The sequence below is a fragment of the Stegostoma tigrinum genome, chromosome 24 (assembly GCF_030684315.1).
Source record: "Stegostoma tigrinum isolate sSteTig4 chromosome 24, sSteTig4.hap1, whole genome shotgun sequence".
NCBI classification, from domain to species: domain Eukaryota; kingdom Metazoa; phylum Chordata; class Chondrichthyes; order Orectolobiformes; family Stegostomatidae; genus Stegostoma; species Stegostoma tigrinum.
The window spans coordinates 15,936,471-16,008,559 of NC_081377.1; the positions used below are offsets into that span (position 1 = coordinate 15,936,471).

Genomic DNA, 72,089 nt, shown 5'->3' on the forward strand with positions numbered 1-72,089 from the left:
CGATAGACAGAAACTGTAATTTTGTTTTGTGTGTTTGTCCAATATCTTCACCTCTAGTAGTGCCCAGCCCAAGGGCTTAAGTGCCAACTCTGAATGGACATATCCCTGAAGCTTTCACAGCATGGAACAACCCAACCTGTTAACCTGCCTGAAAAGGGCTCACTGGACTCAATGTTAACTGTTTTCTGTCCACAGATGCTGCCAGACCAGTTGAATTTCTGCAGGAGTTCTGTTTTAATTTCAGATTTCCAATATGCACAGTGCTTTGTTTTATTTCAGTTGATGTTTATAGTCCTGTGACCATTGTCAGAACTGTCAACAAGTTGTTTTTACCTCTGCAATTTTTTGCGAATACATAAGTGAATGGTGATCAAAAGAAACTTTCTTTTGCAGACCCAATGGTTTTTCACATGACAACCCGAAGTAAAACACTGTAGATGCTGGATTTTTGAAACAAAAACCAAAGAAGCTGAAAATATTCTGGGGATCAGGCAGAATTTACAAAGAATATTAAGTCCTCATGTCACTGACATTTCATCAATGTCTTACATTTGGCAGAGGCACAAAGCACTGACACTGTTTGGCAGGGACCTGCGTTTTGCCTTTTCTTTAATATAGCTTCATTTCCTTTTAATATCTAGATCACAGTCATTGGTTAAAACATGTTGTCATTGTCCTAGCAGGCCATTGGAGAAAGACAACAAGCGGTGAACTTTACCCAAAGGTCACCAAACCTGAGGCAATAAGGAAGATTGCAAAGATGGGACCTGCATAGTGACCTCAGCAGGTATCAGAAATGAATCCATGCTGTCAGCGTTACTCTTGTGTTGCAAGCCAGTTGTCCAGCAAACTCAGCTAACCAACCTCCATAGTTAAGTAATAGATGGTTTGGAAAATCACAAATACGAAGTTAATATGATCTTGACTACAAATATTGCCCAGAGAAGGAAACATTGAGATGTAAAGTACCAATAAGTGTCAGGGAGTTAGAAAAGATATAACTCGCTCATGTGGCATCAAACTGTCAAGTAAGTATGTCATTCTGAAGGCTAGAATGTTTAATTGATTGGTTATTTAATTTTAACGTTTGCAGCATAATTTTGTTGCCCCTAGTGTTATAGAGTCATAATGTCTTAGAATCATAGTCATACATCATAGAAACAGACCCCGCAGTCCAACTAGTCCATGCCAACCATGTTCCCAAACTATACTGGTCCCACTTGCCTGCATTTCACGATTATCCCTTTAAACTTTTTCACTTCGTGTACCTGTCAAAATGTCTGTTAAATGTTGTAACTATACCTGCATTCACCACTTCCTCTAATAGTTCATTCCACACACAAACCACTCTTCGTGTAAAAAAAGTTACCCCTTACGACATTATTAAAACTTTCTCCTCTCACCTTAAAGATATGTCCCATAATTTTGAACTCCCCATCCTAGGGAAAAGGCCCTTGCTATTCACATTAGCTATGCCCTTCGTAATTTCATAAACCTACATAAGATTAGGCCTCAACCTCCTATGCTCTCGTGAAAAAAGCTCCAGCCTACCAGGCCTATTCTAATATCTCAAACCCTCCATTCCTGGCAACATCCTGGTAATTTTTTTCTGAACCCTCTCCAATTTAGATATATCCTTCCTATAGCAGGGCATCCAAAACTGCACACAGTGCTCCAGAAGAGTCCTCAGCAAAGTCCTGTACAACCTCAACATGACGTCCTAACTCCAGTACTCAAGGTTGAGTGACAAAGGCAAACGTGCTAAATGTTTTCTTAACCATCCTGTCAACCTGTGACACAAATTTCACAGAATGATATACTTGAACCTCGAGGTCTCTGTTCAACAACACTATCCAGGGCCCTGCCATTAATTGTATAAGTCCTGCTCCTGTTGTTTTACCAAAATGTAATAGCTCGCATTTATTCAAATTGAATTCCATATACCACCCCTCAGCCAACTGATTAAGATTCCTTTGTAATCTTAGATAACCTTCTTCACAGATAATGGAAACTGCAGATGCTGGAGAATCCGAGATAACAAAGTGTGGAGCTGGATGAACACAAGTGCTGAGGAAGGTGATGCGGCTGTGGTACCTGCTTTGCTTCAACCTTCTTCCCTGACCACTATCCCATTAATTTTGGCGTCATCCGCAAACTTATTAACCATGCCTCTATTCTACAAAAGATATTTTGCAGGGTTCTGTTTCACTGAGGAAGCACCAATTTATGAGACTAGACAATTAGATTGTTACAGCTTCAAAGTCACTTATCTGCCCTTGCACAATCAAACCCTTCATAGGTCCTCTGAGAAAAAGGCTGTAAGTATCTCAGTATGATTGATGTATGGAAGAGAGTGAGCTGGAACTCAGAAAACTGTCAGTGCTGCAGACAGCCTAATGAGATTGAAAAGGTTGAGATCTAGGATAAAAAAAAATCAAAATACAAAATTTTTGAATTGCTGCAAAGACAGATATTTCAAACTAAATACATTCAAAGTTTTACCTTTGTCAAAATGTGAACAAATAGTTTAACTTTGCTGAGGAATTTGCAATTCTATCGCTATGGGCCTACTCATTAAATTCTTGCACTTACCAGGAGATATTGTTTTGAAAATCCCTCTGCACATGAAAGAGATCACCATTCCAGCTTGTGGTAATCCATCCATTAGGTGTCAAGGTCAGGGTCCACAACTCCCTGAAGGGTTAAACACCTTCCACTTATTCATTAGCTCATATCGTCCCCAGGCCCAGACCATGTTGCAAAGCTGGGATTCCACCTCGCTCTTGGCCATTGTGTTGAGTGGACGTTCTTCAAGGTTATGGACTCAAGAATAGGTTCAAGGAATGAGTTGATTTTAATTTCATTCTTTCAAAATTTTAACCTAATATGTGCCTGTTAAAACATTTTAACTGTGCTTTAAGTGAGTTTTTAATCCCGTAACTCAAACAACCTTTGGAAGACACCTCTCTCTCCCCCTAATTGGTGGCATTGATAAATTGCCCATGGACTTTCTCAGTCTACAGTTAATTGCTGAAGCGGTGAAAAGTATCTCTCTAGGACCAGCTCCCCCAATTATTTGACTTTCTTGCCACCTTGAGTGAGGGCATAACAATGTCTGGTCTTCACTTTTATTTTGCCCAAGCACGTCTGAAGGTATTAGCGATGACATTGTCAATATTTATCCCTCAGCCAACATCCCTATAAAAAATATATTATCAATAATCTCATTGCTGTCTGTGCATGATTTGATATGCTAAAAATTCCTGGTATGTTTTCTTGTATTGCAGCATTGAATTGAAGAGATTTGGTATATTGTTAGGCCACTGTAAGCACTATAAAATGTATTTTATTTCTTACTCTATGCACGCACCTATAAGAAATTATCAAATAGCAAACCTCACCAAGTAAATGCTACACTTTAAGAATATGTATATCAGCAGCAGAATACATTGCATGTATACGTTTCAGAATTTGTAGTTGGCAATAAAGAAATAGAGTTCATCATTCATTAGACATCAATCTTCCCATAGACCTTTCCTGAGCTTTTGAGTAGCAACTTATGGTTGTTAGAGGTTCTTTTGTACTTGGTCCTCTTTGCATGCAAGATACAGTGTGTGCGCTGTACAGGTAAACAACAGCATTTGATTTTATTCATTCATAGGATGTGGATGTCAGTAGTTAGGCTAGCATTTATGGCCCATTCCTAATTTCACTGGAACTGATTGGCTCACTAGGCTAGTTCAGAAGGTAATCATATTAATGAAAGTCTGGAGTCCCATGTTGGGCAGATTTTCATCCCCAAAAGACATTTGTGAATCTAATTTTATTAATGGCAAGTGACAACATTTGAACCCATTTCCCCTGAATACTAAATAACGAAGTGTAGAGCTGGATGAACACAGCAGGCCAAGCAGCATCAGAGGAGTAGGAAAGCTGACATTTTGAGTCATTTCTTCTGATGCTGCTTGGCCTGCTGTGTTCATCCAGCTCTACACTTTGTTATCTCGGATTCTCCAGCTTCTGCAGTTCCTACTATCTCTTATGCTCTGAATACTAGCTTGGGGGTTCGGAATTACTCATCTAGTGAGAGTACTTGTGAATACGCCCATTAATTGTCCATTAGACATGCTACAATGTTGTCTGATAAGGAATAGTGTAACTATCATTTTAACAACAGAATATAATGCTAACTAACCTCTGAAAGGCTTAAAAGGGAACAGTTGAAATGGTTGAGTCTAATTCTAGATTTCTCAAATTTGTCAGCTTGAATATTTTCATATTTCTCTTATTCATGTTTCCTATCTCTTTGTTTCTCTCTTCATCCAATTCCCTTTGCCCTCTTTTTCCCCCCCTTTCTGATTTTGACTTCTTCTGTGTCCTCTTTTCATTTAAGGATGAAGAGAAAAAGTTTGGAAGTATCTCAGTATGATTGATGTGTGGAAGAGAGTGAGCAGGAAAAATTCTATGGAGATGCAAAAAGCAAAGTCTGAGAGCTTAAGCACTCTTTCATTTCAGTCATGAATTTTGGGATTCTGCTTTCGAGTAACTCCGATGCAAGCTTTGCATTTCTGACTCCTCAGTCAAGCACATTGATCAAATATCTGAACCTATGGATTTTATTTGGTACTCAACAGGATTAGTATTGCAACGCAACAACATGATTATCTGTAGGGTAAAACTAATCTATGTCACAACGATCAAATCACAGCTTCACATTCCCTAATTGCGAACAAAGTATCCTAAATTGGGCATGGTAGGTAGGGAGTGCCAATATCAAAGGATCAAAAACAGTATCGCTAAGAAAATCTGTCACTGTGTGTCAGCCAAAGCACATCACATCTTCATTGGAAGTGGATAAGTGAACCCACACATACTGCTTCACAAAAAACTGTACCTATGTGGTTGAGGTGTCTGTTTTAGCACCTTCAGGTGACAACCAATTATTTCTTCTCTTCAATCATGGACAAAAGAGTTGAACCCTAGCGATGATGTGAGACTGACTGTCCATGATATCAGGGCCACACTTCACAGAATGTAGTCTCGAGGAGGTCTGGCAAAACTAAAATCAATAGGAATTGGAGACGGGGTGTGCACTCTGCACTGGCTAGAGTCATCCCAAGCACGAAGGAAGATAGTTATTGTTCTTAGCTGTCAGTCAACTCAGCTCCAGGGCATCATCACAAGGGGTCTTAGCTGTAGTGTCCTAGAACCAACCAGCCTCAATTGTTTCATCACTGGCCTTCCCTCCATCACAATATCAAAATGGGAATGTTTGAAATGTTTGCTACCAATTGTGACTTCAGACACTGAAGTCTTCCATGTCCAAACACAGCCAGACCCAACAATATCCAAGCTGGCAAGTGATGAGTAATATTTGTGCCAGACAATGAACATCTCTACCATCGGAGAATCCAACCAATGCCCCTTGACATTTGACGGCATTACCATTGCTGAATTCTATCACATCTTAGGGATTACCATTGATTATGAACTGAAATGTGCTAGCTGTATAAATACAATGGTCAAAAGAGCAGGTCAGAGGCTAGAAATTCTGCAGCAGGTAGTTCATTTCCTGTCTCCCAAAATCTTATCAGCTGTCTACAAGCTACAACCCAGGCGAGTGCTGGAATCCTCCCCACCAGCCTGGATGGGTTAAACTCCAACAACACGCAAGAAGCTTGGCACCATCCAGGACAAAATAGCCCACTTTACTGGTACCACATCCATAGCCATTCACTCCCTGTAACCTGCACTGAATGCATGGCAGCAAATGTGTGTATCATCATGCACTGCAGAAATTCTGCAAGGCTTATTAGTCAGCACCTTCCAAACACAAACACTCCCATCTCGAAAGACAAGGGCAGCAGATACATGTGAAAGCCACCTGCAAGCAATTCATCATCCTGACTTGCAAATATGTTGCTGTTCCTTCAGTGTCATTGTGTTCAAGTCCTGGAATTCCCTCCCCAAAAGTAGTAGGAGTCCATTGATACTAAAAGAACATCCACAGGCCACAAAGGCAGCTCATCACCATTTTCTCAGGGGCAACTAATGATGGGAAATAAGTGTTGGCCCATCCAGTAAAGCCCACATTCCATGAATGAAAAAAACTGCAATTAGAACCAAAACTGTGTGCTTAAAACAAAGACTTTCAAACAGATGTGCCTCATTAGCATGGTACTCATTTAGCGCCTATTTGTTTTTCCTTTATTTATTCATGGGATGAGGGTGTCGCTAGCTAGGTAGTAATTATTGCCCATCCCTAATTTCCCAGCAGGCAGTTAAGAATCAACCACATTGCTGTGGGTCTGGAGTCAGATGTCGACCAGGCCAGGTAAGTATAGCAGTTTCCTTCCCTAGTGAACCGGATGGGTTTTCCCCAATGATTGGCAATGGATTCACAGTCATCATTAGACTCTTAATTCCAGATATTTATTGAATTCAAATCTGCCATGGTGGGATATTGAACCCATGTCCCCAGGACATTGTCTGGGTCTCTGGATTAACAGTCCAGCAATAATACCACTAGGCCATCGCCTCCCCATTGTTTCCACACTTTCGTCCAAAAAAAGGAGCCCACCCTACTGCTCCTACTATTCACTGAAAACATGGATTCCCAGTTGGCCTCACAATGCCATGACCAGCTCAGACATCCAACAAATTTTGCAACTAAAATTGGTTTTCATTGTGGGATATGGAATGAACTTTAGCCAGGACCACATGTCATAGGTTGCTCCATTTCAGCAGGATTTGGTTCATTTGGGTGCATTTAAGTAAAATAACATCATAGTACTGAACAAGGGAAATGAGTTGGTTCTATACAGCCACGGATAAAAATGTTGAATCAGAGTTATAACCATTCTAATTTGAATTCACATCAGCATCGACACTTTTTAACAAACTCAAATGATAAAGCATTGAACTGTAGGGGACATTTGATTAGAGCTGCCATTATAGCCAGCATTTCATTTAATGTTAATTTTAAGATGGCGGCTTGATTAGTACTGAGTTTATTGTCAGAATTACATTGCACTTACTTTTACACAGTTAAAGATATTAAGAATTTAAGTAGCTATTATAAAACTGACAGAGTATTTAAATTATTTATCACCAGCAGACACTAATGCATTATTGCTTTCTAACCATAGCTGGTACTGCTCCATCTGATCTCGATATATGACTGCAATTGCACACTTATTACTGGATGCTTCAGTAGTTTGAGTTCATTTAGCACTTGCACCCACTCCAAGTATTACTTTTGCTATTTGTGGAATTTTGCTGTGTGCAAATCAGCCATTGTGTTTCCTAACTTATTTAAAGGTATGTATCTTCTTTTTTGTTCATTATGGGATGAGGGCATCATTAGTTAGGCCAACATTTATTGCCCATCTCTAATCAACTATATTGCTTTGGGTCTGGAGTCACACATAAGCTAGACCAGGCAAGAATAGCAGGTTCCTTCCCTCAAGGACATTAGTGAATCAGATGGGTTTTTCTGACAACTGCCAATGTATTCATGGCCATCATTTAGACTTTTAATTCTAGATTTTTATTGAGTTCAAATTTTACTATCTACCATGGTAGGTTTCAAACCTGGGTCCCCAGAGCATTACCTGGGACCACCAGGCCAGTGCCTAACATGCTTTGAGATGTTTTGAGAGCAGTAAAGGACCTACAAAATGTAAGTAATTCAACATAATATCGATTTAACCTAATACCTTTATTAAACTGACATCAGTTCTGAAGAAGTGTGACTGCACCCAAAAACATTAACTCTGATTTCACTCCAAAAAAAGCTGCCAGCCCTGCTGAGATTTTCCAGTAATTTCTGTTTTTGTTTCATTTTTCCAGCATCTGCAGTTCCTTAGTTTGTTTCTACAAGTTCAGTTCTTTGATTTCATATGTTTGCTGCTTTTGGGCCGGGTCCTAATGCATTTCATCTTGTTGTAACCTACCTCTTCTGAATAGTCAGGCTGCTGTAAAAAAAGCAAGTGGCTATCTTCTCTTGAATTTTGTAGGGAAATAGAGATAATCTTTTGTGCAGTTTAACTTCACCAGTTGAACCCCATTAGGGTTAAATTACAAATGTCCAACTAAGAAGAGTTAACAGTATCCCTGTTGATGTGTCTAGCAAATAGACACATCAATAGATATGTAGAGAATGTGTTCCCATCTCAATCAGCATTTTCTGATCATTATTACCATAACTATAACAAAAGCACATCAGTTCATGTTTCATTAATCAGATTCACAAGCCTTTGAAATTTCTTCTCATCTTGGTCTTAAATATTCAACTCCTTATGCTGAAACATGTCTCCTTGTTCTGGTTCATTCAGTCAGGCCAACAGTCTCTTGCCAACAATGCCATTAAACTCTCTAAGAATTTAATATATTTTAAACCTGGGAGTGGTGAACTTGGTCTGAAATAACTTGGAGTTTGTGATGGACTTGCATTAACAGAGGTCTAGGTGTCTTCTGCCAAGTGGTTTAATGTGGGACATTGGGGAAAATAAACAGGAAAAGGAAAGAGGATAAACAGAAATGTAACAATTTGAAGCATATTTCTATTGCGTGAGTGGCAATGATCATGCTGGAAAGGTTTACAATATTGCCAACAAAGATGTGATGGAGGGACAATGCAGCAGCAATTGGAATTAAATCAGCACCAGCTGGTGGATTTGTAAATCAAATTCACCACTTACAAGAACTGAATGTTTTATAGGGGAAGCAAAGTGCTTTCCACTGGATTCGTTCCAGTTTAATTTCTCCATTAATCCAGATGGATTTGTTAAAATAATCACTTTAAGAGCTTTTCTGTTGCCTTAGTGGTTTTTATTTACTCAAATGATAAAGCAGGCTGACTCCTGGCTGAGAGGAAATACCTCTGGTTAAGTTCAATGTCCAAACAATGTTCAAACTCCACAATCTGCTGACAGGACCCTTTAAATAATACATAAACTTGACAAACTCAAATTCAGTTAAGAGAGAAATTTCAGAAAAATGGTGCCCTGAAAGCTAAACCCTCAGCATGACATGCTGTACACTCTTTCTCAAAACTCATTCCTTAATATACAAACTAAATGAAGAATCCCCTTCATTGTAACATTGACAATTATGTGTTTTTTACCTAATAAAAGCAAGATTGTTTTCACCTATTTGATAAATATGAACTCAAAAGCTGGAGGAGATCCCCAATCAGTTTAAGAAGATCAAACTATACGTCAAGTTACAAATATCTCTCTATGGATAATTCAACTTAAATGAACTGTGTGCCTTTCAGTAACAATCATTATATGAAGGAAGAGGGACATTAAATACTAATATTGAAATAAATATTTACTACTAGAAACAACTCCAAACCACTTACTTGTAATCCAAGTGTTTAAAAAGCTTTTGATAGATAGCCAACAAACTGCTGACTGTAGTTTTAGCTATATTTGCCTAAGGTGACATCGATCAGAAAGAGTTAATCTTCAAAGGGATTTGAATGTAAAAGTCTGACTGGGAAGCCTTACTTAAAAGGAGTCCAACTGGAGGTCTTTTTTTATGTTGTTAAGTGTCATTCAAACCAACACCTATGATTGGTATCAACACCAGGAGACTGTTGTTTCTTATCTTTGTCTCATAAATATAATATACTATAATTGTTTGGTAACGGTGACCTTTGGGTGTAACAAAAACCCAGTTCTTGCTCATCACCATCATGCACAAATTTTAGCAACTAAGGTAAAGGATAATAAAATTGTGTTTAGCATTTGTTATACTACCGAGAGGTATTAAACAAAAACAAAATTTGCTGGAATAGCTCAACAGGTCTGGCAGCACGGTGTGAAGCTGGATGAACATAGCAGGCCAAGCATCATCAGAGGAGCAGGAAAGTTGACATTTCAGGTCAAGACCCTTCTTCAGAAAAGGTCTGGCAGCATCTGTGAAGAAAAAAATCAGAATTAACATTTCAGGTTTGACGACCGTTCCTTGAAAATTTTATTCCCTCGTGCTACATGTTTGTGACAAGGGTGGACCCATAGTAAAGTATAAGCATGCAGTGAGGAAATTGAACTAAAATGGAGTCCCAGCAATGACACATGAATGTTGCCTGAATATCTCTGAAGATAAAGTGTCTGACTAATTTTCAAATAGTAAGCAGTTAGTCGGAAGCCATCCAGATCCAACAGAAATGTGTCTTTTGCGAATCTGTGTGTACAGAATGAATGAATTGAGAACAATATGTAAAGAATGGGTATATTATTAGATAATGCATGTTGGGAATATGCATTGTAAAATGTGTGCTGAGCATCTATAAAATATTATATAAACACTTGCTAGCTATGTATAAGGTGTATATGAAGACCAGCTTAGAATATGCATAGTACCAGTGGGCATGTTCATTTATAGATATATCATGCACATTATGTGTTTACCTCTGGAGAAAACCAGGTGGCTCTGTGTATGTATCTCACACCATGTAACATGTACAATGGCTTCCTGTGTGTTGATCACATGCATTGATATCTGTGTGTAGAACACGTGTGTAGATTTATGTGTAAAGAAAACAATATTTGTCACTGAAGTTATTGTGTTCTAATGACTGACTTCTGGCACAAAGCATCATCTACTGACAGAACACACCCGATATTACAAAATAGGTTTGGGAATGTCAGTAGACAATACTGATAAGGGAATTACTTACTAAAATTGTTTTATATGGTTTCCAACTTCATGAGTAGCAAACATATGTTCTGCACAATTTTTATACTCTATACAGTCCCGTAACCAAAGAATAAGTTCAAAACTTTGCAGTCTTGCCGTTCCAGTCATGAATAGTGATGGACAAGTAAACAAACAATCAACAGAAGGAGGGGGACCCAAGAACATGATCACCCTCAATGATAGGGGAGACAAGCATGATTCCAAAAGACAAGGCGGAAGCATTTGTAACCATTTACAGTTAGAATTGGCAAGTGGACGATCCATTTTGGCCTGCTCCCACTATAGCCTTCAGTGAATTTTATCTACTGCAGGTGCTCATAAGAAACAGCTCACAGCACTGGAAAGAACAAACAATATGGGCCCTGACAACATCCTGGTTATAGTACTAAAAATTGGTGCACCAGAACTAACTGGATTTCGAGACAAGCTGTCCCAGTACAACCATGACACCAGGATAACTATGACTATATCTTCCTGTTGAAGTGGAAAATTATCCATGTCTATCTTGCTCACCAAAAAGCACAACAAATATAATCTGACCAATTCCTGTCCCATTAGTTTATTTTTAATTGTTTAGCAAAGTGACGAAAGGAATTTTTGACATTTCTATTGAGAAGCACTCATTTGCCAATAATCTACTGATCAATGCTTAGTTTGGCTACTGCCAGACCATTAAGCTCTTGACCTTGTGATAACCTTGAACCAAACTCAGACAAAAGAACTGAATTCCAAAGGTGGAGGAAGAGTGCTTACCCTTACATTCAAGGTAGATTTCACCCTAGCAAAACTTGAAGTCAATGGTAGATGGAAGGGAAAGGTCTCTGCTCATCAGTCATACCAAGTACAAAAGAACTTCATTGTGATTACTCAATGTCAGTTATCTTAGCCTCAGGTCATTGCAACAAGTATTTATCATGAAATGTACTAGACCCATCTTCACCTGCCTTATAAATGACCTTTTCTGCATTATTAGGTTAGAAGTAGATAGCTAATAATTGCAGAGTGTTCAATTTGATTCATGACTCCTAAATTCTGATGTTGTCCATTTCTGTGTGTAGAAAGACCTCACCAACAGTTAAGCTGCGGCTGATAAGTGACACATTACATATGCACCATGCAATAGCTACTTCTAATAAAGGAAAATCTGACCACTCCTGATTCCCCCATGATGAATAACCTGTGGGTTACCTTTGACTGAAAAATTACTTGAAATAACCTTATAAATACTGTGGCTACATGAACGTGCAAGAGGCTGGAAATTCTGTGGTGAATAACTCATTGAACCTTCCATTATAAAAGGTACAAGTCAGGAGTGTGCGAGAATGCTTGTTACTTCACTGGACCAGTGCAGCTCCAACAGTACTTCAGAAACTCTATAGCATCCAGGACATGGCAGCCCTCTTGATCAGCATTGCATCCCACATCCTTAAATATTCACCACAAGGATAACCTGGCTGTCATGTATATCTCATATAAAATATATATCAATTCACCAGGTCTTCTTCCATGGAGTCTCCCAAATATCCAATTTCTACATTTGGTAGGACAAAGAGAGCATGTGCATGGCAACACTGTCACTTGTGAGTTTCCTTCCAAGTCACAAACCACTCCGATTTGTAAACTTAGCAGAACTCCCTTACCATTACTGAGTCGAAGTCCTGTAACTCCATTCCTAACAAAAATATGGATGTGCCTATCCTGCATGGTTTCAAGAATTTCATCACATAAGAAATAAGCTGAATGGCCTATCAAAACACTCATCCATTTAATAAAATCACATTTGATCATAATGTGGTCTAAATCCATGTTGTTACCAGATCTCTTTACCCTGTGACGCCCTTGTTGATCAAGAATCTAACATGCTCCCAAATATAGTCAACAATCCAGCCTCAACTGCACTTCTAATGAAAAGAACTCCAAATTCTAAAAACTCAAAAAATCCTCCCATCTCCAACTTAAATGGATGACTGTTTATTTTTAAACTGTGACATCTACTTCCAGATTCCACCACATGAGAAAGCATCCCTAAGAATCTACCCTGTCAAGCACATCCAGAATCTTATGCTTCAATGAGATCACTCCCCATTCTGCTCAACTTCAATGAGTATAGACCCAAATTGTTCAGGTTTTCCTCGGAAAATAAACCTTCTTCCCAGGAATCAAACTGGTGATTTTGTTTTCCCTGAACTGCTTCTAATGCAAATAATCCCATCCTTAAATAGGGGCAGCAGAACTGATGTGGTAAGTGTGTATGATTGTAACAAAATTTGACTCTTACTGTATTCCATTCCCCCTGAAATGAAGGGCCTTCCTGATCACTCTCTGTACCTAAATACTAAGATTTTGTGAATCACACACAAGGTCCCCTAAATCCTTCTGTACTGCAGTGTTCTGCAGTCTCTCTCCATTTTCCAATCTTCCTATCAAAGTGGAGAACCACATATTTTCCCATATTATTGTCCAGCTGCCAAACATTTGCCCACATATTTACTTTATTTAGGTCCCTTTGTTAACATATTAGTTTCCTCACAGCTCACTTTGTTACCTACATTTTTATCACCAGTAAATGTGCTGACAGCACAATTATAAATGAAGCCATTAAAACGATCATAAAATTGGTAAAGTGATAACACTGGTCCCTGTGCCATGCCACTAGTTAAAATTTACCAACCTGAAGATGAGCCATTTATTCTCAACTTTATATTTCCTGTTAGTTAGCCATTCCACCTCAATGCTGCTATATCATCCCCACACTACAAGCTCTTACCTTGTGCTGTGTTGCAATTCAATGATGCTGATAAGTCTTTGCTGTGGTCTGATCAGAAGTCAAGTTGTGAAGAAGACATAAGGAGTCTTTAAAATGATATAGGTAGGTTAGGTGAGTCAGCAAATTCTAGCAAATGAAGTTTAATGTGGGAAGAATGTGAAATCGTCCATTTTAACAGCGAGTAAAAATGACACATGTTATCTAAATGGTTGAGATTACAGAGGTGTAGAGGAATCAGGTTGGCCAAGCGCACAAACTGTAAATATTTAGTGTGCAGGTGCAGCAAGTAACTAGGAAATATAATGTGAGGTTAAAAGCAGTTTGGCATGATCTTATTGATTGGTAGAACAGGCTCAAAGGGGCACGTGGCTTAGACATAAGAACATAAGAACCAGGAGCAGGAGTAGACCATCTGGCCCTTCAAGCCTGCTCTGCCAATCAATAAGATCATCGCTGATCATTTTGTGGCCTCCGCTCCACTTACCCATCCTCTCACCATAACCCTGAATTCCTTCACTTTGCAAAAAATTATATATCTTAGATTTTAAAAAATGTAATAAGGAAGCCTCAACTGCTTCACTGGGCAGGAAATTCCACAGATTCACAACTCTTTGGATGAAGAAGCTCCTCCTCAATTCACCTAAATCTGCTTCCTTTAATTTTGAGGCTATGCCCTCTTGTTTTAATTACACCATCCAGTGGAAACGTCCTCCCTGCTTCAAACTTATCTATTCTCTTCATAATTTTATATGTTTCTATAAGATCCCATAATCTTCTAAATTCCAATGAATATAATCCCAATCTATTTAGTGTCTCCTCATAAGCCAATCCTCTCAACTCCAGAGTCAACCTAATGAATCTTCTCTGCATCCCCTCCAGCGCCAGTACATCCTTTCTCAAGCCAGGAGACCAAAACTGCACACAGTACTCCAGATATGGCCTCACCAGCACCCTATACAGCTGTAGCATTACCTCCCTGCTTTTAAGCTCAATCCCTCTAGCAATGAAGGATAAAATTCCATTTGCCTTCTTAATTACCTGTTGTACCTGCAAACCAACCTTCTGTGGTTCATAAACAAGGACACCCAGGTTCCTCTGCACAGCAGCATGCTGCAATCTTTTACCATTCAAATTTATACTGTTCGACATACCAAAATGGGTGGCTTCACATTTATCAACTTTGAACCCTATCTGCTATACCTTTGCCACTCACTTAAACTACCGATATCCTTCAGCAAACCCACAGACTCCTCTACACAATTTGCTCTACCACTCATCTTCATGTTATCTACAAACTTTGACACACTAAACGTGGTCTCCAATTCCAAATCATCTCTGTAAATTGTAAATAGTTGTGGTCCCAACACTGATCCCTGCGGCACACCACTAGTCACTAGTCCCCAACTGGAAAAGCACCCATTTATCCCCAAACTTTGCTTCCTGTTAGTTAATCAATCCTCTATCCATGCTAATACATTGCCCTTAATGTTGTGCACCTTCATCTAATTCAGCAGCTTTTTGTGTGGCACCTCTCAAATGCCATTTGGAAATCTAGATACACCACAGCTACATTGTCTACTGCGCTCATAATGTTTTCATAGAATTCCAGTATATTAGTTAAACATGATCTGACTTTCATGAAGCTGTGCTACATCTGCCCAATGGGATAATTTCTACCTAGATGTCTTGCTATTTCTTCCTTAACGATAGATTCAAGCATTTTCCCCACTACAGAAGTTAGGTTAACCAGCCTACAATTCCACAATTTTTGTCTGCCTCCTTTTTTAAACAATGGCATCATATTTATTATTTTCCAATCTACTGGAACTGCCCCAGAGTGTAGGGAATTTTGGAAAATTACCACGAGTGCATTTGTTATTCTCCCAGCATCTATTTTTAAATATCTGGGATGCTTTCCATCAGGACTAGGAGACTAGTCTGCCTTTAGCTCCATTAGCTTTCCCAACACTACCTATTTAGTGATAATGATCATTTCTAGGTCCTCATCTACCTTAGTGTCTTTGTCATTAATTACTGGCATGTTAGTCATGTCTTCCACTGTGAAGGCCAACAGAAAATACCTGTTCAATGCCTCAGGTATTTCCTCATTTCCCATGATTAAATTCCCCTTCTCATCCTGTGAAGGACCAATGTTTACCTAAGCTACTCTTTTTCATTTTATATGTTTGTAGAAACTTTTGCTATCTATCTCTACTTTGAGCTAGTTTACCCTCATAATCTACCTTTTGTAGCTTTTATTGTGGCTTTCTCTTGACCTTTGAAGTTTTCCCAATCTTCAAGTTTCCCACTGGTCTTTGCCACTTCGTATGCCCTGTCTTTCAATTTGATAGCCTCTTTTATTTCCTCTGGCATCCATGGCTGATTAATCCTTTCTCGACAGTCCTTCTTTTTCATTGGTGTATACTTGTGCTGAGCACTTTGAAAAATTGTTTTAAAAGTCCTCCACTGTTCCTCAATTGTCCTACCATAAAGTTTACTTTAGACAACTGCTCCCTCATCCTATTGTCGTCTGCTTTGTTTAAACACAGGACCCAGGTATTGGATTTTATCTTCTCATTTCTCATCTGTATTCTAAATTCAACCATACTGTGATTGTTCCTTCCAAGAGGATCCCTAACTGTGAGATTATTAATTATCCCTGTCTCATTACTCAGGACCAGTTCTAGGGCAGTTTGCTCCCTTATCGGTTCCATAACATACTGTTCAAGAAAGCTACCACAAATACACTAAATGAACTCTTCCTCATGGTTGGCTTGACCAACCTGGTTTAACCAAAAGACATGTAGATTAAAATCCTCTATGATAATTTCCATATCATTTTTACAGGCATTAATTATTTCTTTGTTTATTGCCTGATCTAATTTGATGTTATTATTTTGTGGCCTATAGACTACGACTATCAGTGACATTTTCTTTTTAGGACTTCTAATTTACACCCAAATGGATACAAACCAATTCTCCATAGAACCTAGGTTACCTCTCACTACTGCGCTGATGTCATCCTCATATAACAAAGCTGCATCACACCCTTTAACTTCCTATCTGTCCTCCAAATAGTCTGACACCCCTGGATATTTAATTCCCAGTCATGACCATACTGCAACCATGTATTCGTAATGGCAACCAAATCATTTTCATTCGCAACAATTTATGCTGGTAACTCATTGAACTTGTTACCTGAATGCTCATAGCATTTGAAAAGTGTCTTTATGCTAGTTTTTATACATTCTTTTTGAATTCTAACATCTCCATTAATAATATCTCCTGAGTTTTCCTTCCTTTTAACTTCTTCCATAGTCTTCAATGTCGGTAAACCTCCTGCACTCATTAACCTGCTGTTTCCTTTTCTATTTACCATTTCACTTCCTGTTGTTTTCCCCTTCCCTTCCCTTCCCCCCATTTCACTAGTTTAAAGTCCTAGTGGCCACCCTATTTATCCTTTTCACTAGAACACTGGTTCCAATTCGGTTCAGGTGGAGACTGTCCCAACAGTACAGATCCCTCCTGTTCCAAAACTGATGTCAATGCCCCATGAAATGGAATCCTTCTTTCCCACTTGACTCCTTTAGCCACATGTTTACTTTCCTAATATCCTGAAGCCAATTTGCACGTGGTTTGGGTAGTAATCTGGAGATTATAACTCCTGAGGACCTGTTCCTAATTTTCGTTCCTAGCACTTGATAATCTCCAAACAGGTCCTCCTTCCTAACCTTGTCTATGTTGTTTGTCCCAATATGGACCACAACACTTGGATCCTCACCCTCCCACTCCAATATACTTATAAGCTATTCAGACATGTCCCTCATCCTCGTACTGGGCAGGCAACACACCATGCGGGACTCTCGATCCTGTTGTCAAAGGATGCTATCAATCCCCCTAATTATACAGTCCCCTACAATTACCACTTGCCACTTAGCTTACCCCTCTTGATTGGCCTTCTGTACCACAGTGCAGTGATCAATTGGCTCATCCTCTCTACAGCCCTGTGCTTTATCCTCACAGGGAACAAGTACCTCATACCTGTTGGACAAGTTCAAGAGCTGAGGCTCCTCTGTTCCTGAATACAGGGTCCTCCTACTTGCCTTACTTGCAATCACAGCCTGCAGTTTCTGATCACTGACTGAATTTGAAGCCTTAATCTATCAGGTGTGACTGTCTCCTGAAACATATCCAGGTATTTCTCGCCCTCCCTGGTGCACCACAGTGTTTGAAGCTCAGATTCCACCTCAACAACTCTGGGTCAAAGTTCCTCGAGCAACCAACACTTACGATACGTTCACTGCAGCTTGCAATGGGTTGAGCCAGCTCTCACTTCGTACGCCTATAACACATCACCTGCCCAATCATCTCTACTTCGTTCGTAACTTTATTGATGTATATAAATTTATTAATGAGGCAATTAATTTATTAACACTTCTTTACTGTCTTTTTACAAATTTAGTGCAGATTTCCTAACAGCCATTCAGGTCACAGCTTCCCTGGGTCTAGGCCCAAAACGTCAGCTTTTGTGCTCCTAAGATGCTGCTTGGCCTGCTGTGTTCATCCAGCTTCACACTTTGTTATCTGTGACATCACTCCATTTTGTTTCCACAGCTACAGTGTGCACCGAGCTCCGATAGGTTTATACTCACTCTGTGCTACTGCTACACACTCCGACTGCTCCGCGCGGACTAGGCACTGATCCCCGAGCTCCGATAGGTTTATACTCACTCTGTGCTGCTGCTCCACCCTCTGACTGCTCCCCGCAGACTAGGCACTGATCCCCGAGCTGCGGTAGGTTTATACTCACTCTGTGCTGCTGCTCCACTCTCTGACTGCTCCCCGCAGACTAGGCACTGATCCCCGAGCTCCGATAGGTTTATACTCACTCTGTGCTGCTGCTCCACCCTCCGACTGCTCCCCGCAGACTAGGCACTGATCCCTGAGCTGTGGTAGGTTTATACTCACTCTGTGCTGCTGCTCCACCCTCCGACAGCTCCCCGCAGACTAGGCACTGATCCCTGAGCTGTGGTAGGTTTATAGTCACTCTGTGCTGCTGCTCCACCCTCTGACTGCTCCCCGCAGACTAGGCACTGATCCCGAGCTGCGGTAGGTTTATACTCACTCTGTGCTGCTGCTCCACCCTCTGACTGCTCCCCACAGACTAGGCACTGATCCCCGAGCTGCAGTAGGTTTATACTCACTCTGTGCTGCTGCTCCACCCTCTGACTGCTCCCCACAGACTAGGCACTGATCCCCGAGCTGCAGTAGGTTCATACTCACTCTGTGCTGCTGCTGCACCCTCCAACTGCTCCCCCACGGACTAGGCCATGATTCCTGAGCTCAGTTAGTTTTGTGTTTACCCTGTGCAACTGCTCCACCTTTCCATTGCTTCCCACAAACTAGGTGTCTGACACCGTTTCTCATGAAACCTCATGTAAACTTTGACTGTTTCACAAAATATTCCAATTTCTAATCTTCAACGATCTAGACTTGGAAATATCCCAATAAAATTTCAGATCCACTCTGAAGGCCTTTCTGCTTCCTTTATCCGTCAGTAGCTGGCTGACAACAGGACACAAATTTAGAATGGCTCCGAGATTGCACACCGCCCACCCCGAGACTGTGTTTCTCTGGATTCACCAGATTATGCCCCAGCTGCACAGGGCAGGCAAAAATGAAGAAGGTTTAGCAAATTGGCACTCTCCTCAGGTTTCTCCGATCTCCTATTTCTCTCAGCTGCTGCTAACTGATACAGCTTGTCATTTTCCATTTACTTCCCTCCATCACCCTGACTCTTAGCTGCATTGAATTACTATCTTTTCCCTGAGCTAGCTTTCCTGTCAGTTTCATGAACTGATGAATGCCCTAGGGCTTCCAAGCACCAACTACCCATTATTATGGATAATAAAATGTGAGGCTGGATGAACACAGCAGGCCAAGCAGCATCTCAGGAGCACAAAAGCTGACGTTTCGGGCCTAGACCCTTCATCAGAGAGGGGGATGGGGGGAGGGAACTGGAATAAATAGGGAGAGAGGGGGAGGCGGACCGAAGATGGAGAGTAAAGAAGATAGGTGGAGAGGGTGTAGGTGGGGAGGTAGGGAGGGGATAGGTCAGTCCAGGGAAGACGGACAGGTCAAGGAGGTGGGATAAGGTTAGTAGGTAGCTGGGGCTGCGGCTTGGCGTGGGAGGAAGGGATGGGTGAGAGGAAGAACCGGTTAGGGAGGCAGAGACAGGTTGGACTGGTTTTGGGATGCAGTGGGTGGGGGGGAAGAGCTGGGCTGGTTGTGTGGTGCAGTGGGGGGAGGGGATGAACTGGGCTGGTTTAGGGATGCAGTGGGGGAAGGGGAGATTTTGAAACTGGTGAAGTCCACATTGATACCATATGGCTGCAGGGTTCCCAGGCGGAATATGAGTTGCTGTTCCTGCAACCTTTGGGTGGCATCATTGTGGCAGTGCAGGAGGCCCATGATGGACATGTCATCGTCCCTTGGGGATGATCTGGTTCCGTAGGCAGGTGCTGAGAAAGGTGATGTGGCTGTGGTACCTGGTTTGCTTCAGGACATGGTCGAGCAGTTTCAAGGCCGAAGAGATTACAAGAGAGTTGCAATGGGAGAGAGATTCCCTGAGGTTGGTCCGGAGGGAGGAGGGTAACTTCTTCAGGTTAGGCATCCCTGGAAGAGGCTTCTCAGTGAGGTTAAAATAGTATCAGAGATAATGGGAACTGCAGATGCTGGAGATTCCAAGATAATAAAATGTGAGGCTGGATGAACACAGCAGGCCAAGCAGCATCTCAGGAGCACAAAAGCTGACGTTTCGGGCCTAGACCCTTCATCAGAGAGGGGGATGGGGGGAGGGAACTGGAATAAATAGGGAGAGAGGGGGAGGCGGACCGAAGATGGAGAGTAAAGAAGATAGGTGGAGAGGGTGTAGGTGGGGAGGTAGGGAGGGGATAGGTCAGTCCAGGGAAGACGGACAGGTCAAGGAGGTGGGATGAGGTTAGTAGGTAGCTGGGGGTGCGGCTTGGGGTGGGAGGAAGGGATGGGTGAGAGGAAGAACCGGTTAGGGAGGCAGAGACAGGTTGGACTGGTTTTGGGATGCAGTGGGTGGGGGGGAAGAGCTGGGCTGGTTGTGTGGTGCAGTGGGGGGAGGGGATGAACTGGGCTGGTTTAGGGATGCAGTGGGGGAAGGGGAGATTTTGAAACTGGTGAAGTCCACATTGATACCATATGGCTGCTGTCCCATCTTAGGAGGGCAAAAGCTGACATTTCGGGCCTAGACCCTTCATCAGAAAAGGGGGAGGGGGAGGGGGAGTGGGTTCTCTTTCCTACCTACTAACCTCATCCCACCCCCTTGATCTGTCCATCCTCACTGGACTGACCTATCCCCTTCCTACCTCCCCCGCTACACTCACCTCCACTGGTTCCATCCTCGCCTCTTTAACTTGTCTGTCTCCTCTCTACCTATCTTCTCATCTATCATCTTCAATCCACCTCCCCCCTCTCCCTATTTATTTCAGAACCCTTTCCCCCTCCACCTTTTATGATGAAGGGCCTAGGCCCGAAACCTCAGCCTTTGTGCTCCTAAGATGCTGCTTGGCCTGCTGTGTTCATCCAGCTCCACACTCTTATCTCTTGCTCCATGAAGTCTTCTCTTCACCCACTCTTGAACTATTTTTTACAGCCTTGTAAAATGCTGACAGAGTCCTGCCCTAGTTACAAGACTGAATCAAATGCAACGAATATTGGAACACTCTCCCTGAATGTTGCAATTGTCCAGCTAATGTCCTCACCAGAGCTGCTAACTTAGATACATATAATAGCACACAGGGATGTGGAGAAGTGGGTTTTATCACAGCAATAGCCGTTTATGTGGCACATATATTGAATAACAAGTCAATACCTCCTTAAGACAAACAACTAGGGATGGATAACAAATGCTTACTTTGCCAGAGTTGCCCATCCCATGATCAAGTTTTAAGGAGTTATAATCTATCTATAAAGAACATGTTTAATCATAGCGGGGTTCTAATTAATGAATCTTGATGACAAACGTTCATCTGGCTTCCTGCCTACCTAATATATGCCTGAAACACAGGCTCTGCAATGTGTGATAATGGGAACTGCAGATGCTGGAGAATCCAAGGTAACAAAGTGTGAAGCTGGATGAACACAGCAGGCCAAGCAGCATCTCAGGAGCAATGTGTGGAATCTTCTCAGCCCATGAATTGGGAAAATATGACAAGTTAAAAAGAAGATGTAAAACTTTGACTTTGAGAAAATCAATTGCATAATAAAAATGAAAATAGCTGCCATCACGCGCCAGAATCGGCAGAGTCGATGTTTCATTCTCTGAGGGTGAGGGGTTCACTTTTGGGCAAATATGAGGTATAAAAGGACAATAACATTAAACAGACACCAGTAAGTGCGAGAGAACGGAATCTGTTATCACAAAATGCTGGATGTGGACCTCAAATAGAGTAACCTGATGTGTCAACTAAAAATGCTGGCTCCAAGCACTTTTGACTACTTCACTTATCCTCACTATTCCGCTCACCATCCTACTCACACTGTGGGTCCCAAGCAATGCCTTGCAGCCAGAAAGGTGGACTCTTGTTGCCAAAGTAGCACTACCTTCCACAACAATTAGAAAGAGGTTGGTCAGGTGGATTTCGTTAAATATGAGATTCCTGATTGGGGCTGTTAACCTGCACCAATCATGGAGTCATGGCTGACAGATATAAACAGGAGTGTCAGACAGTCTCCTCACTTTAGGGGCTGGCACTGTGCTAGCTGGTCAAAGCTAATGTACTGTGCTCATGTAAGTAAAAGGAGATGAGACACTGGACTCTGTACAATTATTTCACCTTCCAAGGTGTCATACTCATAGAAGGTGCAGGAGTTGCTCACTTCACACCTTAGACCATAAAACAGTCACACCATCATCCAATATACAATTCTACCTTTCCTCAATGGGTCCTCTCCTGCCTGGGCTGAGAAGGTGCCTGATCTCCAGTTGTCCTCTGAGTGCCAGTGGCCTGGGGTATTTCTTCCTCAGCCAGTTTGGAGTTGTGGCAGTGATCTGTTCACTAGAATCTGCTCTCAATTCCAATCCAGCTGGCACACCCTTAGGGTGTCAAGATCTGAATCGGTTGGCAGTGCAGCTTGGCCACTGAAGGATCTGTAGCTTCTTCCTCGGAGGTGGGGCAGGAAATCATGTATTTTGGGGTTGCTCTCTTTCGGGCAGAGATTGTGCAGATGTCAATGGTCCCTGTGAAAGACCAAAAAGAGAATGAGTTTCTAAATAGGGACCATGTTAACAGTAGCTTCACTGTGACAGTAATGGCACAGCAGCTCATCACTTAACAATGACTTTTGCTTGGTTACCAGAGTGTGGACATTTTGACATTGGTACACAAGTGGTCTCTATCCTCTCCTGCTAAAGCAAGAATCCTCGCCTTGTAGGGATTGAGAAGTCAGGTAATGAGAAGTCCACCAACCTTCTTGGCTCTCTCTGCCCCAACGAGGGTCATTTTCTCCTGGAATGAGACAAAGCAAGGGATTGAGTGAGATGAAAGTGGCAGCCACAGCTGTTAGTGCTGGCCCATGTGGGGGAAAGGTGGTTTGGTGTATCCAGTGAGTGAGTAGGTATGCAGAGGGTACTTTGGGAGGGTAGTCTGGGGGCATTGAGGTGGGTGAGGACAAGACAAGGGAGATGTTGCACATAATAGTGACCGTGGTAGACAATGAGCCTTGGTGGAAGGTGGATGAGTTGAACAGTTACAGTGAGCATGAGGTGGCAGAGAGAAGATGGTGGCACTTCCCCATGATGCACAAAATGTCATAAACCTTCTGGTGGCATTGTTGAGCGTTTCTCTGGACTGTGGATGCCACACCAACCCTGGTGGCAACTTTGGATCAGGTTAGCAGGGGCTGGTGGTGGTGTGGTAGCCTCTGACAGTCCTAATGAAAGAGAATGGACCCGTGCACACATCACCATATCCACCAGGACCCTCAGCCCCCTGTTGGCAAAGTGGGTGCCAAGTGCCATTCTGAACCACCCCGAGGGCAGTTCTTCAATTACGGGAACCATGAAGCACAGCTCCATACTGATAAAGCTTGACTTGGTGCACAACTGCACAGTAAAATGATGCTGCCACCATGAATCCAAGGAGGTTCCAGAGAGGAGCTCTCTGATGAAGGGTCTAGGCCCGAAACATCAGCTTTTGTGCTCCTGAGATGCTGCTTGGCCTGCTGTGTTCATCCAGCCTCACATTTTATTCTCTTAGGTTCCAGTAGTTGCAGCTACTTATAAAGTCACACAACACTGGCCCTTTGGTCCAACCGGTCCACACTGAAACTGGGCCCAGCTGGCACCTTCCCCAACTGGTCGGGGGCCGAAGGGGACTGTGCGGGGAGACGACCGCCAGTGTTATTATTTTGTTATTGTTTTTTACTTTTAGTTGGTGTACTTACCCCCAGGGTAACCCAGAGCGGCTAGCATGACCGGGTAGGTGTGTAATTTGTTTATTTTTTGTATATTTTATGAATAAAGTATATTTTTTTAAATAAGAAACAAAAAAAAAGTCCATGCCGAACGTAATCCCAAACTAAGCTAGTCCCACTTGCCTGCTTCTGGCCCATATTCCTCCAAACCTTTCTTCTTCATATATCTAAGTGTCTTTTAAATGTTGCAGCCATACCAAATCCTCAGGAGCTACATTCTACAAGCAAACCACCTTCTGTGTAAAAAATTTGCCCCTCATGTCTCTTTTTTTAAATCTCTCCCCTCTCACCTTAAAAGTATGCCCCCTCCAGTCTTGAAACCCCCATCCGAGGGAAAAGACACCTACCATTAACCCTAACTATACCCGTCATGATTTTATATACCTCTATAAGCTCACCTCTCAACTTCCTACACTCCAGTGAAAGGAGTCCCAGCCTATCCAACTTTTCTTTATAGCTCAAATCTTCCATACTTGGCAACATCCTGGAAAATCTCTTACAAACATTCTTCAGTTTGGTAATATCATTCCTATAACAGCGCGACCAGAATTGGGCACACTACTCCAGAAGAGGTCTCAGTAAAGTGTAACATTGAGCAATTTGGGGGCGATAGTGTCATGGACCATAGCTGATGAGCAAGCGATGGAGAACAGCATGAAAAAAACATGCAGAGCTCACTGAGAGAAACCTTCCAGGAAACTCCCTGAAATTGACAGTTCGCCAATATCTGTTAAAATTCAGACCAATGTTTTGATTCTAAATACATATCAGATGCCCCACTAACACTGAAATATTTGACAACAGGGACTGACTCCATGGTCATTATCCAGAGGAATAGATATAAGACCATTTGTGAAAGGACTGCAAAGAAATGAGATTAAGCATTTTGCACAGTATCCAGAATACACTGCCTGAAGGAGTAGTGGAACCCACATTTAACAGTAACTTTCAAAGGCAATTAAGTTATGAAAAACAAAATTAGTGCTGTGGGAAAGGGGTATGGAAGCGAAACAAATTAGATCGTTCTTGCAAAGAGCTGGCACGATCAGACAAATTGCTGCCTCTGTGCTGTAAATCTTGGATGAGTTGCTGTAGCATGTGGTGAAATTTGCAATTTGCTGTTGTTTCATTCAAAATTATTCAGATGTAATGATGGATAGTGGCAACAAATGTGACCAATAATAGCCTTGTCATTGGCATTGTGCAGAACACCAGAAAACTGAATGCTTCCTCTGAATTAAACATTTTTGGTTCAATATGAAATCCTGAACCATGAAATACTTCTTGTGGATGTGTGAATTTGGAAAATTTGTATCAAAGAATAATTAGATTGCATCCTCTGGTATCCAGTGCTCTTTATTCCGTGGGATATGCTAAGCATTTGAATAGCTCTGGATCAACTGACAGCCAAGTACAGATGTCATATGAATGTAACATTATTTTACTGATGTGAAATGATACCATTGAGGACCATCAAATTATCCAACGGCTATTCTCCAGCTTCCATTCCTTGCTATGGATCTCTGCCATCTTCAAAGGGATGTGGAGCTTTCTCTCAATGACATGCTCCCGTGTTCCAAGTCTTGGTCTAGCTTGAGTACACACAAAGTGATAAACAAATATCTACTCCTGCCTAATAGTAAACCTCAGTGGAATTCCAGCGTCTTTATTTTATGAAAGCATGCTTCAAGAATTGACCTCACTGGCATTGCAAATTGCTTCTTCTGAAGAAGAATGAGCTCAATTTTTTCTCATGTATTTCTGGCATCTCACTGCCTGTAAACGTTAGTCCTTCTTACCTGTACTGCTTTCTGTCAGGCTACCTGTTGCTGACAACCATTCTGTCCATACCTCATGGCCTTTTGAATCGTTCTGCCGGACATGCAGACTGAACACTTTGAAGAAATTAAATAACTCATAAGATCAGAATTTGCACTTTAATCAAAAAATAGTTGAGTAATAAAAGAAAGATTTTTTTTGTAACAGATTAATTGTAAAACAATCCCCAGGGCAACAGTCGGCTTTTGTATTGTGTGATTTAGAAAAATACGACCACTGTGCAATTTGATGCACTTCATTAATTTGTCTGGAATACAATTCTTGAGCAGTAAGTGTACACCATAAGTGATTGCACTATTAAAGCAATTAGGAATGACAAATATCATTTGCTTGTTACCATTACCGACTGGGGAATGGCTATAGCTCCAAAACTCACTGCTGAGTACATTTCTAGTGTCAGGAGTAGGCTGTTCAGCCTGACAATATTGCTTCACCATTGAATAAAATCATGGCTGATCAAACACTTTAAAGCCTTCTAACTAAATAAAATCACTAAAACAATTGTGCATCATTGATTATCAAAATGTGCCAATCTCTAAATATAATCAAAAACTGAGTTTCCATAGATTCACCACCTTCTGTTTGAAACAAATTCTCCTCATTTCAGTCTGAAATGCCATCCTTCCTTTTGTTAATCTGTGCCCCTTGGTTCTAGACTCCCTGTACAGAGGGAGTGTCTTACATGCATCTGGGTTGTCTGTCCATTTACGTATTTTGTAGGTTTCGGTGAGATCACTTCTGTTCTTCAAAATGCTAGAGAATACAGGCACAGCTTGTCCAGTCCTACCATCCTGAGAACAATTCTGATGAACCTTCATTGCACTCCAACTCTGGCAACAGCATGTTTTCTGGAAACCAAATGTGCACATTGAATATAAAATGGAAAAATATGCACCTGGGAATACAATTTAGCATGTTCTTGTCCAATCATTAAGCCTGTCCAAACCCTCCAGAAAATCTTTTACATCTTCCTCGTAATGCACATTCCTGCTTAGCTTTGTATCAGCTGCAGCATTGGAAATATTACATTTAGTCACCACGTCCATGACATCGGTATACTTTGTAAACAGGTTGGGCCTTGTGATAATCCACTAGACACAGTCTGCCAGGGTGATAATGGCCCATTTATTCCTATTCTCTGATTTCTGTCTGACAGCCAATACTTAATCCATACCAGTGTGCTAACTCCTATACTAGCTGTTTTAATTTTGCTTAACCAACTTCCTGTCGGAACCTTAATGAAAGCCTTCTGAAAATCCAAAAAGGCCACGTGCATATCTTTTATCTGAAGAAGGGTCCCGACCTGAAACGTCAAGCTTTCCTGCTCCTCTCATACTGCTTGGCCTGCTGTGATCATCCACCTTCACACCGTGTTATCTCATATCCTTTATCAATTTTGTTTGTAATATTCTCAAAAAATTATAAAATTTTTATCAAACATGATTCTGCATTCACAAATCCATTCTGACTACGCCCAGTCAGATTATTCCACAGCTTTGGTTATAATTGGTTAACCTCATCAGTAAAGAGATTGACATCACCCATGATTAACTGTGTTACAAATACTACAAACTTTTCTCATCTCCAGATTAATACCATGTCCTACACCATCATATCTATTTGGTTGCCGATAGGGAAGTAGATAGATACAAGTGTGTTGCAGTGGGAGAGAGATCCATTGAGGTCTTTCCGGAGGGAGGAGGCTGCCTGGCCTGCTATGATCATATAGCTCTACACCTTGTTATCTCAGATTCTCCAGCATCTTCAGTTCTTACAATCTCTGAAACAATTTTACGCCCACTGTGAAGCCTTTTCTAAGGATGCCTACCTTGAAGAAATTACCCTCCTCCCTCCAGAAAGACTTCAGTGGATCTCTCTCCCACTGCAACTCTCTTGTATCTATCCGCCTCCTGCTCTTTCCCTATTTATTTCAGAATCCCCTTCCCCTCCCCCATTTCTAAAGAAGGGCCTAGATCTGAAACACCAGCTTTCCTGCTCCTCTGATGCTGCTTGGCCTGCTGAGTTCATCCAGCTCTACACCTTGTTATCTCTTGTGTCTATTGGTGACTGGATCAGTGTCTTTTAACTTTGACCTAGAATTGCATAGCCCAAAATCCTATGGAAATGGATTAACAGCTCTGTTTCCAAATAAACCAAGGCTCTGTGATATTAATGTGGCTGTAGTGTTATTTTTGCGTAAACATAAACAAGACACACTACAGCAATTGGCATTTGATATAAAGTAACCTAACCAAGAATTTGTAATGCCAGTGGGCACTCTAAGACAAATTGGCAAACAGAAATGCAGCTGATGTTTTGGGATAATGGGGCTTGATGTCAATGTTTCTGCAGCCTCATGTCAAAATTACCTGTCCTGCTTCCCCCACCCATAACTTTCCCCCTCTCTTTCCAATGTGCCGGCTCCAACTGATCACTGTGTGGACCTGCCACATGCCCCACATTTCCCAGTTGGCAAGTTGTTCCCTGATCATGAAAGAAGCTGAGGCAGCTTCCTTCAGCAATCACTGGATTCACATTAAAAGGAAATAGTCACCAAAAGCACTACTCTCATTAATGTAAAGGCTTTCTCATCAGTTATTTTAAAAACACCATTTATTAGAAAGTTAGATTAGATCGTAAATGAAGGAGGGGGTTAAAAAGATGAGAATTTTAATGCCTACTTATTTCAAATATAATTATTTTTCTGGTGTAGTCTTTATCGCCTATCAACTAATGATAAAGAAAGAAAATTAGTCTTGACACTTGAGCAATTTTCTTATGATTATAAGTTCTTTCAGTGTTGTAGGAGGAAGTGAAGAACTTCCAGCAGCATCGAGTGCAGAGCAGTGAATGTCTTTGAACAATTCACAGTCAAGAATACAAATTAATGAATCTCTATCAATAAGACCTGAGTAGAAATAGTCATGAGGTGCACCATCCATTCTGGTATAACATCTTATGTGTGTTGCTGGAAGGAAATAGACATGATTTTAAAAGTAATATTTTAGTGGCACTGAAGCTGTTCTTTGATTAAAGACTTACTTTCATATTACATTTTGATTTAATGTTGAATTTACTTCATTCTGGAGGCAAAATGCACTGTCATAATTAAATCTGAATGTATGAAAACACTTTTATATGTCTGACTTAAAGGCAACAGATATTTATTAGTGCTGATTTCTCAGCGAGAATCTGGGTCTTTAAGTTTAGTTTGTATTCTTTTGGGTAGACCCCAAGTAAAACAGAAACTGAATAGAAAAGGGGACAGAAGTGGAAATAGTGTCGGTAAATGTAGAAAGGAAACTGACTTTCCCAGCTGGTAAGGAAGCAATATTCAAAAGATTTTGGAGTTTAAAATATTCAGTAAAAGGATCCATGTTTCAAAGATATAAAAGGACTCAGAGCATAAGAGTGACCTATAAACAAAGGGCCGTGGTCATTTGAAAATTTGATCCACAGATCACAATAGATGCCAAATCAATTGTTAATTTTAAACCCAAGGTGCTTTTTTGTATTAACCAAAAGTATTAAGGACATGGCCAAAGGCCAAAGATGTATAGAGTTAGACTCAAGATCATTCATGATGTCATTGAATGATGGAACAGACTTGAGGGGCTGAGTGGCCAACTCCTGTTCGTCCGTTTCTGTCAGTCTCAGATGGACAGTAGAAGTTGATGCACTCATGGTCATGAACTGAAAACTGATGATTGTCTGTTGCAAATTGAAGTGGCAGTAACAATGGAGGATTTACCATTTCTAGACTGAGTTGAGCAGCTTCTGCGGATGCATACTATTTATTGTGAATGCTGTGCTTTGGACCTTAGCTTGTGCTGTTGTTTGAACATCAGCTATCTCCAAGAAGAGAGGAGCTGAAATTCCTTCTGAGGAGAGTGTAGCTTTGAAAGACATTTAGGAGAAAATTACTGCAGAAGTTGATCTGCACTAAAAACAAAAAATGCTAGAAATCACTGCAGGTCAGGCAGGATCCACGGAGAGAGGGTAAACTGACATTTTGTGTCTAGTTGACTCTTCATTATTCCCTGTCACCATATACTCTGTCCGCTCCCTAGCAGCATGTTTATCAATAAACAAAAGGCATTTTCATAGATTTATTCTCCTTAAAATGGGGATTCCTCACTTTTGTTCTCTGTTATTCAGAAAGCAGATATGAGCAGGCAATCATGTCTCACGACCGATCATGGCTCACGATCGATGCTAAAGGGTTTGCAATGAGATAGATCCTCACAACAAGCTATAAACTGGCTAAAAACATCCAGAATTTCTCAGTCTTGGTGGCTTCCGGCATGTGGAGGAACTAGTTCATTTCTTGCATGAATATCATAGGGTGTAACTGAAAACATTTAGAACCTGTCAAACTGCTAGCTGTGGGATGGGTACAGACATTTTGAAGGAGTGCACTTAGTCATGGCTGTCATAAGTGTATAGTTATTATATTAGATATCTTATAGAGAAAGCTAGTTCTGTCTTTAAAATTAGAACTAAGTTTTTTGTCAAGTGTCTCGTTCACTTGCTCAAAATGTTATTAATTGACTACTGAATTGATTGATGAAAACAGGGCAGAAGGCAGTAAATTATGTCTGTATGGACTTTAGCAAGGCCTTTGACTAAGTCCCTCGTGACTGGCTGATACAGGAGGTGAAATCACATGGGACCGATATTGAGCTGGCTAGATGGATACAGAACTGGCTTAGTCATAGAAAATAATGAGTTTAGTGTTAGTTGAAGCAGTTGGAGTTTAATCCAAACAAATGTGAGGTGATGCATTCTGGAAAGTCTAATGCAGGAGGGAAGCATACAATAAATGGTAGAACACAGGAGCATCAACACATAGAGGGAGTGATAATGGGAACTACAGATGCTGGAGAATCCAAGATAATAAAATGTGAAGCTGGATGAACATAGCAGGCCCAGCAGCATCTCAGGGTCTAGGCCCGAAACGTCAGCTTTTGTGCTCCTGAGATGCTGCTGGGCCTGCTGTGTTCATCCAGCCTCACATTTTATTAACACATAGAGGGATCTAGGCGTACAGGTTCATAGTTCCCTGAAAGTGGATACACAAGTAGTAAGATGGTAAAGAAGGTATATGACATTCTTGCCTTCAATGGCCAGGGATTGGAGCATAAAAATTGGCAAGTCACATTCCAGCTGTTATAGAACATTAATTTGGTCACATTTGGAATATTGTGTACATTTCTGGACATCAGACTACCAAAAGGATGCAGAGGCTTTGAGAAGGTACAGAAATGGTCTGGTTTGGAGGGTACTATCTTTGAAGAGAGATTGGACAAACTTGTATCAGTGATAACAGGAACTGCAGATGCTGGAAAATCCAAGATAATAAAGTGTGAGGCTGGATGAACACAGCAGGCCCAGCAGCATCTCAGGAGCATAAAAGTTGACGTTTCGGGCCTAGACCGTGGACAAACTTGATCTGTTTCCACTTGAACGTCCAAAGGATGAGAGGTGGCCTGATAGAAGATTACATAATTATGAGTGACATGGATGGAATTGATGGCCAGAATCTTTTTTCCAGGGTAAAAATATCAATTACCAGGGGACACAGGTTTAAGGTAAAAGGGGTAAATTTAAAAGGTATGTGAGAGGCACGTTTTTTCATAGAGGGTGGTAAGTACCTGGAATTTGCTGCCAGAAGAAACGGTGGTGGCAGGGACAATAGCATCATTCAAGAGGCATCCTGAAAAATTCTATAGGCAGGCAATAAAGGGATACAACCCATGTGGAAGCACAGGTTTGCCAAGGACCTGTTCCTGTGCTGTACTGTCTTTAATGGTCTCAATTTTCAATAGTGCTGAAAGGTAATATCAATGCATTCCTTCACAGGACTTAATTTCAGTGAAGACGTGTTTCTGGCACACCACCAGCCCTCTTCATTAGGTTACCTTCCCACCTCTAGATCTAATATCTCTGGGACCAGCAGATTCTATCCAAAGTGCTTTAAATGACTCCCTGTACAAATAGCTTCAGAAAGACATATTACTTCTGTTGTGGAATCCACATACACCCAATATGTGGACAATCACACTGTGTTATTTCAGGAATCAGTCACAAAAAATATTTAACTAAGTCTAGGGTTCCAGGACCTACAAAAGGTGAGAAAAGTCACCTGTTTAACTGGAGACAAGAGTGGGGGGTGCACTACAAAGAATGCCAAAGTAATTGACTGACCTAAGTTTCATCTTTGTTTGGACCTATTATTTCTCATTTTAAAACTTGGATACATATTTTTACCTGAGAGTTTTATTGCTGGCTATATTGAAATACTTGATAATTACGAGTGGGCTAACTACAAGTTTTTACAAATACTTAGTTCGTGGCCCATTTCAGAAAACTTAACCTCAACAACGGGTCTATAATGTGAGATAACAAGGTGTAGAGCTGGATGAACACAGCAGGCCAAGCAGCACCATAGGAGCAAGAAAACTTGACATTTCGGGCCTAGACCCCCTAATGTTCCTGTTTTACACTGGCCAATCTGAAAGGGCAGGTGGGATGGTATATTTAATATGTCGAGAGGGATTATTAATTAAAGGTTCAACAGCCTTTAAGTCTTCAGCAAACACAGGAAGAAGACCTGAGAAAGCTGCATCTCAGACCTTCTATCTGAAGTTCCTGCTGCTAGGTTTAGGGACTATAGTGAGGTGAGCATTCTTTATGACCAGAGGAACATACCACTTCTTCAAATAAGCAACTATAATTGAAAGTGGCTGAGGAAGTTAACACAAAAAATGTGGTTGTTCCAGCCTGGAGACAGGGCACCATCAATTTCAGGACTTCAATAAAAGTGAATAACCAGCTATCCATCCTGATGTTACCAGCATTCTTGAGCATAGAGCTCTGTATAACAACATGCCTTGCATATTCATTCTTCTGTCTCCAGCCACCTCACATCAATATCTGAATTGCCAATACTGATGCTCACTCTAAGCTTATTCCATAGAACATAGAACATAGAACATAGGTCATAAAACAGTGCAGCACAGTACAGGCCCTTCAGCCCACCGTATTGTGCCGACCTATTATCCTAGTCCAAGATCAAACTAACCTGTATACCTTTCATTTTACCATCATCCATGTGCCTACTCAAGAGTAGCTTAAATGTTTCCAATGTATCTGACTCTACTACCACCGCTGACAGTGCATTCCATGCACCCATCACTGCCTTTGTAAATAAACTACCCTGATATCTCCCCTATACCTTCCTCCAATCACCTTAAATTATGCCCCCTTGTGATAGTCATTCCCGCCCTGGGAAAAGGTCTCTGGCTATCCACTCTGTCCATGCCTCTCATCATCTCATACACCTCTATCAAGCCAACTCTCATCCTTCTTCACTTCACTGAGAAAAGCTCTAGATCCCTCAACCTTTCCTCATAAGACCTGCCCTCCAGTCCAGATAGCATCCTGGTAAATCTCCTCTGCACCCTCCCTAAAACTTCCACATCCTTCTTATAATGAGGCGGCCAGAACTGGACACAATATTCCAAGTGTGATCTAACCAAGCTACAGTATAATCTCGTGACTCTGAAACTCAATCCCCCTGCCTATGAAAGCCAACACACTATACACCTTCTTAACAACCATATCAACTTGGGTGGCAACTTTGAGAAACTATGGATGTGGACCCCAAGATACCTCTGTTCCTCTATACTATCCAAGGATATTGCCATTAACCCTGTGTTCTACATTCAAATTCAACCTCCCAAAATGCATCACTATACACTTTACCCAGTTGAATTCTATCTGCCGCTTCTTTGCCCAGCTTTGAATCCTGTCAATGTCCCATTGCAACCTACAACAGCCCTACACGCTATCTATAACTCCACCAACCTTCATGTCTTCGGCAAACTTACTAACCCACTCTTCCACTTCCTCATCCAGTCGTTTATAAAGATCAGAAAGAGCAGAGGTCTCAGAACAGATCCCTGCAGAACACCTCTGGTCACGAAGCTCCAGACTGAATACTTTCTATCTAGTACCACCCTCTGTCTTCCATTCAGCAGCCAAATCTGTATCTAGGCGGCCAAATTTCCCCAAATCCCATGCTTTCTTACTTTCTGAATGACCCTACCATGCAGAACTTTGTCAAATGCCTTGCTAAAATCCATATACACCTCATCCACTGCTCTACCTTCCTCAATGTGTTTTGTCACATCCTTAAGGCTTGTGAGGCATGACCTACCCCTCACAAAGCCATGCTGACTATCTCTAATCAAACTATGCTTTTCCAAATAATCATAAATACTATCTCTCAGAATCCTCTCCAATAATTTGCCCACCACAGAAGTAAGACTGACTTGTCTTTAATTCCCATGATTATCCCTACTCACTTTCATAAACAAGGGAATAACATATGCCACCCTCCCCTCTTCTGGTACTACTCCAGTGTACAGTGAGGATGCAAAGATGCAGCAATCTCTTCCCTCACTTCCCTTAATAACCTTGAGTATATCCCTTCTGGCCCAGGGAATATATCTATCCTAATGCTTTTCAAATTTTCTAGCGCATCCTTCTTCCTAACATCAACCTGTTCAAGCATATCTGTGAAGCCAATCTGTGGTGCTGTTGCTTCTGCTTTTGATGACTTTCATAACTAATGTGGTTCATAATGTCAAAATGGTTGATTTTGTTTTATTTCTGTGGCACACTCAGACTCAACACAAAGTACAAGTAAAATTCAAAATTTGTGCAATAGCAGATATATTTTCAAATATACCGTTAGGAAGTGTTTAGACTCAAATGCAAATGCAGGCAATTATGAAGCCTGAAATAATAGAGGGCACAAATAATTTCTTCTTACAATCATATAGCACGTGTGAAATTGAAAATAAATAACTTTATAATTGTTGAGGGGAGCTCTTTTCCCCTGTGAATAGTGAGGTGTAGGAAGTGCCTTGATACGAACTGGAGGTGTCAACTTCCACGTCCATTGAATAAAATGTTGTTGTGACTGAGTGCAAACACTTCAAGTTGATCAGAGCGACAGCAACTTCACACGTTCATATCACAGTTCAGATCCACTTCAGTGGCTACTTGACAAGTGAATTATTCTGTTACATGAATGCCAATTTGAAGCTGAAGCACATTTTCTGTCCATTTTATTGACATCTGTTAACTGAATAATTACAACTTGACACATTTTTTAAGGGTTTTCTTCTTATCCAGATTATATGCTTCATCACATTTTCAGTAAAGGTTGCAGCCTGTGTCTGAGTCACTTAGATGTTTCGGCACCCTGGTTTTAGGTCGTTTATGTTTTATCTGGGCTCATTCTATATTTCTCATATCACAGAGGTTTCTATAACTGTGGGGAGAGAAGAAAAGCTCTTCCTTCTGCAAGATGGAAATTAAGTGGCATTTGGTGGGTCCTGCCATTCAGACCAAATGGCCTGCATCTCCACAGGCAGACAACTGGACTATAGTTATGGGGAAAGGGGTTTAGCAAAATGGTTAATTGAAAGTCTGCTATGAAGACTGGCCCTAACCCAATATCACAAGGTCAGGAATTGTCAGATTATACAAAACATCAGAGTTTTAGCCACACCGAGTTCTTGAGGTTGGGAGAGTCGGCAAATGTTGCATGAGAAAGTGCAAGACCATCAATTAATTTGAACACAAAGACAAGAATTATAAATCTGAAGTATTCAGGGACAGGGAGACAATGTAGGTCGGTGAGCGAATAGAAAAACTATAATAACAATGAGGTTAGGGAGTAAGAGATGAAAGCAGAAGTTCTGATGAAAGTTCGTGCCTGACCTGTTGAATATTTTCAGCATTTTCTGTTTTTACTTAGGTCAATGAACTAATAAGTAGTTAGCACAAGTTCCACCCAGGTCTGATGCACTGATTAAGCTCCCTATATGTTATAAGTTCACTGAAAGGATCCTGAGTCCAGGTCCGAGATTTGAATCAGCATATTGGGTCTTCATTCCAGCAGGAGAAGCAACCAGTGAGCATAAATATAAATAATCACACTTTCACAGAGTTCCAAGTCACAGCAGCATTAATAGGGTAAAATATGTCCTTTATTTCCTCCTAGGCCAGTTGTGACTCAATATCCTTGTCTTATGTTAAAGGTGATAATGTAAATAGCGCCAGATCAGGTAAAACAGTCTGTTGGAGTTAACTGCATGTCATTGGTAGAAGTGGTGGTCATCCATAAAATGATTCAAAATTTTGATGGTAGATATCTGGAAACCTAATTGAATATCAGTCTGACAACAACTTTGGACAACAGGGAATTCTAAAAGAAAAAGAGGGATTGTCACCCTTAAGCAGCATCAGTTTCTAAAAGTCCAAGCCACTGTGCAGGTCTGCAGATGGGGTATCAGCTATCAAGACAAAAGAAATTTCCAAGATTGCCTTAATTAATAGTACAAAAAGTGGCATTAGACCAAATCACATTGACAGGGAAGATGTAATCCTTGTAATTAATTACTTTTCTATATATCCCATTGTTCGATGACACAGCAACATAATGAGGACCACCATCACTGATATAATTAATGCTATTTTCAGTCTTTTCAGTACCCTGGAATTGACCATGCCTGCAAACCAACAGTAATTCACTGGCAAACCTTTTCAAGAGATGTATTCTAAATGGGGAGTGACGCATATCACAACATCTTACTACGATCCACACTTAAATAGTTTAGCAGAACACAGTATATCTATCCAACCAATAATCAAACAGCAAAGCAAGATTTTTATATTGCGCTAATATAGAAGGAATCATCATTCCCAGCACCACTGATGCTTAAGAAAAAACTGTCAACAACTGTGCCTGTCCAATTTATTTAGCCATTCTAAGAATCAGGATATTTTTCTTCAAAGACAGAATGAAATGAAACACATGCATGTTGCAAAAGTCAGTTGGGAACTACCATAACAGTATGTTGACTAAAGAGTGTGAATAAGAAATACAAATGTGTGAATACCACCAAAGGATTTTAGAATATGCAATCAGTTCAATCATACAAAGTCTTTACAAAATTCGTTTACAAGAAGAAGTTAGGTATAATTCTTAAAGCTAAAGGGATCAAAGGAGAGAAAGTGAGAACATTGACATTTGTAACATTATTCTTGGAAACTCAGTTTTACCTGTTTGGATATAATGATTAAATTGATAACAAATGGCTGTGTAGAAGCTTGTATATCTGATTGAAATAGATTTTCTTTTACTTTTGATAACGGGGTGCGATGTTATGTCTTATGGTCAGTATGCCAGCGTACCTTTAAGAGAAATATTCATGATACCATCATGTATAACAACATGTGACCTGATGGTATAAAGATCTCATACTCTATTTTATCTCAGGTGTCTTGAAGTATGACATTCTAATAGATTAAAAGCTTCCTAATGTAACCTAATAGAGTGATACAAGTCCAGGCCACTATGTGTCTGAGGAATGTAAAGTTTGTATTTAAGAGTTAGTCATGATATATATCTGCTGCATTCTTCAACACACTTGGTTTCCTACATTATTGGAAGAAACATAAACATTGCATCATCGGGTGAAATGTCCTATTGGGGGCAAACATTGTTGAAGGTACTTATCCATATTAATTTTTCCATGAGGGATGGATTGTATGTCCTTGTATGACTGAATAGGATATTCCAATGGGAAGTCACCAAATCCATCAATTGCAACACCACGGACATATATAACCTCTACGTGTAGTCAAACTTGGTATTTGCGTACAAACTCCTCACTGCTTCATATAATTGCACATAAACTGTTCAGATTGATGAGGATCTATAACTGCAACTCAGGAGCCAAATTAAACCATGGTGAAAGCAAGGCCAAGTTCTTTGGAATGGAATGAACTGACTCTATGTCCCCTTCATTGTCAGGTCAGACTACCCGAAGGTGCTGAGGACATAAGGGGAAGGGACTGAAACATGCACAAAACACTGGAAGGAGTGCCCAGCTACGATAAAACTGTGGAAGTGTCACTGTTTCCATTATGAGTGCGAACTAGTTTTTTAGTAGTGAGGCACTCTTGTTGCAGGTCTGGATCATTTTGCAGTCCTGTTTCATGATGATCATGCCAGTCATCATCCACTTTATTTTGAGATCAACAATGGACAATATCCTCAGGGACACAATGTCAAAACCAGCAGATAAAGCGGGGGGTGGAGTGAACACAGTGCTCTGATTGATGCTTTCTAACAGTCTTGTAACAGCTAACTTGGTCTCTATTGTCTGTTGAAATTATAACTCGTACCATATTATGATGGTGTATACCGAATAGGTAGGTGTAATGTGGGTTCAGATGATACTATAGCTCCAAGAGAGTGGCAGTGGGACAGCTTGCTTAAGGCTGTCTTAATGAGGAACTCCATGGGCCAGGTGCCCTTGTGACTGCAAAAGAAAATCCACGAGACAACTACGCAGCCAATTCCAGCGGCATCCTTCATTTTACCAGGAAACATGTTAATTATTTGAATAACATCAGTTTTGTTCTTGTTAATTACCATCAACATGGCTACAATATCTCTCAATCTGTAAACCATTACCACCTGCAGCTGTGATCCCAAAGAGTGGGACATCAGGCACATTGCAGGATAACAGTAAACTAATCATTCGCTAATTAGGAATCTTCAGCTCACATCGGAAGAATAATAACCCTGTTACATCAGACAATGAGAAAACAGACTGCACACTGCAGATAAACCAATGTATTGTTAGTGCTGTAATCGGTGCCCTTTGCCACCGAGACCCCACATCCTAGGAGTTTAATTCTCACAGTTTTTCAACCGATTTTTGCAATTGGGCTGCTTTAGTACTCAAAGATATCTCGAGGATGTTAAGCTCAGTCTAAAGTATTAAATGGTGCATTTGCGTAGAAGAGTAAACATCTTTAGACCATATCTCACCATAGTCCCTTAGACAGCACCTTCTGAACATACGATCTCTACCGCCTCAAAGGACATGGGCAGCAAATATATGGGAACACCTTCATTTGCAAGTTCCTCTCTAAGCTATTCATAATCCTGATTTGGAAATTTATACAGCTGTTCCTACAGTGTTGCTGGGTCAAAATCCTAGAACTCCCTTCCTGACAGCACAATGGGTATCCCTATACCCCAAGGACTGCAACAGTTCTGCAACTGCAAAAGAGTTGGATGGGGTGAGAAATATTCCTTACTGGAATAATTTTGGGTAGCAGGTGAATGCAAGTCAAACATCAGCTGCCAAATAAATTTAATGCCTACTTTTAGCTCGAATTCTTAAAAATCTCTACTTAGAATTTTTTAATGTCATTTAGTTATTTGCATCATGTTTTGGAAAATTGCAAAGAAATTAAACAATTTTTGCTATCCTTTTCTTCAAATTTATATATTGCATGGATTTTAAATCCAGCAATAAATCTCACATTTGACAATTGCACACCCTCTGAGCTGTGATTTGTTTTAATCATGTATCAGTGAAAGATCCCAGTAATAGTCCTCCAGCAAAATAATACCCTTTCGTCCCTGTATTTCCATTTAGAATGCAAAAAACATTCATTGTTAGATATGAACATAGAGAGAAAAAAGCTTTGATCGCCTCCAATAGATGGAAAAAAAACAGCTACACAGCACCATCTAAAGGGACAAATTAATAGTGTTCGAGGTAACAAGGTGTAAAGCTGGATGAACACAGCAGGCCAAGCAGCATCTTAGGAGCAGGAAAGCTGACGTTTCAGGCCTAGACCCTTCATCAGAAATGGTTTATCTATTCTGTTGTGCTCACAATTAAGTTGAAGCAATTAAGTAGCCTCTCAGTATTGAAAGATGCTCAAATGTCTAATTTATGTTTTGAACTATACAAACAACAATGTGACAATATTATAAATCTCAATCAGTTTATAGCACTATCAGAGGCTGGATCATCTTGACGCATTGATGGTGGTATTTACATTATGCCTTTTCACATCAAATGTGGCCATATTTTACTTTCAAAGACCATTGCCCGTTAATGTGCAGAAGATATATCACCATTTATGTTCAGATGCCATTGGGATTGACTATGCAATGTTAGTCAGGAGGCCTCTCTGCTGTTCAAATACTGGGACTGGAGCCAAAATTTGGACCTGGCAAATGCATTGTTTTTTGTGTAAGTTGCCAGAAGGAAACTACAAACTGAGACAGAGCTCATTTTTTTCCAGGGATCCACCCCATTCAGAAGATGATAGGAAATTAAGTGGGTGGATTTGGGAATCCTCAGGAGCAATTGCACCTGCATCCCTCAAAGTAATGGCTGAATAGCTGGGCGGGATGATGAGGAAGAGGGTGTGGTGGTGATTGAGAGCCTCAGAGGCACAATCATTACATTTCTTCTACAAATGGAGCTGACATCTAACAGGGGCAGAAATACATTCCAAAATGCAAGTGGAAATCAGCTTGGAGAGGTCTAAAATCAGTATGATTACTCCTTTGAGAGCTTCAGATGTAGCTCATTCTGTCATAACACTTGCATTCCAAAATGCAAGTGGAAATCAGCTTGGAGAGCTCTAAAATTGGTATGATTACTCCTTTGAGAGCTTCAGATGTAGCTTATTCTGACATACCACAGAGAGCTGCAGCTGCTGAAGATCAGAAACAATGACATAAATAGCTGGAGAAGCTCAACATGTCTGATATGTATGAAGAAGGGCCACTGGGCTCAAAATGAACCTGAGTTTCTCTCCACAGATGTTGCCAGATCTGCTGAGTTTCTCCAGCAATTTATGTTCTGTTGTAGGCAATTCTGTATCTGGAAAGCTCTTTTTGAAACTCTCGAGCTGCAGCCCAGTAGTCCTCTGATGCTCCAAGTTTCTGTCTGAATGGACGCCTTCAGTTACAAAGAAGTAAAACCCCAGAAAGAAAAAAAGGGACTAAAAAAGTACTACTTGAAAATTAATGTATAATTATATTGGACTTCCATTTTGAAGTATCCAAGACAAGTCAGATCAGTATGAGATGTTTGCTTGGTTTATTGGTTTTGCATTGTCTTTCCCCACAATTTTTACAATGCATCCAGGAGATCCAGTGGCTACCTGGAATTTTAAACACAGTGGATCTTAAACAACCACCAGGCATCAGACGGTGGAAGCCATGTTTAAGTCCAGGAGTGTCTCTGCAATTATTTTTCATTTGAGCTGCATTCTTTCCAAGGTGCACACACACTGCCCACATGTGCTCGGGCTGTGTATCAGAATCATCAGCCGTTTCATCAGCCTTTTCACCCAATAACAGGCTCCTGGTCAAAACTGCACTCAGGGTAAGAGGCAATGATCTGCATGATTTGTTGCATACAATCACACAGCGACTGAATGCTCTACTATATGATGTATGTACAACCCATGGTGTTCAGCAACACAAAGAAGCTTGCAGCCTTTGTGAATAGGTATGACAACTCAACATGCTCCTCTCTAACAAGAGAGTTTGAAACATAACTGGCTTCAGTGAGGTCTCTTGGACAACATCGCCCAGTCGACAGTGAGATATTGCAACTATCTCCAGCTCCATCCTGGAAAGGAAGGAGTCAGGCCAACAACAGTCTATGAAAAACGAAAGAACTGAAGATGCTGTAAATCTAGAACAAAAACAGAAGTTGCTGGAAAAGCTCAGCAAGTATGGCAGCATCTGTGAAGAAAAGCCCTGGTTAACATTTCAGTTCCTGTGACCCTTCCTCAGAACTGATGGTGGCTGGGAAATTGTCGGTTTATATGCATGAAATTGGGAGGGGGATGTGGGAGGGAGTAAACGATAGGATAGAGCCTGAAGAGAGAGAAGAGCAGTTGGATTGGCAAAGGAGTTGATAACGATTTGGCTAGGAGGGTAAATAGCTGTTAATGGGGACTGTTAGCGACTGGCAATAGGTAGTGTGTAATGGCAGGCTATGCGATTACAAGATCTAGTGTGTCAGGTAGGAGGCTGGGACATGGGAGTGGTTACTCCCTAAAATTGTTGAAGTCAATATTGAACATAGGTATTCTGTGAAGTAGTCACCCAGTCTACACTTCATTTTCCCTATGTAAAGAAGACCACACTGTGAGCAGCGAATGCAGTAGACTAGATTCTGCGAAGTGCAGGAAGTGTTGCTTCACCTGGAAGGTATGTTTGCTCCCTTGGATAGTGAGGAGTTAAATGGCCAAGTATTGCACCTTCACCGGTTACAGGGAAAGGTGCTGTGGAGCTGTGGGCTATGTTGGAGGTGAAGGAAGTGTGGATCAGGGTGTTCCAGAGGGGATGGTCCCTGTGGAAGTCGGACAAGGAAGGGGAGGGGAATATGTGTCTGGTGGTGGAATCTTGCTGGAGATGGTGGAAATGGCATCTGATGATCTTCTGAATGTGGATGCTGGTGGGATCATAGGTAAGGATGAGGGGAATCTATCGCTGTTGTGGGAGGGAAGAGAAGAGGTGAAGGCGGAAGTGCAGGACATGGGTCGGACTTGGTTGAGGGCCCTGTCAACAATTGTACTAGAGAATCCTCAGTTGAGTGAGAAGGTGGACATCACAGAATCTCCATTGTTAAAGTTATTCTCATCTGAACATATGTGATGGAGACAGAGGAGCTGAGAGAATGGGATGGAGTCTTTACAGGAAGCAGGGTGTGAGGATGTATAGTCCAGATAGCTGTGGGAGTCAGTGGGTTTATAGTGGGTATTATAGGGCAGTTTATCCCCAAAAATGGAAACAGAGATCTCGAGGAAGGGAACGGAGGAGTTAGAGATAGACCAGGTGAAAGTGAGAACAGGGTGGAAATTGGAAGCAAAATCAATGAGCTTTTCCAAATCCGCACAACAGAGTGAAGCAGAACCAATGATATCATCACTATAGCAGAGAACTAGTTATGGGTAGGGGTCAGAATAGGACTGAAACAAAAAATGTTCCATGTACCCCACAAAGAGACAGGCAAAACTGGGGCCCACGCGGGTACCATCTGACCTGATTAAATGAGAGGAGTTGAAAGAGAAGTTGTTGAGGCTGAGGACAAGCTCAGCCAAGTGGAGGAGGGTGGCGAGGATGGGGATAGTTCAGGTCTTTGCTCCAGGAAGAAGGGAGATAATACTTCACCATCACAGTTCCCATCATAATCACTGGCACTTTTCCAAAGGCCTTTCACTAAAACCACGGTAAACCTATGGGTAAGCCCAGCCGAATTTAAACAGTACTAATGACAGAAACTCCTATTACTTTTTCTGCTTACAACATCATTTCACATTATCTAAGGTCACGACAACTTAAGTTTCTTACCACATGGCACATTTCATCATTTAGTTAACATCTAATTGCTGGGCGTTCCTCTTCACAATAGATTGCACTAACAATAGCTTGAATTTATGTAATTCTTTTAAGTTGAAAATCATTACAGTATGTTTTCAAATTTACCTAACAGTATAATGGGCCAGCAAACTGGGAGGTCATGGCTACAGGCTTGACTGCAGAAATGGGTTTAAGGAGAAGGAATCCTACTTAAATATCCTCTTCCTGTTAAGTCCTATAAAATAGAATGTTATCACATTAGTGCTGTGATGGCTTAATGATTAGAATATCAAAATTATTGAAATCCATCAACATTGTAGCCATCTATCTCAAATGATAGATACTTGCATGTTGAAATTACGGCCTGTAATATGTTATTATATTCATTTGATATAATTCTGTCAGCTATTTTAATAATATCTTTAATACAAATGGGTCATCACTTTTATCAAAATAATAGACACTTTTGTGCAAAGCTGTTAGGCATTTACACAGCTGAGCAAAAGGAACCCTACAGTTGATGGTTATTACAGACCCTACAGTTCCAATGGAAACTAGATATGTGGGTAGTTAGCTACCACTTAACCTCTCTAGAGAGACCAGGACCTAACTTCAAGCAATTTGTACCACAGACGATAAGAATGCCAGCTCAAAGTTTGAGGTCTGACATGAGTTTGCCTTCAGCAGGGTTTTTTTTAACAGATGCAGAAATGTTTATATTTTCCCTCAAAACTTCAGGGATATTGTGACATTAAAGAAACCCACAGGATCTTAATGCAGCTTACTATTACAGATAAGCATTCAATTTCTCAATGACTCAAGTATTTGAGATAATGTTGAGCTAATACTTGAAATAATGTACTATGTTCCTGTTACATGTTGTGTTTCACATGATCTGCAGGATAAGATGGAGGACAGAACCTTTATATCCTCAGGTCACACGTCGTGCTACATAATAACATGAGAATATCTCTTAAAGAGACACAGACTGTAAAACATCATGCAATAAAGCCATTTCTGGCATAAGCATTTTGGATCCCAATTATCTGCACCCAAGTGGAATGATTAATTGGAGGTTAGAGCGAGTCAGCCAATGGTGGAAATGTATCAAGGGCAGAAATGATTCTAAGGAATGAATTTGAAGCTTGTTTGTTAATTCAGTGAGGGGTTGGAAAAGGAATGCTCTTTTTAATCCCGTTCGGAACTGTTAGGCCCTTTTCTTACACAGTTTCATTTATAATCATAGGGATCCCAATGGGATGACCAGGTGTGTCCAATTCCACATACTTGCCTGCTCTGCAGACATCTGTTACAAAGTTGAAAATTGCACAAAATCCCATATTGAACAAGAGTGATATTACAACAAAATGAGGCTCAAGAAGGTGAAATCCACACCTTTTCTCTGAGATGAGTAATTTGAAAGCACAGAAGAGCTCACTGTAACTAGCTAAAATTAGGTTCCTGGCTTTATATGGTATATTACATGCACCACTTCTGTCACAATATTCCATTTAAGTGTAGCATAAAGTACATTGAAAGTTTAGCCTAGACTTTGATCCCATCATATTATTATGAACACAGGTCATTGTAAAAAATTATCTCAGCACCTCTCATGAGATCTAGAGCTGGAATATTATGCTGCAGGTACCCACTAGTCAAAGGGGTTAACATTCAAAGGATACTACAGTAGAGTTTGATCTTATGAAGGAAGGAAAATCAGTGATAAAGCAGATAAGCATAGTTGGGCCTGGGACCTTGTGTGGCAAAGTTGGGCAGAGTTCTCATGGATATTAAGGCAGAAAATTGGAATTTGATGTTTGTAAATTGCCAATGGGGAGGGGTGGGATGGGAAGTTGTGCGTGGCCCCTTTAGGAGATTATATGCTTTTTCTATGTTTAGAGACTCAACAAGAAGTCTGTGGGCAGCAGTTTGTGAATTTGCATGTCCACAAAGAGCACTCAAATTGAAATATTTGTGTCAAAATACCATAAAGTTAGAGGGCCAAACAGCAGTTTTGTTTTGTTATCAAAGCAACAAGTCTTGAGTTTAGCCAATCAATTTGAACCAGGCACTTTGACTCCAAAAAGAACTAAATGTAATTCTGATTGTTTGACAACATATGACCAATCTTAGTGTAAGAAATTGATGTGTCATCAGGCGTATAAAAGAAGAGGGCAGTTGAACAAAGACAGGAAGAACCAACTGCCATCTGCCAGAGTTAACAGCTCTCAGCTCTGAAGAGAGAATCATGAGCTCTCACAGTCTTCTTTAAGTTTTCGAGAAAGTACCATCTAAATCAAAGGTACCTATGGCACAGCCAGTTAACATTCCTGACAGAAGAAAGAATTGATAAGGTGTTCCTGACAGAACATTTGACAAAAAAGGCACAGAACATTCTAGAAGACATGTTACATGGCTGCAATCTCAAGACACTAAATTCTACATTTTTTTTATTTTATTTAAGAAGGACTTATATTTATTGGAATAGCATACCATTAGATTCTTGTTTCATTCAGGAATAGTTGGTACTTAGAAGGGATTTATTGGATTTGTTAATAGTTTAGTGAATTTGTTCACTGTTAGAGTTGGATAAATATACTGTTACTTGATTTTATACTGAGTGTCAGGGATTTCTTCTTGTCAAGCCCTAGAAGTTACTGAATGGCTGGTTAAATGACTTTTTACACTCCTTTTTGACAGATTAAGGGTGAGGCACTCCTCTTTATGTGTTTTGGTTTTAGTTCTCTGAAGGGGGCCACTCTCCACTTTGTAATACATTGGGTGTTAAACTTCATATGCTCAATCCAGCATCTCCAGTTCTTTGTTCTATTTTAGCATTTAACTCACTGCCACATCTCTTCTAGGTATGCCCACCATGCAGAAGCACTTCTTCTTTGTTCCTTCCCCAACACCCCATTCCACCCCACCCCACCCCCACCCAACCCCCTGACCGCAGCATATATGACACCTTTTTCTAACTTCTATCAACTCTGAAGAAGGGTCACTGGACTTTAAATACTTACTTAAATACTACCTTACCTTAAATACTGACTCTGCTTTCTCTTGACGGATGCTGTTAGACCTGCTGAGTTCCTCCAGCAATTTCAGTTTTCATTTCAAAGTTACAATTTTCTTACAATTACACTTATTCCTGTTTTCTCCCAGAACTTAACATGGAACATGAGATAGAACAGCACAGGAACAGGCCCTTCAGCCCATCATGTCTTGATAGACCATGATGCTATTCTAAATTAATAAAACGATAAGATTTGGGAGCAGAATTGGACCATAAATGATTGCATTAAATATTGGTTACCAAATAGGATTTGTGTCCCAGCAGATAGACAAAATGAAACTGATAAGGTTGACTATTCATGTCATCTTTAATACATAGAGAAACTTCTCTGTGGCTTATTGACAAAATAAATTGAAAGCAGGGTCCCGGAGAGCAAAGGTTAATACTTGGGAGACTACTGTTCATTGGGCATTAGCAATACAATCCATTCACCTCCTTGCCATTTGCTTCTCTTATATTTTGTTTTCACTATCAAACCCTCTTTTTCACAAAGCAAATAGTATCATTACGGCTAAAAGATGCAAGGAATGGAATGTCATTTACTCTGAAAACATTTTTTTATTTACCAAAGACTTTCAATTAATGACTGAGGTTACCATGAAGGACTCTCCTTCTCAACTTCTCCCTCCCCTAATGTGTGGTGACCGTCAGTTTAAACCACCACAAGTCACCTCTCCCAAATGAAATAGCAGTGTTATGGTCCAATAGAACTATTACGACTTTAGCTTACTTGCAGAGAGATTATCGTCAGCATAATGTTCTGCTTCTAGAAAAGGAGTTATAATAGGCAGGGTTTTTGCAGGTCAACTGGTGCAGAAATTCAGGTTGACATGAATGTAAGCATATGGCATGAGTTGGTATCTACTTTGGGAGCCTGGTTCTGCCCCAAAGCCATTTCGGGGCCATTAGATTGAGAAAGGAAAACAGAAGGTAGCGCGAAATTCAGATACTTTGGGGACCTATTAATGTTCTCCTAGTGCACCAATACTCAGTTAGTCCTCACACTGCAGCCAAAACAAAGCCATCTTAACACGATAGCCTCCCGTCCAAAGTGTGTGGGAGGGTGGGGAGACTGCATTTTAACCCATCCAAGAAACACCACATCCATCATGGCTGTTGGTAATGCAGTGTAGGGGCTGCCTCTGCATAATTATGGCCAAGCAGTCATGATTACTTTTAAATTTATTTTTAATCTTCTCTTCAGCAGGCATCTCTGTTGTGAGGCATGCTCTCGCTATCCAATTACATAGTGTGAAGGAAATCATGTGTGACAAACTTGATTGAGATTTTTGTGGAGTAACCAAAAAGATGGATGAGGGCAGAGCAGTAGACGTTGTTTACTTTAACTTTTGCAAAGCCTTTCATGAGGATCCGCATGGTAGACTAATTAGTAAAGTTCGATCATATGGGATTCAGGGTGAGCTTGCCAGTTGGATATAAGGTTGACTTTGTAGTAGTAGACAGAGGGTGGTGGTGGAGGATTGATTTTAGGAATGGCAGCCTATGACCACTGGTGTTCCACAGGAATTCATACTGGATCCACTTTTGTTTGTCATTTATATAAAAGATTTAGATGAGAATATAGGAGGCATGGTCAGTACATTGGGCCAACAGGCTGAGGTGTGGCAGATGATGTTTAATTTGGCTAAATGCAAGGTATTGCATTTTGGCAAAATAAACACAGGCAGACTTACACAATTAATGGTAGGGCCCTGGTTGAATAGAGAGACCCAGGGGTTCAGATACATAATTCATTGAAACTTGTATCACAGGTAAACTTAGCACGCTTGCCTTAGTTGCTCAGACCTTTGAGATTGTACAGAATGTTGGTGATTCTCCCAGAGTACACTGTCCAGTTCTGGCTGCCCTGTTATTAGAAGGATGTTATTAAACTTGAGAGGGTTCAGAAAAGATTTACCTGGATGTAGCTTGGAATGGAGGGTGTGAGTTATAAAAATAGGCTGGACAGGCTGGGACTTTTTTCAGTGGAGAATAGCAGTTTGAGGGGTGTTTAGAAGTTTATAAAGTCATGAGGGGCTCAAACAAGGCGAATGGCAATGGTCTTTTCCCGAAGGTGGGGGGTGGGGGGGTGTTCAAACTAGGGAACACATTTTTAAAGTAAGAGGAGAAAGACTTAAAAAGGACATGAGAGGCAACTTATTTACACAGAGAGTGGTTAATATGTGGAATGAACTGCCAGATGAAATGATAGATGCAAGTACAGTTACAATGTTTAAAAGATATTTCGATAAGTTCATGAATTGGAAAGGTTTGGAGGGATATGGGCCAAGCGCAGGCAGGTCGGATTAGTTTAGTTGGGGAGCATGGTTGGATTGGACTAGTTGGAATAAATTGATTCTACGACTATGACCTCTGTCCTGTGGTGGCACCAAAAAATCTCTCCTCAGACAGTGCAGCTGCCAATCTGTCATTATCGGAGGGATTCCTATTGGCCCTCCAACATTAGAACCACAACTAGCAACTTCTAATGTGCTCTGCTCACTAATCATCAATTCTACAAAAATTGATGTTGTGTTACTGCACCTGGCACATTTCAGGGGTTAAGAACCTCAAATAACATTAATATTGTGACCCTGATCTAAAAAGACAAAACATGCCCATTAATGTAGTTGAGGATAAAGGTAACTTATTGCATACCCTCCCCCTTTCATTTTCACACCACCTCCTCCTGTTACATTAGAGCTCGGGAAGAATGGCCCATCATTTACACCAACATCCGGAAAGTTTCTTCAAGGGCTATGTTCTTGCAAAATACAAATACGACAGTTATAGATGACTTCAGCCGAAATAATCAAGTCAGCTTGGAGAAGAGAGCAGGTGAGGGGATCTGCTGGAAAAAGGCCTATCTCCTTGTCAGGCGATGTGGGTCAAGGAGCAGTATCTTGGGGCTGATGTCATTCAGGCAGCGAGTTAATAACCAGTGCAGCCTCCTGAAAGAAGAACTGCCACTTGTTGGACCTGACCTATAAACTAGGTCATGCCAATGGCATAGACAAAAACCCACTACCTTCACCTTTACCAGAGAATATCTCCTGGATATCTGAGTCTGTTGCATCCAAGTCAGGTCAAGGATGCATTATGTGCTGCAGCTAACTGACAAATCTCCTTTGGGATCAAAGAAAGCTGTCAGAATAGGGTTCCTGCTATTTTTCCTAATCAACCTGTTCAGAAATGCCATTACACATATCTGGAGCAGGTGGGACTTGGACCTGGGTCTCTCAGTCCTGGCATAGGGATATTGACACTGTGCCACAAGAGGGCCCTAGGGTCCACTGCTATTTTTGACTTCTGCTGGGCACAGGACATGACTGATTGCACATAATTAGCCCATCATGATATCTCATAACAAGCCAAGAACATTTATCAATGGGAAAGACAGGCGTTTAGTTCATGTGTTATCCATATATGATCAAAAGGTATTTGTGCAAATCAGTACTTGACTCCCAGGAAGCTGCCATAATATGATATTCTACAGTTTTCCCATTGGAGGTCATCTCAAATGATGACTACCTCTAGCATAACAATCTAACTCCTTTTTCCATGGCAGTTGCTGCTTCTACAAAAGTTCACCATTGTTGAGCAGAAACAGATATAACAATAATCGTGTCCTGACAATTGGGATGATGAATTTGAGGTTCAAGTGCTCGAGATATAGAGGAGCTCTGACTTTTTCCCCAGGCAAAATCTCACCTAATCTTTCTGTCATGCTTGATCCTTCATAACATAGCCCATAAAAAGGACTGGAACCACAGAAAGGCGAACAACAACAGGAACAAGAGTGGATTGTTGAAACTGCCTGAGATTCACAGATATACTGGTGCCCCAGTGCTCAACTACCCCTTTCTCTTCCCCTTTTCACTGAAACCAAGTCATCTGTCCCAAACAGCCTGACCAGTAACAATCAAAATCGAGCATTTTGCAACCTTAAAAGTCATTCAGCCCAGCTTTCACTTCAAAAACATATTGGCTGACTCATGAGATAATGGGAACTGCAGATGCTGGAGAATCTGAGACAACAAAATGTAGAGCTGGATGAACACAGCAGGCCAAGCAGCATCTTAGGAGCACAAAAGCTGCCGTTTCGGGGCTAGAGGGCCTAGGCCTGAAACAGCAGCTTTTGTGCTCCTGAGATGCTGCTTGGCCTTCTGTGTTCTTCCAGCTCCACACTTGGCTGACTCATGAGCTGCTCTGCATAATAAAGTGCCAAAAGCAGTGACAGTTTGGCAAACTGCTAATGGACCTACCATCAGATGTTGAAACATTGCCTGATTCAGACAAAAGGGAGTTTTTAGTACAGAAGGTGAAATATTATAATGTACATTGGACATTTAGAGTCAGAATGGGCTCCTGTGCCATGCAGAGCAGTTGCACAGGCAATGGAAGAGAAGTGTCCCAGAAAAGGTACATGAGCAATTATTTACAAGGGCCTTGAAGGAACAGATTCCAGCACCCACATCAATAGCCTGGGCATTTACCACCTGGGGATCCCCTTCCTCCACAATGGTAACCATGAGGGATAGAAGCACTTGAAACTTTCACAGTGACACACCCAACAAGTCGGGACAAAATGATGACAGATCTTCAAAGTTAATGTGCAGGGGTGGGGGGAGTGGCGCTGCTTGAATGGGCAGTCAATTAAAGATCAAAACAAATTCCACAAAAGAGACTTGCAACCCATCAGGTGAACACAGAACAGAGAAATAAAAGGCCTGCATCAACGTCACTATTTAAAATAACAATTCTACTTTTGTTCCAAAAATGGTAATTGCGATTTTGTCTTAAATCACAAATGAAATGTTTTCCACATCAACTGGAAATTTTGAAGGAGAAAGCATTTCTGTCACATCCAGTGCTATAAATTCAAAGGCAGGGCATGGTTAAATAAAGGTCAAAACTTCCTCTATATAAGCCCACTAAGGGATTTGTCCCTAAGCTCAAAAGAAAGATTTACTTAATTTTCAAACATCTAACTCAGCACAGAGAAAGGAATTCCATGTGTTAGATTTAAGTTTAAGCTCAATGTTATTTAAATGGATCACCAATGCATTGAGAATTTTGACAGTTAAATTTTAATTAGGTGAACTAAATAGTAATCATCAGAAATACTCTGTTGTATTTTTAATTAGTTCAAGTGTTTAATTTGGTAGTTTGTATTCATGCAGCAAAGTAATATGAAATTTACATCAAGCTAATTGAGCCTCATGGTACTATGACTGAGTGAGCCTGTTATGTAAAGTGCCGAGTGCCTAATGAGCTGCACCCAGCAATCTCACAGAATGTTTAAAAATCAGTTAATCACTTTAATAAAATTAATTTGATCAACTAATTTAAATCAAAACGGATCTTAAACATTCTTTTGAACAAGACTACAAGTATAACCTGCATCAATGTGACTCAATTCATACAATCTTGTGCAGAGATAAAAAAACATGTATTTTTACAGAATCTTTGAACTGACAATTAATCCAACTCCCTGGCTTTGTTCATGTAGATCTGCGTTGTTTTCCTTATCAAATATATATCCAATTTCCTTTAGGTAGCAATAACTGCAGATACTGGAGTCAAAAATAATAGTGTGGAGCTGGAGGAACACAGCAGGCCAGGCAGCATTAGGAAATAGGAAAGCTGACGTTTTGGGTTGGGACCCTTCCTCAGAAATTTTTGTTTTAGTTATTTCTATTGAATTTCCTACCACTACTTTTTAATTCAGCATATTCCACTGCATTACAGCTTGCCACATGCAGTTTTAAGTATTTTGATCAGTCCATCAGTCCTTCTAAAGAGGAACTAAGTGAGTTACACTTTCTGATAATGCAGTCTTTTGTACAGCAACAAAAACAATATAATGCTCTGGAACACATTTTAAAAAGAGATTCCTGCCATCAGTTTTCACTTTTGAAGAACTATTGTCTCACCTGTATCTGTACCTTTTAAAGAGGGGACTGTTTAAAGTTGCAGGGAGACAGAAGATCAAGGAGTTGTAAATCATTTACCTTAGCTTGCCACATGCTTGTTAAAAAATCTCAGTTCTCTTTATGTGGAGTGCAGAGAACATACATTAAGGGGAAAAAAAACAACAAAGCGGTTTCTGAAGAAGGGTCCCGATCCAAAACATCAAATTTCTGGCTCCTCTGAGGCTGCCTGACCTGTTGTGTTCCTCCAGCTCCACAGCGTGCTATCTCTGACCCCTGCAGGTCTTACTATCTCAAAACAAAGGGGTTGTTTTCCTGGGGAACGCCCATCAAGCAGAAAATTACAACAGCGAGTTCATGGTCTCCTGTTGCCTCACCTACCCATTTTTGTTTAGCCAGCTGGTGTGGCACTGTGAGAGCAATGATAAGAGGGAGAGGAAAGAGTTTAGCTCACAAACAGCACAAAATGGCCTCAGGGAGGTATAAGCTTTATTTTGGAAGGATGTTTTGTAAGATAGGAAAAGGACACATTTCACTAAAACAGTACTGTGCCCCACAATGAGAAAGTTGGGTTCATGGCCATGATCACAACAATAGGTTTTCATTCCTAATCACATTATTTCACAGGCACCCCCACAAAAGAGGAACAAAAATAAGGAGAGTCATTGTCAGAATGCTTTTATGCAAGTCTGTGCTTTGCAAAACACAGCTGATAACACGCCTCTTCAGCATCAACATATTTGCACAATTCCATTCCAAATAGCCCGAAGAGGCCAGTAATTAAGATCTGACCATGTAACATGTGTTCCTTAAACAACATCAACAAAAACACAGGATCTGGTGATTATAACATTTTGTTATGGAAGATTGCTGTGCTTTAATTGACTCCCTTATTAAGGACTTTACAATATTGACTACATATCAGAAATACTTGGAGAAAAACTCTGCAGGAAACTGTGATTATCAGTCTTTCTTGCTTTTTTCGGCTCGAGTTTTATTCAAGTCAGTGTTTGTGGCTAAGTCAACTGCAGGGGGCGCACTCACTACACATGTCAGCTCATTTATTAAGATGCAATGTTTTGAATTCAATGATATACTTTATTAACCCATTTTGATGGGATCCATGGAGACAAGAAATCAAATTTTGAAACCAGCACAGGCTCACCATTATAGGGCAATCAGCAGAATGGTCCAAGAGGTGACGAGAACAGGGTGAGGAGTGGGGCAGCAAAGGGAGAAGAGAAGAAGGCAGCAAGCAGTGTAGCAAGAGAAGGAGAAAATGATCTAGGGAGTGAAGTAAGGGAGAAGTGGAATGTTAAAGTGAATGGAGAAGGCATTGAGGGCAATGACAAGTCTTGCAAAATGTGTGACAGTGAAAGAAATGGAGAGCAGTGAGAGAGGATGGTGGTGAGAGGATAGGACAGGAGGGCAATGAGGGGAGGGGAGAATGGAAGGGCAGGGAGACACAACAACATTGTGTTCACTGGCTGTTTCAATTCTGGTTCCAACTTCCACTTCCAATGCAGTTTTGCCACACAATAATCATGTCAACAACACCAACTCCTATCTAAATGCAATGACATGAGTAAACTTGACACTTAATGAGTGGTAGGCCTTGCCAGGGTATCAAGGATCATAGGATGAAAGTCTCACCTGCCAAGAGCTACTTGGCAATCAGACCCTGGCAGCTCTTCATTGTATGGCAGGGTTTGTCTTTTTGGGCACACTATATGGTGAGCCCACTGCCCATTTCTCTTGCAAATGAGACCCTTAAGTTGAAACGCCCATGCTAGGATTTCCCACCATTGATTTAATGGGGCGGTGGCAGGAAAGCACCACTTATTCAACCAATATTACCTGCTGAATGAATATCATCCTGCCAGGTTGATGCTATACTCACCTTGGAGTAGGGCATTAAATTTCATTCTCTGAATTATTGTTGTATCTTCTATCAACACACCCAATCAAAATCAGATCACAAAATGCACCATTCAGGTCAAAGATATGACTTTTCACTTCTAGGCTCATGGTGTGATTGTGCCTTCCGGAGTTGCATTGACAGCAAATGCAGCCATAAGTGCCTGACTGCCCTTAAAAGTGCAACCTTCCCCTTAGGTGAGGCATGGGTGCTTGCTTGCTCTGCAGCCAGACAGCAAGACCTCTGAGTCACCTCCATTAAAGAGCATTTGAAATGCATCACACATTCAGTGTGACCCTAAAATGGTTGTGCAGATCACAATGTGCAATTCAATGCACGTTGCCTGAATTCAGTTGCTGCTTGTTCATTTCAATAATTGAGTGACTGCATGCCTGAGCTGGGTGTGCAAAATATCATGAGCGCTCACTCAGTTCAGGCCAGCCTGTATTTCTTAATGTCAAGGCATATTGTGGCCGAATGTCACTCCAGAAGTCGCTTTGACCTGAGGAAAACAACAGAATGGCAGGAAATGGGCTGGAAGATTCTTTGGCACAGCAGTGGAGGCTTTGATGCAAGAGGCTAACAGGAGAATAGAGCTCACTATATTCATGGGGAGCCAGGGGATCCTGCTGACAAATGTAAATAAGGCATTGAGAGCAGGTATTCAAACTACCAATAGCATTTAATTAGTTGGGGTCTGACATAGATGAACACAACGATTTTCTAAGTTGGATGGGCATGCAGCAGAGCAAACCCTGTCACTCAGGAAACGACTCTGAAGGAGGAAATAACCATGGTCATTTGAAAACTAGGCAAGTGAGAGTGATACTGCCTGTCTATTTTTGCTAAGATCTTGGCTATCAGGGAGAGATACTGTCTGCGTTGTTATATGTGGCATGGGTGTGACCCATTTTGCCATGATGATCACTAGAGGTACCTTCCTGTTTAACTGGAGGTTGAGGATAAACCATGTTACATAGGCACCATGTACAAACATAGAGATGAAGGTGGAAAGAATATCACCCTAATTCTGATAGTTGCCTTTGTGTGCAGCTGCATCAAGCTGCACATTGATCCCAAGTATACAAACACCATGTATCACTACATGAAGATGTTAAAACTATCCATAGTGTTGTGAAGGGCATTTCTGAGCATATTACAGCAGAACATGCTAAAGAGTTGGACCATGTTATGTCATCTGTGCCCTGTGAGAAGAAATATCTTCGACCTTCAGGCCTGCAGAAGAATGGAAATGGTAGCATCTAGTGGACAGTTCCCTGAGCAGACTATCAAAATCATTTGGCAGAATGTCTCATTATCAGAACTGACAAGTAAGTATCAAAATGTAGCTTGACGTGTAGTGAGAAAGGCCTTTCTTGTTAGAGCCATTCCGCATGCTAGGAGTATTAGCCTCTCCTGTTATCCTCAAAGAGGCTGTGGGGGGTAAGAGAATGTTGTTCAACTCCCATGGAATATGACTTTACGAATAACATCTGGAGAAAACGACAATGGTTTTTGTTGAGGTCTATCCTGAGCAGCTCCAAGACAAAGGATACTGTGAGTTGCATGGTATTTTCAGTGACATACAGTAAGACAAATTTCAACTGTGCCTGTGAACCCTTAACTCAGTGAAAGGATCTCCCCAAAACTGGTTAATCTTTGTTGGGTCCACCTCCCAATTTTTCTCTCATTTAAATCAACCAAAGTAACTATTTGTTCCCTTCTTCCTTGTATGTACATAGAACATAGAACATAGAACATTACAGCACAGTACAGGCCCTTCAGCCCTCGATGTTGTGCCGACCTGTCATACCGATCTCAAGCCCATCTAACCTACACTATTCCATGTACGTCCATATGCTTATCCAATGACGACTTAAATGTACCTAAAGTTGGCAAATCTACTACCGTTGCAGGCAAAGCATTCCATTCCCTCACCACTCTCTGAGTAAAGAAACTACCTCTGACATCTGTCCTATATCTTTCACCCCTCAATTTAAAGCTATGTCCCCTCGTGCTCGCCGTCACCATCCGAGGAAAAAGACTCTCTCTATCCACCCTATCTAACCCTCTGATTATTTTATATGTTTCAATTAAGTTACCTCTCAACCTTCTTCTCTCTAATGAAAACAGCCTCAAGTCCCTCAGCCTTTCCTCGTAAGACCTTCCCTCCATACCAGGCAACATCCCAGTAAATCTCCTCTGCACCCTTTCCAAAGCTTCCACATCCTTCTTATAATGCAGTGACCAGAACTGTACACAATACTCCAAGTGTGGCCGCACCAGAGTTTTGTACAGCTTCACCATAACCTCTTGGTTCCAGAACTCGATCCCTCTATTAATCTACTATGTCTAACTTCCTGTTAAATGTGTTTTTTATTATTCTCTTCAGCCACTCCCTCTGGTAGCAAGTTCTACATTTGCACCATTCTACAGGTAGGCATTTCTCCTTAAGTTCCTATTGGAATTCTTGGTGACTATGTTAAACTGATGGCCTGCAATTATGCTGTTGCCCAGAAAGGACAGCTTTGAAACCTTTCACAACTTTAGAGATCACTATTAGGTCACCTTCTGGCTTTATGTTTTTCAAATTAAAGGAGAATCAGCCAAACCACCCCTTTCTATATGCCTTCACAATAGATTCTGGTATCATTCTTGTAAATCTCTACACTCTCTGTAGTGCATCTACATCATAATAGTAACCTAATGGCAAGAACCACACACAATACTCTAAGCATGGTAAATGTGCGTTTGGAACAACTACTGTATTTATCAACTCCACCCTCAAGAAATAAAGCTGACTGTTTCTTTTGTGTTTTTTTTAATGGGCAAGCTAACTTGTGGTGCAACTTTTGGTAAGTATCTTTACTCCAGGATCCCTTTGTTCCTCTAGCACAACTGCACCTTCCAAGTCCTTCCTACTAAAAAAAGCTATTAACTTACCTTCACCTGCGTTGAGCTTAATTTGCCAATTATTTGCTCATTCTGCAAGTTTGTTAGTGACCTTATGTAGCTTGTCGCAGTTCTCCTCAGACGAACCCAACTCCCCCAATTGCCGGTATCATGCACAAATTTCAAAATTGATTCCAAAGTCCGCGTCATTAATGTAAGTTGTGAACAGCAATGGACCCAATGTTGAACCTTGTGGGACATCTCTTCATACCCTCTGCCACTGAATAATTGCCCCTTACTGCCACGTTACTTGCTATCTTGAAATCAGTTAGGAATCGATTCTGCCACATGTTCGCTGTCTCCACGTGCTTGAACCTCACTCATCAGTTGCACACCCGATCGAAAATCATTTAAAAATCCAGATAACATTGACAAATGTGGTGTTAGAGATTAGTCAGCAAATAGCCTGTTAACAGCTGGTTATCTCTTTAAATCATGTGGATGGTGTGATCTTCCTGTTGATGAATTCATGCTCAGTTATGAGCCAATGAAAAGGCATTATCGAGAGTGATGAAATCAAAAGTAACATTGCTGGAGTCAAATCAACGTTGCATACCTACTGACATGATTTGCCCACTGTGTAGATATTTTCTAATTGACCTGTTTGGAGATGCTGTTGCAGACCTCTGGAGACAGGTGGGACTTGATCATGGGCTTCCTGGCTCAGAGGTGCAGGTACTATCACAGCCCCACAAGAGCCCTTTGCCCACTGTGTATACTTGCAGTGAACATTATTTGCCATGGCACTGCTGACCCAACATGTGGTCTGGGCTGCTTCCCTGCACAATGCAGTACACAGCACAAACACCAATTTCGATGTGACAAAGCAACCAAAGTAGCAAAAAAAATGTATGCAACAAAGTCAAATATTGTGGTCAAGGTCTTTTAATTCAGTTGCCTTTCTTTTAAACTCACATTTCAGAGTGATCCACATTCATGGTTATTAATAGTTACATTTTGTTTCAATTGCCCTTTAACGACTGTGCATTTGGAAGGTAGATATATTGACCCGTTCTGACGAATGGTCACCAGACACAAAACATTAATTCTGTTTTCTCCTTCACAGATGCTGCCAGACCTGCTGAGCTTTTACAGCAACTTAGTTTTTGTTTATGATTTACAGCATCTGCAGTTCTTTTGGTTTTTATTGGGTATATTAGTGTTAAGGCTCGGCTAAGCCTCCTTGCATCATTTCTCCAATGCTTTTAAGAGCTAATTTGGCCAAATTTCCAGGAAAATCCAATGCTGAATGTGCTTCCTCTGAATTCCAAACTCTACTGTTAATGTGTTTCCAGCATGAGAATGTCATCATCATCATCAGTTGGACCTCGCAAACAATGAAGCTTCTGCCAGCTCTTTTACACTTGGGCAAAGTGGTCCTCATGGGAATGAGTGGGTCAGGCTTTGGTGCGGCAATGTGCTCCTTTCTCTGTTTTTGCCTGACTTTTGCTTTTTCCTGATGGTGAGTCTCAAAGTACTTAACACCTTCCCATTTGCTCTTCCTCCACTTTGGAGGATCTTGAGCCAGTGATTCTCAAGTGTCTATGGGAATGCTTCGCTTTTCCAGTGATACTTTGTGGTATCATTGAAGTCTGGGATTCGCCTGTCGATTTGAAGCTGGGAATACTCACCACCCCACCAACCCCCACCCCAATTAAGTTCAGCATGGGAATGATATAGCAACTGAATAGTCAAACAGAAAGAAGCTTCAGAAGATTAGAAGAGACTTGAGAAACTTTTGATTAAAAGCTTCAGAACAGTAATTACCTCTTTGGTTAAAAACTAAAATAAGCTTCTGACTTTGAGATCAAATACCTGGATGCAGAAAGCAAATTTCCACACTTTCATACAAAGCCAGGGCATGCTGTTTACTTTCTGGCACTGGGCTGACTGCTGGGGTGTTGAGTAACCAGTTTAAATTGGGGTTGGGCTTTCCTTAGGAATGTCTGGCATAAGCTCTTGAATTAATTTGCAGAGTCTCAGACATGCAATCATGGGCTTGTGAGATGTTCCTTCATGCAGATAAAGTCAATACAGGACTGAACAGACTTGTGTAAATATTTGTGCCAATGATGATATCACTTCACCCTTCTCCTTGCACACTTGATAAACGCATTATTTTAGTCATGATAACAATAACAAACTCCACTCCCTCCCCTTCCCACATACCTCTTCAAATTACTTTGTGCAATGTGTCTATACAATGCTATGGAAAAACTTCTCCTCCGGGTAACTCCTTTAAAATACATCTCTGCATTCCAAATCTGTTTTCATGTTTAACTCTGAAAGGTAATCTCACTCTCACTAGTTGAGCAATAGATGTCTCCACCTAGGTTCGTAGGAACGAGTCATTCGATGAAGGGATTGGTTATAATGCCAATGAGTCAAGATTTATTCTGCATCCATAGCAGCAATTGTAGGAAGGAATGATTTCTAATGAGTCATCATGTACCACCCTTTTTTTATCAGCGTTAAAAGAAAGCACCCTATCTAGATGTATCACAGCTTGGTTTGGCGACTACTCTTCTCAAGACTGTAAGAAACTACAGAGATTTGTGAGCACAGGCCAGTCAATCACGCAAACCAGTCTTCCACCCATTGACTCCATCAATATTTTCTGCTGCCTCAGCAAAGCCACCAATATAATCAAAGACTACTCCCACCCCTGTTATTCTCGCTTCCACCCTTTTCTGTCTGGCAGAAAATATAAAAGTTCAAATACACGTACAAACAGATTCAAGAACAGCTTCTTCCAGCTGTTACCAGGCTTTTGAATGGCTTTCTCAAACGTTAATGTTGATTTCTTTCTCTCTGCACCTTCTTTGTCACAAGGCACTGTACCTTGCACTCTGTTCTACTACCCTTATATACTTTGTGTCCTAAAATCTGTCTGCATGGCACTCAATGCAACATTTTTCACTGTATCTCAGTCCATGTGACAACAATCAATCAATCCAGTAGCAGCAGGGTAAAATGTCCATGAGCAAGGAGCATTGCAAATCATTTGGTGGGGGGACAGGAATTGACAGCACCACTGTTAGTTCCGGGGTAGAATATTCAAACAAAATATTTAGAGGGCTCCTGGGCAGTCATTCATTCCCTGCAAGCCAGGAGTATCATTTGTGCTGTCTGCGGTACTTTTGGGAACTGGGTCTGTTCCAACATCCTGTCCATCAGTTGATCATGATTACTTGGTATGTGCGAGCTACACTTCAGTGAAGCCTTGCTGTAAATTATCTTCCATGCCATTGGGAAAGGCCAGGGATAGCAGCAGGAGAGCTACCCGTCTCAACAAGCAACATAGAAGGAAGTGGAAGGGAGGATTAGTGCCTATGGAGCCCACTCTGGAACCTGGGTATATTACAGGAAAAGGGAAAACTGCTCCACCAATGAGAGTGGCACCATATAGTCAATAGAAACTCATGTAAATAAGGACATCAAGCAGTGCAAGTGTGTGAGTGAATATGGCCATCCAACAAGAGCTTGGGTTGCAGGTTCCATTACAACATGGAGCATATGGATTGAATATAAGTGAACTACCTTGTGTTGTGAATGCTGTGCCCCTCGTAGGACAATGTGGCTACCAAAGATATACTGGCTCAGCATCTGTCACAGACATGCATGCTTATCAAGTGCTCGTGAATCAACAGACTGGCAATCAATCATTCTGTCTGTCTGCAGGAGAAAACTGCTCAGAATAAACGAATGCCTCCCAATATGGAAGGAGGAGTCTCTGACATCAGAATCCTGACCCCAGCTGAGGAGGACATTACATACATTTTCTCTGAGAGAAGAAAAGATCCTCCTCATCTCTGTCTTAATCGGATGACTTAACACCCTGAGATTACATCCTCTGGTCCTAGACTCACCTACATGGGAAAACATAACTTCTCCATATCTACCCTCAGAATCATATACGTGTTAGTAAGGTCCCCTCTCAGTAAACTCCATTGAATACAGGGTCAACCTACTCAATGTCTGCTCATTGGACAGTCCCTCCTTGTCTTGAATCAAACTAATGAAATTTCTCTGCTTCCAATGTCAGAATACCATTTCTTATAATTCAAAATTATTTATAGTATTCCAGCTGTGATCTGACCAATGCTTTGTATGGCTTTAGCAAGACCTCCCTATTTTTATGCTCCATTACCTTTGAAATAAGTGTCAAAGCTCTATTTGCCTTCTCTATTACCAACTGAATTTGAATATGAGCTTTCTGTGAGATGTGCATCAGGGCCCGCAAATCCTTATGTTCTGCAGCATTCTACAATCTTTCTCCATTTAAATAATAATCTATTTTGCCTGCTAAAGTGTATAACAGATTCAAAAGAACTCACAGTGGCTGTCAGATTTGTACTTGCCTCTGTACTCCATCGGTCTAGCTATGGATGTAATGCAGCAATGGCAATGCAAGAGCAGGATGAGGCATGTCAGTCTACCTCCAGGAAGACCCTCCTCCTCAAGGAGTCAGGTAGTTGCCATCACACATCAATAAGGCAACCAAGGGGCTTCATCAAAAATACACAAAGTGTTCCATCTCCCTACTGAGAGTGACATCATTCACCTCAAGCAACTTAGGGTAAGGAGGGTGCTCTTATACAGGAGACCCCCAAAAGTTTAGAGATCTCCAGGCCTTGGACTGTAAGGGAATGGATGCCAAGATCATCTCTGGTATAAAGAAATAGCAGTCAGCATGCAGCTTCCACAACAGCTGTACTAGCTGGGGCTTCACCAAGGCTAGCCAGGGGCAATTAGGGAATGGCTAATAAATATTACCAGCTAGCCAGCAATGTTCACATCCTGAGAATGAGGATAAAAGGTAGAAATATTAAGAAATTATTACAGTTGAAATTATGAAATACATTTGTAAATAAACAGTTAATTGAAATTCATTCATGTGTGAAGTTTTCATCATGTGGATAGTTGCTGCAATGGTTATTATACGACAATGTTACACTTTGCTTCAAGTGACTTCAGATGATCTAGGTCTATGGGTACACCATATTGTATCCTACATAACCTTTGAACGTTCCCCTAGTATTAACACGGACTGAATAGCCTCCACATATTTTCCGTTTCCATTGAGCCTACACTTAAGATGCCATTCCCGCGCTGATCCTGCTCTTGACCTTTTGTTTTACCTATTAGATCATTAGGAGCCCTGAACCTTTCAGAACGCGACCTGATACCTGACTATGATCCTACATCTTCCACTCTCCTGCATCCCACTTACCCAACTCCATCTACCTATCCCTTCACTGTGCATTGCCTTTGGTTTAATCCCCAGAGCCCCACAGCATCACATTTTGCCTTTTTAAAATTCATTCACAGGATGAGGGCGTCATTCATTGCCAACCTCTAATTGACCAGAGGGCAGTTGAGTGTCAACTACATTGCTGTGTGTTTAGAGTCATACATACGCCAGAGCACATAAAAACAGACATTTCTTTCCCTGAAGAACAGCAGCAAGACAGATGGGCTTTTCAACAATTGACAATTGATTTACAGTCATCGTTAGATTTTTAATCCCAGATTTTTATCAAATTCACATTCGACCTATTGCTGTGGCTAGACTTGACCCCAGGTCCCCAGAACAATACCTGGCTGTCTGGAATAATAGTCCAGTGACAATACCACTGGGCCATCTGTCTGTGGACATGTTGAAAACTCCCTCCCACCGACCCAACCCCAGGGTCAACACACCCATGAGGTCTGTCCCTCCCCTTCACATCCCTGTGTGCGGGCCTTCCCTCCCAGCCACAGGCAGCTTCCTTCCTTACCTCCCTCAGAACTCCACTCCTCCTCGACTATACTACATTGTTGCTTTGTGCCTTTAGCCTGATGAAACCCAATCTCAAACATGGCCTTTTATGAAACAACATGCCCCCTACAGTGATTTTAACAAAGTCAACCAGTAGGATATGACTTCTCTGATTGGAGCTCTTATTCTGCTCCTATCAGGGAGCCCTGGCTGACAGGTATATGAGTGTCAGGGGTCTGTTCACTCTGAGAACTGGCTCTGAGGCAGCTGGATCAGTGATACGGACTTTGCATGTGTAAATAAAGGGTGACTTGGTGACAGGATACTGGCCTCCGTGGAGTTATTTCAGTCCCAAATATGAAAAAGCAATAGTCAGTCATGCTACCTCCAGCAAGTTGATGCTTTTGCCTAATACACACCATTCACATGCAACCATAATTCTGAAGACTCAAGAAGACTTGTGCTCGAGATGAAGCCCTGGGCCAATCTTACACATCTGGAGCCTAAATGATGTTCATCCAGGCGATGCTGCCAGACCTCGGTCACAGTGATCCTGCACCGTCCCCTCCACCAATGCTGCTGGACCTGGAGCCTCAGCTCAGCCCTTGCCTCAGCATGGAAGTCTCGCCCCCTACCTCCTTGACCAGGTTTTAGTCACCTGTCTTAAAATCTTAGCGATAGGATTAGCCATGGGAAATGTAGGGTTACAGGGATGGGGTGTGGGTCTGTGTGGGACGCTGTTTAGAGGGTCAGTGTGGGCTCAACGGGTCAAATGACCTACAGCCACATGGTAGAGGTCCTATGATCTCCGAACATAGCTTCACTGATCCTGGTCTGATAATTATGAAGCAATTCTACATGATGCCTTGGGGCACTGTTCTGCATCAAAGATGCTACACAAATGCAAGTTGTTGTTATTTCAGAAGCTTTGGCAAACATGCCACATTTTCTACGCATTAGATCCTTAGACTTATTCTTAGCAATGTGACACAGATTAGGAAGTTGCTCAAGACAGATAGATAATGGAAATAAACTGAACTGCTCTACAATCATTGCATTACCACAGGGATTTCTCCGCCCTTCATCATCTCTCTGCCCGTAAACTCTGTGTCTGTGTGCTGTCCTCTCACCGCACCTGACAAAGGGGCTGCGCTCCGAAAACTTGTCATTTCAAATAAATCTGCTGGACTATAACCTAGTATCATGTGTCTTCTGATGTGGTCCACCCCGGACCAACACCAGCACCTCCATATCATGCCATTATGTAAGCAGACCATTCCATAAGTTCTATATTAACCTGTGTAGAAAGTATTAAGGGTAGACGTCTTCCTGCAATTCCTCCAGAAGCTGAACTAGACTAGCTATATAAATGCGATGGCTGAGTAGTTCAGAGGCTAGTAACAAAAAGAGAAAGTTGCTGGAAAAGCTTGGCAGGTCCGGCAGCACCTGTGAAAAAGAAATCAGAGCTAACGTTTCAGGTCTAGTGACCTGAGGTTAGGATTCCTGAAGCTAATAACACACTTCATGATTCCCCAAAGCATGTTCACATCAACAAAGCACAAGTCAGGAAAACTCCCCACCTGCCTGGATGAGTCCAGCTCCAACAACATTCAAGAAGCATGACATCATTATGCAAAGCAGACAGTTTGAAAGGCATGATCCAGAAACACGCACTCCCTCCATCACCGATGTTCAGTAGCAGCAGTATTTACAAGATGCACTGCAGAAATTCTCCAAGATTCCTCACACAGCATTTTCCAAACTCAGACCATTTTCATTATGCAGGACAAAGACAGCAGGCATTTGGGAGCACCACTAACTGCAAGGCCCACTCCAAGCTACTCACCATGCTGCCTTGGAAATATGTTGCCATCCTTGACCTCACTGGGTCAAAATCCTGAAATTCCCAACCTTACAGCATTGGTTATTCCTGTAGGACATAGACTGCAGGAGATCAAGAAAGCAGTTCATCTCCAGTTTCTCAAGTGCAACTAGAAATGGGCAATAAATATTGGGACAGTCAGCAAAGCTCACACTGCAAGAATGAATAAAAACAAAAAACTCCCAGGAATTCAAATATTTTCACCAGCTTCACAACCAAGCTATTTGTTTGCACAAATGGTTACAACGTATGAGGCACAGCCCGACTGTGTCAGCAAACTCGTGAAAAGACTCAGTGCCATGTAGGTCTGTAATCATAAGACTTGGGAGGAAGCAATATGCTTTTGGTGCTGAAGATTACAGTGGCAGTGCACTTGCTAGCCACTGGCTCTTTTTGAACCTCGACTAGAAATTTGCGGTCTTTTCCAATCAGCAGCCCCAAGTGCATTTTTGTCTTCAGAGGACAGCAGAGCAGTTTGTCCACTTCACCATTGACCTTGAGAGCCCAGGTGCCAGAGCCGTTAGATTTACAGCCATCACTTGAATCCAAAGGACTGCATGTGTGTGGCACTTAGATCCTTGGCTACATTTAACTGGAATGCCCAGATTGTTCTGGAAATTTACACACAACAATGCCTACATTCCTAGGACTGGATACCAGCTAAATTTAGTGGTGAATGACTTGGAATGGATGCATATGGACACTCAGAACTGTGAGCCAATTATGGCACAAAGGCATCTATGCCCTTGGAAGAATGGTTGGTTTTTAACTTTTAAGTGTCAGGTTACTTTGTTGAGAATACCCTGTAAATTAATTCATTCCCTGTGCACCAATACCCTTCTGTTCAGTTTCCTAGCAAGAGCATCAGCATGAAAGTATACGATCTCAGTTCTTCTTCCTCTTATATCTTTGGGCTCATGTCAGCTCTTTGCCCACCAGAATGCGACCCCAAGCCTATACTACAAATGTTATCCAACAACACGAATGCATCAGTGCTAGTGGAGGCGGGGTGTACAAATGCTTTGTCAGTGTACTCATGGAGCCTTACAGCGGCTCATGCTCAGAAATGGGCTGTGAGTGTCGGTAGAATTGCACTTAGTTGCAGGGTTTCTTCTTTTTATCCCAGCTTTGAAGTGAGATCCAGCGGTTGCAATAACATGAACTTTTGTTAGTGCCATGAGTCACTAGGTTTTATTACGATGTTGCTGATGCTCCATTGGAAAGGTTTCAACTGAACCTCTTGAGAGGAATCACTGCCCAATGATGCTGCTCTGTGCTGGGTGGTCTGACATCTCTAGGAGATGGTGCAAGTGATAAGCAGAGGTTTTACAATGCTCATGCATTGTAAAAAATGAAGAGTTTTCTGGGTGACTTTCAAATACAATGACTGGAGTTTTGAGCATGGAAGATCTCAGCAAGACAGGATTTCTAGCTTCTCTATCAATAAAACATGATATTTTATCTGTGAATTTCTAACTAACAGCTGAGAAGGACATATTTGGGCAAGAAAACCCAACCTGCTCCGGCATTGAGACTTCTCACCGTTTTAGGCGTACCTCCACATTTCGTCTCATAAAAAACAAAGTTCCATCCAAAATGGTACCAGTTTTGCTTTGACATTCCCTCTTCCTTCAGGCAAAAGTTTTCTCTGTTAATGAAATTGAAAATGATTTTATAAAACAAAACATCCGAAGATTATTTAATGTTACATTTAAAAAAGTATTGAACCATAGTTTCGTCATTTGTGAAGCCACAAAAGGGACAGATGGGGAATTGGAGCAGATCCAAAATAATGAATCTAACATAATTGAAGTGCTTGAATCATTTCAGTAAACTCTGACAAGATTAAGTATCACAAAATTGCTCCTGCAGCCCATTACATTTTTATAACTTACACAGAACAATTTTTACAATACGTTGCAAAAGATTTGTTGTGAATTTGACATGTGAAACTTACTGATAGCTTTTACAAAATGAATTTTGTAATTTTTACCTTCCATCATATATATTCTACGCTACATAATGAACTAACAGCAGAGGGTAGTCAGTGAGATGTTTACAAGAAGTTACAAAGTATTTGTGACATATTGCTCCAGACATCGCTCGTAATCAATTGCACAATGTCTCCATTTACCTTTACAGTGAAATGAATTGCCTGCAACTTTCCTTCTTTAAAAACGTTTATACTTCAGATTTATTTGTCTGACCCAGAAGTGTTTGGCCTGCACAGTTTCTCGCTCATTTTACTTGGCTAAACTATCAGTAAATTTCACATGTCAAATTCACAACAAATCTTTTGCCACGTATTTGAGTTGTTACTAAGATGCTTATAATTGGTTTAAAACTATTCATTGTTTTCGAGTTTGTCTCTGTGCACAAAAAAAAATCACCCAACATTGACCACAGGAATGTCAGTTGTATCGACATGCACACAAAATCTGTAAGCTGGGGTAATTAAACAGAAAGGATTGGCTGAAGATTAGCTGACATAAAATAAGGCTTTGTTGCATTTCCTTTTCTTACTTTCCTTGCCATTCTTAGGCTTTTTATTCTCATGGCTTCAGTTTAAACATGAGCAAAGAAACCTGCTGATTACCACATAGTGTCCTCCGTCAGGTGATGAATCAGTACTCCTCCATGTTGAACTTCACTTGGGGGAAGCACTGAGGAGGGAAGGGCACAAAATGTACTCTGGCTGGGGGAGTTTAACGTCCACCATCAAGAGTTGGTCAGGGCCTAAAGGGCATAGCTGCTAGACTGGGTCTGTGGCAAGTGGTGAGGGAACCAAGAGGGAAGAACATAATTGACCTCATCTTTACTAACCCGCCAGCTGCAGTTGCATCAGTCCATGACAGTATCAGTGAGATCGACGCCTGCACGGTTCTCATGGAGAGAAAGTCCCGCCTTCACATTGACAACAACCTCCATCATGTTGTGTGGCGCTATCACTGTGCTAAATGGGACAGACTTCACACAGATCTAGCAACTCAAGACTGGGCATCCATGAGGTGCTATGGGCCATCAACAGCAGCAGAATTGTCCTCCAACACAATCTACAACCTCATGCCCCAGCATATCCCCCATTTAACCATTACCATCAAGCCAGAGGATCAACCCTGGTTCAATGAAGAGTGCAGGAGGGCAAGCCAGGAGCAGCACCAGGCATATCTGAAAATGAGGTGTCAACGAGCTACCAAGCAGGCCTATTTGCATGCCAAACAGCATAAGCAGCAAGTAATAGACAGAACTAAGCGATCCCACAACGAATGGATCAGATCTCAGCTCTGCAGTCCTGCTACATCCAGTCGTGAATGGTAGTGGGCAATTAAACAACTCACTGGAGGAGGAAGCTCCACAAATATCCCCATCCTCAATGATGGAAGAGCCCAGCACACCAGTACAAAAGATAAGGCTGAAGCTTTCACAGCAATCTTCAGCCAGAACTGCTGAGTGGGTGATCCATCTCAGCCTCCTCCAGTGGTCCCCAGCATTACAGATACCAATCTTCAGCCAAATTGATTCATTCCACATAATATCAAGAAACAGTTGGAGACACTGGATACTGCAAAGTCAACGGACCTTGACAACATTCCGGTAATAGTACTAAAGACTTGTGCTCCAGAACTTGCTGCTCCCCTAGCCAAGCTATTCTAGTACAGTTACAACACTGGTAACTACCCAACAATGTGGAACATTTCCAAAATGGGTATCTGCAAGCCATACGTGACAAATAGGAACTTGGTTGTGGTTGCTGGCAATTATCTCAGCTCCAGGACATCTCGACAGGAGTTCCTCAGGGTAGTGTCCCAGGCCCAACCATCTTCAGCTGCTTCATCAATGACCTTCCCTCCATCATAAGGTCAGAATAGGGGATGTTCAGCACCATTCATGATTCCTCAGATGCTGAAACAGTCCACGTTCACATGAAAAAAAGATCTGGACAAAATCCAGGCTTGGACTGACAAGTGGCAAATAACAATCGTGCCTCAACAAATGCCAGGCTATGACCAACACCAATAACAGACAATCTAACCACTGCCACTTGACATTCAATGGTGTTACCATCACTGAATCCCCCATTATCAATATCCTGGAGGTTATCATTGACCAGAAACTCAACAAGACACACCACATTAACACAGCGGCTGCAAGAGCAGGCCAGAAGCTAGGAATTCTGTGGTGAGTAACTCACCTCCTGAATATACAAAGCCTGTCCACCGTCCACAAGGCACAAGTCAGGAGTGTGATGGAAAATTGCCCACTTGCCTGAATGAGTGCAGCCTCAACAACATACAAGAAGCTTGACACCATGCGGGACAAAGCAGCCCACTTGATTAGCACTGCATCTACAAGCATTCATGCCCGCCACCACCAGCGCTCTGTACAAGATGCACTCCAGAAACTCACCAAAGATCCTGAGACAGCACCTTCCAAACCCATGACCACTTCCATCTTGAAGGACAACGCCATCCAACATATGGGAACACCACCACCTCCATGTTCCCCTCCAAGTCAGTCACCATCCTGACTCGGAAATGTATCACCATTCCTTCACTGTCACTAGATCAAAATCCTGGAATTCCCTCCCTAATAGCATTGTGGGTCAACCCACAGCAGGGAAACTACAGCTGTTCAAGAAGGCAGCTCATTACCACCTTCTCAAGGTGCAACTACGGATGGATAAGAAATGCTGGTCAGCCATTGATGCTCACATTCCACAAATGAATAGAAAATAAAAGCTCTTCGTGATAAATTCACCATCTCTAGCTATCTGTGAGAGAATGAGTAACAGAAAAAAATAACTTGCATTTATATGTTTATATATGTCCTTTAGTAGCCCTATGACGTTCCAGGTAACTTCACAACCGTTGAAGTTTAGTCACTGATGAAATGTTATATATTGCTGAATGGGCCTTGCCTGCATATATGCTCCACATAAATCTCCTCACAAACTACTTCATCCCATACAATCAGGATATCCTTTCACTCACTTCATTCTAAAGTATATATCTAACTTCTGCATAAATGCAACTATGCTATTGACCTCAAATACTTCATTCTGCTTTTCAGTCTTTACCCTCTAGAATTAAGCCTTGATGCTTGTTTGAATTTCTACCCTTTGCCAATGGGAGAATCTACCTTTAACCCCTACTCTCTATTTTGTGTTCTGTATCTTGCGGTATTAATTTGTTACCATGTCCCTTGAGTTCATGTGTATCTACTACATACTACCATATTTAAGGTCCTTTATTAGATCACAGAAAGAGGATGAAAACACAGCCTGGAGCTGGAGAAGCACAGCAGGCCAGGCAGCATCACAGGAGCAGGAATGTTGGTGTTTCAGGTCGGGACCCTTCTTCAGAAATGGGGAGAGGGAAGGGGGCTTTGAAATAAACAGAGAGAGGAGGGGTGGGGTTGGGGACGGTAGGTGGGATAGTGATAGGTGAGTGTAGGTAGGCAGTGGTGGGGACTGGAACATGCCCCCTTCAGTGGTTGAAAATGCTCTTGACTGCTCTTTTGTGTTTCCCACACCTCTGCCCTCACATCACCTCCCCACAACAAAAACAAAGACAGAATGCCCCTTGTCCTCAAGTACCGCCCCATTAACCTTTGGATTCAACTCTGTCACTTCCGCCACCTGCATTCTGACCCCACTACCAAAGATATATTTCCCTCCCAATGCCCATCTGCCTTCTGTTGGGATCAGTCTCTCTGTGACTCCCTCATCTGCTCCATACTCCTCACTATCCCCACTACCCCAGGCACCTTTCCCTACGACCGCAGGAAGAGCTAGACCTGCCCTGACACCTTGCTGCTCAACTCCATCCAGGAACCAAACAAACATTTCTCATCAGATAGATGCATATCCACTAAGGTGGTCCACTGAATCTGCTGCTCCCTTTGTGGCCTCCTCTACACTGGTGAGTCCAAGCACAGACTTGGAGACTACTTTGTAGAACACCCGTGCTCTGTTCACAACAAACGATAACACCTTCCAGTCGCCAACTATTTCAACCCCTCCTCCCACTCCCTGGGTGACATGTCCATCCTGGACCTCCTCCAGTGTCAAAACAATGCCACCCAGAAACTGGAGGAGCAGCACCTCACATTCTGCCTTGGGACCTTATAACCCTATGGTCTCAATGTGGACTTTACCAGTTTCAAAATCTCCCCTCATCCCTTGACCAACTCTCCCTCTTATCCCCGCCTCCTTGATCTGGCACTACCTGTCCATCTTCTCTCCCACCTATCCATTCCTCCCACCTCACTGACCAGGTTCTGCCAGAGAGGTGCATACTCTCACACTCCAGTGGTCTAATCTGGGAGTCAGGTCCCTGTTCTTGCATGCAAAGAGTTTCAAAGTCTTTTTTTTTAACAAAACTAGAGGGAGTGCAACAAAGGTACACCACACAATTCCTGGGAAGAAGAGATTGTCCGACATGGAGATGGTAGGCTTCTATTCTCTAAAAATTAAAAAGACAAGTAATCTAATTGAAACATGTATTTCTACAGGGCTCTTCAAAGTCAATGTAAGCAATATGGCAGCTGACGAAATATAAAGTTAGTGAATTTTATAGGTCTGGGATTGAAAATTAGTTTTCTTAATCATTAAGTGAACATAGACTGTTATTTAAAAAAACTCATCTGAGTAACAAATGTTCTTTTAAAAAGGAAAATTTGCCCTTTTCTTACCTCATGTGACCTACATATGATTCTAGACCCAAAGCAATGTAGTTGACTCTTAAAGGTACCCAAAGGGCAGGTAGGTGTGGGCACTAAATTCTAGTCTTGGCAGCAATACCACATCCAATTCATTAATTTTACAAAAGAACCAGGCAAGGCAGTCTCAGATTCAGATGTAGATCAATTAGGGTTGAAATGCTGAGATATTTCTTCACTCAGACAGTGGTGAATCTTGGAACTTATTCACCTTAGAAGCTGTGGAGGTTCAGTCATTGGGTATGTTGAAGACAGAGATGAATAGATTCCTAAATATTAAAGACTGGAATAGTGTTGGAAGGTAGTACTGAGGCAGAATATCAGCCACGATATATTTGAATAGCTCAGGAAGCTAGGGCAGATGGCTCACACCTGATCATATTTCCTATGTTGCTGTATTATAAGAATTGAAATATAGTACATTATTGTTATATTATTACAATACTAATGTTTACCCTTGAAAATATTCAGTAAAGTTGGTAAATGGGTAATGGTCAACCTGGGAGAAATAATAGTTACTAATAGGGATCACAAGTGGTTGTCAAGTGGTTGTGGCAACAGTCCTTGTGAAGACAAGGCCTGGTGTGTGGGGGTTGGGCTAGGGACAGCTGGACCTGAAACTTTAACTGTGCTTTCTCTCAACAGATACTGAAGATCTGCTGAGTTTTTCCAGCAATTTATATTTTTATGTCTGATTTCCAACATGCATGGTTCTTGTTTTTCAGTTTAGTTTATAATTTACTGGGCTTG

General features: G+C 41.4%; 1 long non-coding RNA gene across 1 annotated transcript; it reads right to left on the reverse strand.

Annotated features, from left to right (window-relative positions):
- Positions 1-7,701: 7,701 nt before the first annotated feature.
- LOC125464881 (uncharacterized) lies at positions 7,702-52,375 on the reverse strand. Its single transcript, XR_007250112.2, has 3 exons — positions 52,188-52,375; positions 22,441-22,748; positions 7,702-9,926 (listed from the first exon to the last, which is right to left on the reverse strand). It is a non-coding gene; the product is annotated as an uncharacterized LOC125464881 (long non-coding RNA).
- Between the last annotated feature and the right edge of the window lie 19,714 nt (positions 52,376-72,089).